Source organism: Rhodamnia argentea, chromosome 7, assembly GCF_020921035.1.
Source record: "Rhodamnia argentea isolate NSW1041297 chromosome 7, ASM2092103v1, whole genome shotgun sequence".
Lineage (NCBI taxonomy): Eukaryota > Viridiplantae > Streptophyta > Magnoliopsida > Myrtales > Myrtaceae > Rhodamnia > Rhodamnia argentea.
The window spans coordinates 3,300,567-3,370,534 of record NC_063156.1 but is presented as its reverse complement, the minus strand read 5'-3'; the positions used below and the strand labels follow the sequence as shown (position 1 = coordinate 3,370,534).

The following is a 69,968-nucleotide window of genomic DNA, read 5'->3' as shown; positions in this document are numbered from 1 at the left end:
GAGCCGAACCGAGCAGAGTCAAGAGCTAAACTCCGCCAAAACAAACTAAGTTTGGAGCCTCACTGGATAAAAAAAATTAGGATCATTGTCGAAAAAGTCCTAAACACCATCATAGAAATGTGGATGCGTCAGCCATGACGGGTCATAATTTTTTTATTAGGAAGGACTTTTGGAGGTTATTAAGTCTATTTTCGTCCTCAAAATCCAACTTTTTTTTATAGCCTCTCTCTAATCTTCGTTCTTGTCCAATTTTTAACGTGGTCTTTGCTATCTGTTTGGCGTACTTACAATGTGTGAAAAACTAAGGGCAAGAAACCCACATTTAAATCAGAAATTTTAGTCAAATTCAATAATTTGCTCTTAAATGGAGTCACCTTGTACTGATTTTTGTTAAGTGCATCCTCTGAGGTCTAATGCAGAGATTCTGGCTAAGCAGAAAGATCTGAACAACAACAACAACACTAATAATAATAATAATAATAATAATAATAATAATAATACTTGGGGTGGTAGAGAAGATTGGGCTTGTTATCTCTATCTGGGGCCCAAGTATCTCCACCGTTGCTATGGTTTTTATGGGCCTTGCGTTTTTAAAAGACACGTGGGAAGTAATCAATGATCCGTATGCTCGTGAAAAAAATATTTATCAAGACTACATATATATCTTATGCATTTACCCATTTCAAATAAGAAAAAAAAGTATACTTTGACATATTGTCCCTCCTTCCCCTTCCCCCTCTCTCCTCTTCCACTTTACCTCTTTCATAGCCTGCTTTTCTTTAATGTTCATTTTAGCTGTCTTTCTTTTCTCTCCCCGATCTGCTCCGAGAGTTTGTGTCTGTGAATAAATTTCTAGAGCTGCTCTTGAGTGGATGTGGAGACCGGTTCGGTCATTCTTCCGATCGACAACCAACGAGAAGGATGATCGCGATGTGGCTCTACAACCTCTCCAAAATTAGGCCGTTCTCCTCTCCTAATTTAAATTTGGGTCAAGTTTTGGGGTTTTACTCTCCTCGAGCTAGACTCAAATATAGATTTGGGAGTTCCTTGCATATATTTCATTTGTGTTCTTTCAATATGTTGATGTTGGTGTCTCTACAAGGCAATGGTGATGAGGGTGTCAATCCTAGATGCATACCGCAAGCCGTTGCAAATGGAGTAGAAGAGTTCGGCGTGTGCTCGTCACTAAATTTGGTGATCAGTCATCAAATGTTTACTATAACAGATCTGTTCTCGAGTGATGATAGTGTGCTTCTAGCCGTAGACCGTGCTTTATTATGTGTTTTTAAGTTTTTATTTTGTTTCCCAATTACTTAGGATTTGCTAGACTCGAAAGTCTTTTATATACTTCTTGATTATTTTGATATATGAATGGCATCTGTCTTTCGACAAAAAAAAAAAAATGCCTAAGGCCACGATTTAAGGCAACCTTTCTCGTTAGACTTACCCCCCTTAATATGGCTCATAACTTGACAGATTCCTGGGATGAGTCAACATCCCGTCTCAAGCATTTTGGTTTTGATCCTAAAAGTCCGTCGACAGATCACGTGATACAACGAATCTTTCTCATCAGGCCAAGAATCTGTCAGTTCTCGATCGGGCGGGACCCATAAGAGAAAAAAATATTGGTAGGCAAAATGCGCCTCCGTTCTCATGACTAGCCGTTACATGCGTCATTCAAGAGCTCAATCAAACCAATTTCCGATCACATAACAAATAATGGGAGAGTAAGGGGAAGATGGATCGTCAATAGGAGAAAATCTAATTAGACCCAGATTAAAAAGAGGATGTCAAAGTGATGCAATGTGCATGATGAAAGTTGACTATCATCTCCCACTACAACTGAAAAAAGAGAGGGAAGGGAATGGATTTGCAATAATTCTAGGGTTTTTGGAGAGGACACAATATCTTGATCGGCATTATTAAGCTTTGACAACAGACTTCTCATTGACTCTGTCAAATCCTTCACCTTGGGATACCACTAAAGTTGCCTAATCCTCTCCTAATTCCTCTCCTCCTTTCCTCCTTTCCTTACTTGAAAGTGATCAAATTGGCGCAACAATTTCTGCCCCTCTTCTTTTAATCTTTGCACATGCTTTACTTTTCTCCAGATCACATTCTTGAATTCTACACCACCAAAAATGAATTAGACTAATGTTTCCATTTCGTTCAATACAACTGATAAAAATCCCTATTGATTCGACATAATCGAATTTCTCCGGTGCCCATATAATTAATGAAACCATGCAGAGAGATGACAAGCATGTGCTCATGTTGCATCTAATGTTTCCAACGGGTCTATTCTTCAAAGATTGTCGCGAGCGCTAGGGCTTCTCGCGCTTCGCCGCCAACGTGGTTTTGCCTCCTATTGATGTAGAGCCTTTTCCTTTTTCTGGAAGAAAAAGAAAACTGTGGGTCATGTCCTCTTAGGGCATTAACATCAAAGGGTTCCTACAACTTCCTGATCAGTACACACGATCGATCCATCGGCAGCTGTTGAGTCCGCACAAGTGCAACTAGATGGGCAATTTGCGATTATTATAACGGAACTAATGAAGGATAGCAATTAAGCACAAGGTTGTCTAATCCCATTATCTCTCTGTCTCTCGATCTCTATGGTTGATCTTTCTTGTCAATGGGTTGTCATCCTCTCTGCTCGAGGAGGGGAGGAAAAGGAGGGTGGGAAGACGTGTCCATGGGGGTGTGTTCTTGTTCAAGGACATCTCGATTGTGCTGGTCGAGGTTTTCGAGAGATCGGAGGAAAAAGGGTGGTTTCTTCCTCTTCTTCTTCCTCCTTTTTTTTTTTTTTTTTTCTTGTTTGGTGTGGATTGAACTTTCAGAATCCTTGTGTCTGAATGATGTGAACCTCGACATTCACTGACGACCCCCATTAAACATCCCATCAATCCCCATTTCGTTGGGGGGTTTTCAAGGACTAATCGTGCTCTTTTCTTGCATGATAATTACTTAGGGTGGTGGTGATGCGTGCATATTATCCATTCTCAGATGATGATATGCAGGGGCAAATGGAATGATGGAGAGTTTCATCCAAAGTTGAGAATCCGACGACACTCGTGGTGGCAAGATAAGTCGGGGAAGATTATCGAAAAAATCGTAAGCATATTATAATTGTGTCAATTTAATTTTAAACATTTTTTGTCAATTCAATTCTAAGTCTTTTTTTTATTTATATCAATTCAATCCATCCGCCTAATTTTGATAGGAAATAGGTGACGAGGCGATGTCGACGCTAATGTGATAATTTTTAATAATATTTCAAAAAATTAATTTTTTTTTTCTTTCCCTATCTTCTTCAACCTCCAGCCGGAGACTCACCAACCTCGGGCGAAGCTCATCCTCACCGGCCATTAGGGAGGGGGAGGTCGAGCCTCGCCATAACTTGGCGAGGCTGCCTTTTCCCGGCGACAGTGGGGCGACATGGTGAGGTGACGAGTTGCTGGCCCTCACCATGTTACTGGACCTCGGCGATCGGCCGGAGTTTGAAGAAAATAGGGAAAAAAAGAAAATTAAAACTAATATAATTCAAGAAATATTAAAATATTATAAAATTTGACATGTCAACGATTTTCTTAGCAAAATTAATCAGATGGATTGAATTAACCAAAATACAAAAGGTTTAGGTTTGAATTGGAAAAAAAAAAGTTTATGATTGAATTAACACAATTTGCAATAGATTTGAGATTTTTTTGGTAATTTTCTCAAATACGTGGGATTTTCTAGGTTGGAAATTATATGATTTAGTTTAAAAATATATTTTTTTATTGTTAAACTAAATTATATAAACATATTATGGGGGTTAATTCCTTAGAAAAATTAAAATTTAGGTCAAATCACAATTATGTCCAAATTTTTGTCTAAAAAGACCTCAAACTTTCACTCTAATCTCAAATCTATCACGGTGTCCAGAGAATAGACACCGATTTTTTTTTATTATTATCAACACCGGGAGGCAGCTGTTGTTCCATACGAAGGGGAGAGTATTGATGAAGACGCAAGTTTTGATAATAGATCCCTAATTAGCCCTAAAGTTGATCACTTTGAAGAAACTACCTTTGATTTATGGACCGTGGGCGGATTTGACACCAGAATGAAACGGGGAATTTTATTTTCCAAGACAAAAAAGTTCAGAGTAAAATTGCGATTGGACCTAAAATCGAGGGTCTTTCTAGAGAATTAGGCTCATCTTATGCCTCGTTCTTGAAATTCCAAACAAAAATGTTTCAAGTGCCCTTGTAATTTCAGAAGTTTTTGTGGTTCGAAAATGTGGCTCAGAGAAATTAAAATTAGGTGGATCTCATGTTCGACAACAGCTCATGTAAACACAACCGTGTGGACGGCGATCCGGCTTCTGTACGTTCTTCATGGACATCTCCATCTTCCAAACTCTGTTTTTCTCTTTGTTTTGGCTCTCTCTTTTTTTTTTTTTTTTTGGCCCCCTTTTTCCTTTTTTGGGAGGCTTCCATGCTAACCGAAAAAGGGCTTTCTTTTTCGAGCAAGAAAATACTATTTTTCGGCATTCCCGGAAAGACCCACTTCCACATGTGGATCGAAAGCCGACATTTGCTCGTGCGTGCGAATTTCTAAATTTTGCATCGTGATTTATCTGCTCAAATCTCTTGAAAAGACGTGAATGACGTAAACCGGATGAAGTAAATAACGCCGGGAATGGAATGGATTTGACGACTCTCGTGATTTCATGTGACGAGCAGATCGTGCGTGCACACGGAGGCCGTGAAATTGTTTCGAAAGAAAGAAATGAAACAATTGGAATGAAATGGACGTTCAACTTTACCTTTTCCTTGGCAATACGAGGAAAAAAAAAACACGTAAACAGACATGAATCTGGCGAAGTAAAGAGTGACCCGTAAAAGAAATAAGTGGGACGCGCAGCCTGAAATTAAAGTTGCCTACTTCAATGCATTGTTCGAGACAAGATCCATTTAAAGTGCCCTTTTAAGAAAACGGTCCCAGCTTAGGGCCGCAATGGAAATTTCCCAACTTTCGAGGTGTATGTTGCAAGACATAAATTATATTTTGCTGTTTATCTCTATTATTAAGCTTAGTGACCCCAAAGTTCAGGCCGGCAATTTCAATTTTGAAACGGGGTAAGCACTCATGGTTCCGTCCTCTTTAGTAATTTCCCCTATGGGAACCAGAACAGCCACCCAATCAAGAGGGGCCAGCGATCTGGTACATCCGAATTCACTTTAGTGAAAGATGTGACGTTGGATTTACAGTTGGATGAAGTAGTTGACGGGTCCCACCGAAATCCTCAATCGTTCGCAAAGTGGGCCTCACCTCTTGAAAGCAGCAGCATCTTCCATTACAATGATTAACCAGTCATGATATGACATATGTATATCCCAAAATAGAATTGACACAAAGTTAATGTAAGAAGGAAAAAAAAAATTTATTCCCCCACCCCTTTAATTAATTGCACTTTTGTGTTCGAAATCATTGTGACATGCCCACTTGATTTGATTTTGACGTGGCTATTTTCTGGGATTCCGCGCCATTATTCTGGTGATTAGTCTAGCCTAGTAAAAGTAAAAAAAGGGTTTTTGTTTTACCACTAATTTTTTCCTCTTTTGGAGAAATTTTACGCACTATTTTACCCATTGAGTAGCTTGGGACACGCGTCACAACACTTCTGAAAAAAAAAAATCTGTTTAATAACGCGACTTCTAGAGTAGAGATTCATTTGGTTACGTAATTTCATTTTTCTATTTCTAAAGTATTTTTTTGCTCCAGAAATATCTTTGGAGCCAATTGAAGAAGTATAAAAAAACTTACTTCTGTCCAGAGGTAAAAAAGATCGTATTTTGGTCAGAGGTTGACTTCTAAAGCATAAATGTTGCTATATGTGCCCTTGCATGTCAATTGAGTTCTTTTTACTTATCTTCCCTTTGTTAGCGACTTCTTAGTGTTGTTTATCAATTATTTATGAGAATAATGACTCACTAGATGAGTTGAGAAAATTTGTGGTTAGAATTCGCATTGCTCTGAGTTGTTTGTTGTAATGATGCCGACCGTGGCATGTTGATAGAGATGGTTTATACACGTCAGTTAAACTTATAATGAGTTATAAGTTTCAGAGTTAATTTTTGACTTTATGAAATGAAGTTTCAAGTGATTTTGATGTAAATTTTTAGGAAGTCCTCTGCCCAAACCTACAATGTCATTCGCACATTTTTGGGGCAAGACTCACGATAGCACTGATTGATTAGAGATCACATGATTAAGCACAATTCTAAGCATTACACATAGCTTCCATAAAATAAGGAAAAAAAATTCAATTAAGGGCCCGAACTATCATTATTTTCTTAAATAAGGGATTGAAGTGATCCTTACTTCAAATAAGGGCCTAAAGTGTCCTCTTTGTTTCAAAAAAAGACTTAAAGTGATTATGCATATTTCAAATAAGGGATTGACCTCGCTGGCCAACCGGTTAAATATTCCGATCACTCAAAGATATTTTCGTCAAAATACAAATTTAATTCAATTTTTAGTTAAATTAAATAAAATTAAAATACAAATAAAAATAGAAAAAAAAGAGGAAACACAGACGGGACGGTTGCCCTCCCACATGTGGTTGCCTTCGGGGTCGCCGGCGCCTCGGCGGAGGTTGACGACCCGCCGACCAATGGCGAGGGCCAGCAAACCTTGTCCAGATTTGGGAGAGGGTCGTGGCCCTCGCCACTAGTCGGCAGGGTCGTTGGCAACCCCGAAGGCAATCATTGCCGCCCTATTGCCGGTGGAGCGGCGTTTGCTTGTGTTTTTTTCTTAATTTTTTTTAATTTTTAGAAAACTAAAAGAGAAATTAACAAGGAAAAAAAATTCAAAATAAAGAGAGCAAATGATGGAAATGCCCATAATCAATTCGTGAGAGGTTCTTATTTGAAACAATGAGGGCATCTCATGCTTTTATTTGAAATAATATCCACTTCAGACCATTATTTGAAAGAACGAGAGCACTTCAGCCCCTTAATTGAAAATTTTCCTAGAATATAGGTCGAAGTTGGATTGAATGTACCCATGGGGACTCATCGTCCGCAAATCTCTCACTATTAATTATCGTGATAGCACCTTAGAACTTTTGATTGCAAGTGACGATCACGAGATTCCTTCTTTTGGCAAATCGCAAGCCTACTAATCACATAAGATTTAACTCCATGAAAATTTTGCCGACCTTTCATTCCACATAAAATCCCCTTTTAATTCATTGAAAGTGACAGCAAATTGTGTTTTCTTTATGTCACCAGGCACCTTTTCGCTAGTGGCAGGCGTACAATCGAAGGCTAAGAAAAAGAGAGACAATGGGGATCTGTATATCCGAATTGAGGACTGTCCCCGTCAGCTCCCACTCGGTTATGACTTCGATCCACTGCAAAAAATATAAAAGATCATAAGCAATGAGTAACAACAGTTAAAGAAAAGTTAATCAAGTGTCCGAAGTCAAACTAGAAAAAGCTTGATTCTCTTTTTATCATGGCCACCCTTTACTTTATCTTATTTTATTTCAGAAGTCAGATTCAATATGTGGATGTTCACCACTTGAGAGGCAGGAGAGGGAGTTAACCTGGTGATTCTCTTTATTTTTTTCTTTATTTTTTCCCCTTTTATGTTGGTGTGAAAAGTTAAACCGAGTAATGGCAGACAAAGCAGTGCAAAGTGCAAACTAATCAAGAGATTATATTTCTTAATCGAGATTAAATAGTGGAGAAAACTATTGAGATTACCCCTTTCTTTAAAACAAGGTTTTGCCGACAATTACTGTGCTAATTACGTCATATTCTTGTCTCCACAATACCCCCCGTCTCTCCCCCCGACGAATCTTGGTCTTTATAAAGTTGTCATGGCAACTCTCAGCCAGGAAAAGAAATATAAATGAGTATATGATTAATACAACAAAAAATCTCAAATTAGTATACTTGTAATAAATTTATTCCTAATTTTTTTACCACAAAAAACTCAAATTGTAAGTCTATGATAAATTTATCCCAAACTAAATGAGGGTAAATTTGTCACATGTGTACTAATTTGGAGTAAATTTGTCACAGTTGTAACAGTTTGGGATTTTTTATCGTCGAAAAATTAGTTTGGGATAAATTTGCCATATACGTACCAGTTTGAGATTTTTAGTAGCCAGAAAAATAATTTTTGGTAAATTTATCACACGTGTACTAATTTGGGGTTTATTATGGTAAAAAAAATAATTTGGGGTAAATTTATCGCAAATATACCAATTTGTGATTTTTCTTGATATTAACCTAAAAGGATATTTTTTTATGTGAAAAAGTTATATCCTAATAGGATTAGAAAAAGTTAAAAAAAAAAAAAGGAGTGAAATAGGCAGGGAAAAAGAAAGCCTAAAGGGTTCTCGGGGACTCAAGACTTTTGCGATATTCAAGATTAGATATGATTCATGGAGACCATATAATTAAATGAAGATTTTCAGATCTAACTATATAGAGATGAATAATGAGTTAAACAAAAATTATATTTTGCTTTTTGTGGAGAATGTTATGATACAATTTTAATAGGATAAAAGAGAGGTGAGGAATATAAAAGAATCACAAGCCGAATATGAAAATCACTATTTACGCTCTCGATTGTCACAATTTACTTGCTCTTTTTAAGACCAAATCTACAATGATGCGGACCATATAATCCTACTCAAAAGTACAAATTCCAATTCTAGCAGCAAATTATAAGGGATAAGTGCATCGTTAAGTCTTAAAGCTTTCAAAAAGCACAGTGAAGCCATAAAACTCGTCATCAAAGTGCAATTGAGTCCTAAAACTTGTTAAGTTGGTGCAATCAAATCCTAATTTTTTTAGCATTCTTCGTCTATCAAGTTGGATGGTATTAATGTAATGACTTGATTGCACCTTTTGAAAATTTTAGGATTCAAAAGTTTTGAGACTCAATTGCACTTCGTAAGTCCACTTATCTCTAATTATAAATTGCAGATAATGAGGAGCTCAAACATTAAACACGAGGACTTAGCGGAATACGAACGATCGATTACCCAACAAACGAAATCTATTAGGTCGAGATTAAAAGCAAGCAAAAGGGCTATAGGATGCCTCTAAGGGTCGCAATAATCGAGGACTTAATTGAAGTTTTTTAACGAGTAAGTGCAATGCATAGGGACGATAAAAATCAGGTCGTACGGCCCAGCTTGGGGCGATGGATCACTACTCATTAGGTGGGGCACATGCATGATGAAGGGCGATTCGAAGGCCCACACCAAAAATTCGTGCTTTTGGTGAATTTGCGCGTTTAATGTCGTGGGGCCTCGACCACATCCTTCCTCACACTTCTAGTAAGATGAATGTTCGAGGACTTTGAGATTTACATTTCCGAATCCAATAATGATTTTCAAGTACTCTTCGAAACACAAGTATCTCCGTCCATCCAAATTGACCTGATAGACTCTACGAACCATCAATCTGTAATAAGAAGCATCGAAATCTCGTTAAAATCAATGAATAACGACGACTCGAAATCTGGTAACACCAGTGTACTCGGAGGGTATGGGGAAGATTTCGAAATGGTGCGTCGCTTCGGCGGTCACGCTCTAGACCCCACCTATCTTCTCTTTTTTTTTTTTGTTCCCTTTGGTGATGTTATGTCATTCGTGTGTAGTTGACATGAGGAATGCGACACATCCTTGGAAGAGTAGAGGGTGTGTGTTGTTTTGTCAAACGAGAATTTCTTGCCCCTTTCTTGGGGGGCCTTAGTCGGATCTATTGGATGTGAAAAGGGATGAGCCAAGCTATCCAATCTGAAAAATACACACACTTCAAGATTTACATACAAAATATATATATTGCTTACACGCACAATAATGGAAGCAAGAGAAGCTAGTTTGGTGTGTTCCCATGGAAATTAATGAGGACAGCTCTTGGTTCAGCTTTGGTCTCGTATCGGATGTGAATGTTCGGAGAGATTTTGACAGGTGCTATTCAATTCTCCTTCCCTTCTTCTTCCTTTGTCTTCTTTTTCTTTTTCTTTTGGGTTGGGGATGGGATTGCCGGGCGGAGAAAAAAGACGAATTCTTCTTGTACGTAGTTGTACTAAACAAGAGATTTACCCTGAATCACTAGCATATTCAACAGAAAGAAACAAGTTCTCGGGTATTAGAACATGTTCGTTATCGATAAGAACGCATCGCACAACATAACATTTGAAAAGACACGACTTAACTTCACCCGCAACTTTTGATGTATTCATAACTTTCGAAATACATACACATGCAAGTTAAAAATGACGTTACAAAATTCCACGTCTTATCACGCATGGTAGAGTGCAAACTGCGTATGCACATGATCAAGTACAGAGGTACAGAGGGTGGTATATCACCCTACACGCACCGAAATCTACTATAGACATGTTTCGAACTTTTAAAATTCAGAACCTACTTCGTAACTTCTGATTCCCATTTGTGATCCAATCGCGGCGGCTCCGGATTCTTTACCGCGTGTTCGTAAATTTGGTCACTGTATCACACCTGCTTTTCTTTTTATTTGATTTGGTGAGTTATTCTTCATAAAACGGCAGCGCATTATTTCGCCTTTATAAATCTTCTTCGATGGTTTCCCTTGGCATTTCACCTCTCGTTTCTCATTAACGAGAGAGAGAGAGAGAGAGAGAGAGAAAGAGAGAGAGAGAATGCGTTAGGTTAAAAGTCAAAAGAAATTACACTTGCATGAAGATAGACACACCAACAAGCTGGCCAAGATTGTGCTTCCACTGCTTTAAACCAATTGAGGAATGCGATGACTCCACAAACTTCACATTGTCGCATGATGCGACAATGCCAGAGCTAAGATTAAGAGCTGGAAGAATTCCTTTCGGGCCACTTCAGACCGAAAGTCGTTATTTGAGATGATTTGATCACTTCAGATTCTTTTTTTTAAAAATGATGTCACTTCAAGTTTCTATTTGAAGTTTTTCCATTCGTTTTTTTTTAGAAAAAATTTGTGTATGGCATCCATTTTAGTGCTAAAGTTTTTAATACGATAAAAGATATTGATGTATCAATTATTAGTTTTTTTTAATTAAAAACATCTCATAGGATTTCCAGCCTAACATATTGAAATTGGCACTTAAGTGATTACTTTTCAAAAAAATTGACATTTAAATGAGTCGGCGAAAAAATTTAAAATTAAAGAAAGTGCTATACATAAATTTTGGCTGTTTTTCCGAGAAATATGTGTGTCCTTTGCTTGGTCTAATACATAGTCCTTGGTTTCATTGGGCGACCCTAGTTTTGGGTGGGACTGATGTATGACTTTTTTCTATGTAACTCATGAGAATGGGACATCCCTTTTTGGCATTACTTTTGAACCTTAATAGGGGCAAAATGATTGAGGACATGTCCCTAGGGCAGTGGGGTCAAATTAGACTAGGGACACATATTTCACAAACCTCATCCCCACAACCTCAACAACACGAAACCTTATCCATGCAAATTCTCACATCATTTTTATCCTCGGGAAGTTTATCACCCGACGAACGCTTATATCGCGTGGCGTCCAATAATCAAATAATTAAGTTTAATTACGCCGTTTTACTTGTTGATTGATGATAGTTATGTATCTTGGAAAAGAAAGCCTGAAGAATTTGTAGGGCGATCCATGATAACACGTTACGTGACAAATGATTATAGCTCTTTTCATGTTTTGCGAGGTTGGGCTTGTTTGGTTCAGCTTTGGGGAAATGACTTTGAGGAAATGTAAATATCTTTGGGCCAATTTGTATTTTAAAAATACATTGGAAAGCAACTTTGACGTAAATGTCGTTTGGTGAAAAATACATTTTGTAAAGTATTTTTACTTTTTGAAAGAAAAAAAAGAATGTTTACTATTTAAAAAAAATTTAAACTACTTGCACCGGCCAATTGTCGACGGTTGATGGGAGGCAGAAGCAAGCGGCGGTGGGCGGTGGTAGTGAGTGGCGTTTGGCGGTTGACATGCGACAATGGATGGCGATGGGCGACGGCAGTGAGTGGCAGGTGGTGGTCAAGGGGCGACGGCGGTGGGCGGCGGTGGTGAGCGGCGGGCGGCGGCGGTGGTGAGCGGCGGGCAGCGGTGGTGGGGGGCGGTTGACCGGTAGTCGACGGGTGGGGGTAAAACGGCAGCGTGCGGTGGGCAGCGACGATGAGCGGCGGGTGGCGATTGATGGGCGGTGGTGAATGGTGGCGGGTGGAGGTTGACCGGCGGTAGTGGGTAGTGGCGGTCGACGGGCGGTGGTGAGCAAGTGGCGGCGGCGGCGGTGAGCAGCGGGTGGCAAGCGGCGGTCGATGGTTCGACGGGCCACGGTGAGCGAGGGCAAGCGGTGGTGAGCGGGCGGTGGCGGTCGACAAGCAACGGTCGACCGTCGACGGTGGTGAGTAGTGGGCGGCGAGGGGTGGCAAGCGGCAATCGACGGATGACAGGGATGAGCGGCAGTGACGATGGAGGGTAGGTGGCGGTCGACGGGCGGCGACAAGTGGAGGGGATAAAGTTGAAAGAAAAAAAAATTAGTTGCATTCCAGAAATGTAACTTTCAAAAGTACCTCCAAAGCTACTTTGGGCTAAAAGCTTTTAGGGGCCTTTGGAAACACAATTGTATTTTCTCAAAGTTGAGCAAAAAACAAACCAAACGCTATTTGCATTTGGCCAAAAGATTGTAGAGCCCCAAAGTCCTTTGAAAATGCTGAACCAAACAGGCCCGTCATACACGAGGCAGACATACATACAATGGCCCCACAAAAACCTAATAATTCATACATCGATTCCTAATTTGATGTGGTCCATTAATACACACTCGTGTGAACAATAGACGTAGACCAGCACCGCCGCCACCGCCATATCCCTCTGTTACAGCCAAAGACCGACGGTCCTACCTCGATACCATTCTCGATCTTCTCTATAGACCCCATAAATAATTATAATCTCTCAAAGCAAAATAATGGTTTTTTGTCCAGGGCCCGACTTCCGCTACAGTTAGGCCCTGTTTCTAATATAATGAATCTTAATCCATCGTGCTAATCCTATGCGGTCTCTATTTCGCGAGGAGTTAAGGGGCGAGAGGAAGCGGACACGGAACTGAAATGTCCATCAGATGTCGTATAAAGAAGGGTTTAGAGACGCCACCAGTACACTTCAAACACAACGCTTTTTTTTTTTTTTTGGGTTGCATTCCCTTAATTCGATGAATTCATCAGTCGGTGTAATGAACTCTCCGTATGAGGCTAGACACTAGAATTCAGACAAACAGAGCAAAAAAATATAATAAAAATACAGCTTGGAACATACCATTTGAGATCAGGGAGGACAGCTATGCAAAAGCATTGATTAATGTTAGATCACCACATATTGAACAGAACTAGGGTCATGTATCTGTTGGAAGCAAGTATCAGAAATCCGATACCTTCACACAGGGAGATTGCTAAGAGGGAGTCTAAATCCGAACCCGTCAATATGTCCAGTTGAATCCATATTCACTCAAAAGCTTAAGCCAATATCTATTCGATGTCGTATCGGTTCTCCAATGCGGGACTTATCTAACACAATTCACATGTGTATTTCAACAACATCATGCGTCGCATAGATGAATATTGGTTTAAAATCTCAATGTCCTATAACATTACTTGAGGATTAACTCCGAAGATTAGGTCATCTTGCTTCTTGGCACGAGACCTCTCGGGTCCTCCATTAAAGATTGCCAACTTGATGCTCGAATAAAGCAACGAACGAAAAGGTTCTATATGGGCATTTTCATTTGGCTACATGTAGTAACGATTTAAAATTGCTGCCGCCCACTATGGAAGCTTTAGGGTTATTTTTCTTTTTGGACCAAATAAGAAATGTTTAGATAATGAGGGGAATGTGGTTGACTAGAGGGAACAGCTCATGTGCATGCATATGATAAGCTCACGAGTGTCTAATGAAGGGCATGGAGATTACAAGCATCATCTCATTATTTTGCAATATTGATAGTTTGGACCTTATTGGGTGTGTGAATTGGGACATTGCAAAGGTCAAGGGTGGCCTCGTAATGGAGTTACTAGGAGACAAACCCTAATATGAAAAATGAAAAAAAAAAGTGCATTTATTTTTCATTTTTCTCACAAGTCCATGGATTGGATGGGATATTCCTTTTTCAATTCAGAGTAGCTTTGTGTAAAAATATGTAAAAGAATTATGAACAAAAGAAGAAAAAACCGAAGAGGTAGAGCTAGAGTGTTCAAAAGTTTTTTTTGTATCATCGGAGTTTTCGAATATCTATCTTGTTATTGATAATTTGAAGCACTCGTCGAGAAGATCCGTTTACTATAAACCTAGATATATTGCACTTGGGTAGGGCAAATTGAAATGAAGCTCGCCGCAGTTTCTCTTCTTTTCAATTTTACCCCTACCTTTCAAAATCATAAAATCTATCCCGAAATAGACTCCCTCCAAAAAATTTGTCTTTTGATAGCCTTTTTGCAGGCGTTAAGTACTTATAACATTGCTATATTTTGTAGAAGAACTTAATTTTTCCTTTTTTCCTTCACACCAAAAAATTCGAAAACATTACTAATGAACAAAAAATTGACCGACCCATGAATCCAAATATTCCTCCCTTGAATTATACATTCTTGAGTCATACATTAGTTGAATTATTTTTTCTTGATTATCCTTCTTTGAAGAATAAAACTAGATAAATCTTCTTTCTTTCAAGGGCAAAGTTGAAAATCAAGAAAGCAAAATGAGGTCTATAATTTGAATAATTGGGTATTTTTTCATAGGTTTAAAAAGTCGGAATGAAATCGAAAAAAGTTAGAAATGTTGAGATTTATTTTGTTATTTAGAGAGAGAGAGAGAGAGAGAGAGAGAGATTTGAAGAAGGTGTTTGGATATCACTTAAGAGTTTTGACACTTCATAGGAATATTTGACTCTTTTTTTTCCATGAACTCTACGACTCTCTGACACCAAAATCTTCTTTTCCTCTGAAAAATCTTGTCTTTCCCTTTCTTATTCTTCTTCTTCCGTTCTTAAGTTTGTATTTTGCTTCTCGTCAACAAGCACAAGAAACGAATCTTTCCCGCCGGCGGACCTTTTATCACTCATTTATTAATTAAATCAATTATTGCAAAACAACTTATTTGGAAGTGATAAAAATCAATCACGTTTCGCGGGGGAAAGAATAATTAAAATGCTTGCATTATTTGTGCAACCCTAATCATTTATACACGTCCCAAACTATGTCGTTTCTCTTATATCCCACGTTAAAGTTTGCCGCCAAATGATATCTAACTAAGTATTGTTTTCCTCTTCATAACTTGAAACTATGCGGTTATTTTTACCCGTACAAACAAAGAGAGTTTCTTGTAGCAGCACCCCCAAATTATCTTCTTTTTCTCCATATTTATCTGGCAATTGAACAGTATTTATCTCTTGCTCTCCGTGATTTCACTTAAACATTTATTAACTCATCGTTCGCAAATTTTATCAGCACACCCTACTTTGGTTTAATGCAATTTATCTCGATTGGTTACGTAGTATAGTGTCAGAAGCAAATCATAACTCTTGTCCGGAAGAAGTCACACATAATATGATTTTTTTTTAGTTGACAGTACTTGTAATGTAGAATTACTAAGTTTTTCAAAATAAATAAATAAATAAATAAATATTTATATGTAGGTGTGTGTTTTATAACTTTGTTTTTTCTTGGATTCCAAAGAAAAAGAACCAAGACCACCAATGAAACAGCAAGGATTTTGGGCTGATTGGTACGTACAATTGGAGCATCTTCTACATTTCTTTTTTCTGAATAGTACATCCATTTATGGGTTATTTTTTCAAAACAAGATTCACAGTAAAATATCGAAATATGGAGAATTGTATGAAGCATGATGCTGGTGTAGGCCTCTAATCATTGATAAAAATAAATCTTATCACCAAAAGAGAATCCTCTCTTGCAATTCTTTATTCATTTTTGCCATGTGCAAACACCCAATGATTTCCTAGCTACCAGAGATTGACTTATCGCTTCTTTTGGGGTTGCAAGAAAGAATGTATTCCATTCCCTCTTCAATCTTAATTGCTCTTGAATTGGGAGATTTAGTCTAATATTTCTTGGTTACAAATTGAAGGACGATTTTGAGATTTCTTACAATATTTATGTCAGGTTTTCTCAAAATCCTCGTCGGCAACGTAATGTAGAGGCCATTACCAATGTGATTAAGCTTAAATTTTTGAAAAAAATTACTTTCACAATTAATGAATTTAAAGGTTTGAATGGAGTCCATTGACTTGCAAAAGTAATTTCTTTTTCAAGAAGAAGAAGAAGAAGAAGAAGAAGAAGAAAAAGAAAAACTTGGATAATCTGTTAATAGAAACAAGTTCTCTATCTTAGAGCTTGGAAAAAAATTATAGCAAATTAGGAAAAATCAGAATAATTGATATTCTTGGTAACTATGTTTCCATGTCTAATCCAAGCACATTCTTATATAGAAAGAAGAAGGTAATTACGCATTTCGCGAAAAATGAATGATTTGAAAAATATTTTTCTAAAAACGATAACTTGTATTGCTTATAAAATGAATGAACGATGTATTTTGGATCGTTTACGTAAATATTTAGACATAAATCGATGTCGTTAATATAAATATTTTTCATTGTCTAATTATCTCAAGCGATGCAAACGATTATTTTTATGAAAAAAATTTCGAATTATTCATTTTTTGCAAAATAAATGGAGCCTTAGTGTTTGTTTCCTATTTAGATGCAAGAAAGCCAGAGACAGTCCCTTTCAATGTGTTCAACTAGTTACTTACAATATCACATCACTTATCAATTATGGGTGAATACGTGCATATGAGGCATCTCTTCATCTAAATTTTCAAGAAACCCAAAAAAGTAAACAAGAAAAGCTTTTGAAAAATAAAAAGGTCACGGGGTAATTGTTAAGTACGCAACGGCCGGTGGACTCCAATTAAAAAAAGGAGGAGACTCCTTGTTTTAGAAGACAACCACTATATATAATACTTTCCACGTGATGATGGAACTTTTCAACGTCACATGATTTAGAAGAATTGCCCAAAAGGCCATTAAAATAAAGTAGAGAGTGAAGAATCGTTTGATGTTACATTGTTGTCAATGAAGGCCGGAAATTGTGGTACCAATTCACTTAAAAAGTTCCAAACTTATGGCTAGATTTTTGGCCTAAATTAGCTGGATGGACTGAATTAATACAAATATGAAAAGGCGTATGACTAAATTGGCCTAATTAAAAAGTTTATGACTGAATTGGAATCAATATAATATGTTTAGATTTTTCTTTTCAGTATTTTTACCTATTAATAAAGTGATAAGCATACAATCAATTACAATAAAAATAAAAATAAAGGGGTTCTTATCCTAAGTTGAACAAATTTAGATGTGAGGTGAAGCTAGCCAGTATTAAACATGCATGACAAGAAAAGATTTAACCTTCGGAATCATTGTATATACAAATCAAGAAAAAAAGAGAGGATTCGATATATTGACAAAACCCAACTTAAATGTCGCTTAATAGTAGAGGTGAGAGCATGGGTCGGATGAGCCGGGTCCAAACCTAGATCCCGAAATCGACCTTGTTATAACCGGTTCATAGTTTTTAGAACCGAGAACCGACCTTGTTTGTCTTGGAACCTGTTTTGGAACCGACCTTGTTTTTCGATCCGGTTCCAGGGTTTACTCGAACACCTGTTTTTTTAATTTATTTATCAAAATAATATGAGTATCGATGAAATAAGCAATAAAAATTATAATCCATCAAAAGCAACAATCCAAAATATAATAGATAATACGACAAGATAGGAAGAAACAGAGGACTGAGAGGAGGCGAGGGACGTGAGGCAACCAAAGGGCAAGCGACGATGGACTAGACACTAGGATTTAAAAAAAAAAAAAACTAAAAACTGGTTCTAAAATCGGTCCGGGTGGGTCTTCACCTAGAATCGGAAACCAGATCGGTTTCAATTGGTTCCCAAAAATTAGAACCGATTCCCGGACCGGTTTAAGCGAGAACCGAGTCCCGATCTTGTTTTTTGGATGGGCCAATCCGGGTTTAAGGTAACTCCGATCCAATTGCACACCCCTGCTTAATAGTTAACAAACTGCCCATGCGTCTTTTAGGCTACGTACACTCGGGGCAATAAAACCTCATATGCACCATCTTTTAATTGTAATTTTACAACAAGCAAATAAGGCGCCCACGTCATATAACATTTCAAGAGAGGCGCATATAAATGTCAAGAATTCAGAGAGAACTCGGGTCAATTCGATCGAAGGAAAATAGGGGAAAAAAAGGGTACCCAATTTCATCCCATTTTTGGGGAGATTATTTGCAATACTCCATGGAATTCCCTTGGCTTGTTTTGTGGGCATCAACAATTCAGGAAGTAGCATTGACGTCAATGAACGAAAATGGGGTAAGCTCTGAACCCACAAGAAAGTTCCCTGCTTGGCCTCGAATCGTCGATGTAGAAATCTGTCCTTGATCTCCACCAGCTATAAACACAGAGATATCAGAACTCAGCAGTTACCTATCAACTTCTATTTTCCCCCCCCTAAAATATAAATCCCCATTTAATATCCTTAGCCAAAAAAATAAAAAAAAAATGGGGGGGTCCCACTAATTTCTTCAAACGACGTTAATCCTTAGACGCCCTGACCAGACAATTTCACGGATGCTCATAAAAGCATCGTAAGCCCACGTCCTCACGATGCAAACATGACAATGCTTCTAATTTCGCTTCAATGTCAGAACTAATAAGTCAAGAAGCCTTGTTGAAATTGACAAGAACAAAGAAATTCCCATGCATTGGAGCACGCCAACCATCATCCGTCAGCTTTTTTTTTTTTCCTTTGGACTCGTCAAATCGAACCGATGGTGTGCAAGACATCGACATGGGTCCGATCCCCATTTCAGATCCGCGTGATACAGACTTTTGATCACTTGAAAGTGAGCTTTTATCTGATCGAGGTACCAACTCGATGATTCAGCGTATTCTCTCAATTAAGAAAAAAAACAAAAAGAGAAGCGGAAAAGGGAAAACACACTAAGCGATATGACATCATGCGGTTTCGAAAGAAAACAGAAAAGGAATTTAGAAAAACTCATGTTGGTTCATCAAGCGCAGTAGCTAAATAACAAATGAGTCGCTCATCTCAGGTAGAAAATTCAAAGTACGCCATGAGCGGATCTCTGGTAAATTGCACCTTTCGCACATTATGTCACGTCTTGTGAAGAGACTTATCGTTACGACTGGCATTTAAGGTGGGACTGCAGTGACGGGCTCGTGGACGCCGAACCTCGGAGGAGGCATTGATAAATTTTAGAAAATTTTAACTCGGATTTAACAGTCGGCTCTCTTTTCTGCGAATTAAAAAGTGGGTAGAAAAAAGGAAAATAAAAATAAAAAGTTGAACTCGCATTGAGAGTGACTTTTCTCTACTCGAGGGGTCTTCTTTATATGAACAACTCGAAACTCACTTTTCTCAGCTATTGCTACTTCGTTTTCTCAGCTTCCGCCCCCATCTCTCTCTTTCTCTCTCTCTCGCTGCGCGATTTTCACATCTTTTCGAAACACACCCCCTAAAGATCCGCTCTCAGAGCCGCCGCTGTCGGTGGCTGCTGACATTCCACCTAGAAATTCCCGACCAAGTTCCCCCTTTCTTGGCTAAGTTTGGAAAGGTTCATACTTGTTCAACCGCAGTTGGGCGCTTCTTTAAATGGGGAGGCACTCTTGCTGCTACAAGCAGAAGCTGAGGAAAGGCCTCTGGTCGCCCGAGGAAGACGAGAAGCTGCTCCGGTACATCACGCAGTATGGCCATGGTTGCTGGAGCTCTGTTCCTAAGCTTGCAGGTCCTCTCTCTCTCTCTCTCTCTCTCCCCCCTTCATTAGCGTGTTTCAGCCTCTGTGTGCGGGTGCTTGTGCGTGTTGAGAAATGATAGGAACTCTGTGGGCAATGAGAAATTTAATGGCTTTTTTGGTGAATGTGATGGGATTTTTTTTTTCTTTCTTTCTTTCTCCTGGCAGGTCTGCAGAGGTGTGGGAAGAGCTGTAGATTGAGGTGGATTAACTACTTGAGGCCTGATTTGAAGAGAGGCACATTCTCTCAAGAAGAGGAGGACCTCATCATTGAACTTCATGCAGTTCTGGGGAACAGGTAAACATTCAAGTAAAGGAAAGACCGAGAACTTCCATATATATGTGACATACTTCATACTGATGATGTGTTGACCAAAATTCAAAACAGGTGGTCTCAGATTGCAGCACAGTTGCCTGGAAGAACAGACAATGAGATCAAGAATCTGTGGAACTCTTGCCTGAAGAAGAAGCTGAGGCAAAAGGGCATTGACCCTGTCACTCACAAGCCTCTCTCTGAGGTTGAACATGGTGGTGATGACATGAATACCACACCCAAAAGCCAAGAAAGAGCAGCATTCTCTGGGTCCTCGAACGGCCTGTCCCAGACCCAACAAGCTACCAATTCAGAGAACAATGTGTTTGAGCATTGTTCCAGTTCAAACGCCAACACTAGCAGCAAGATCAGCAACCTGATGAGTTCTGGTCTTGACAAAGACTGCTTCCAAAATGGACTCTTGTGCTCTACCTCCAGTTCTCATCCTTCTGATGATTTGGTGGGTCATTTCCCACTTCAGCCACTGAGTGATTACGCATCCAGTTCAAGACTCGCAGCAGCAATCTCCAACCATAGTCCTTGGTTTGGACAAAGCGGCAAAAGTTTCGGCATGAACACAGAATTCGGCTGCAGCACAATCCCTGCCATCATTCCACATTCAACCATTTCATTTCATCATGACCCAGTAGGCTATAGACCTCCCATGACCGTTCCGAACGATAATTACTGTTTCAAGTCGCTCCCGGTCGATGATTCCAGATATTGGGAAGTGAATGCTCCTAGCAATAGCGGCGCGGGGAATGCGGAATTGTTAAGCAGCAGCTCTTACTTTGAGAATAGCGTGTTCTCTTGGGGCCTAGAGAATTGCAACGCAATGGGGAAAGAAGCCGAGATGAACAATTCTCCAGGCGGCCATGTCGGGGAAATGAAGTTGCCCGATTATTTTCACAACCCGCTATTGATAGGAGCCGCTTCGCAACACCAGGTGCCGCAATCTCTGTACAACGAGATCAAGTCGGACCCTCACTTCGATCCCAATTACAGCTCCAGTGCCGCGTGGCTTCAAAATCAGCAAGACCAAGGACTTTTGCCATCATCTGATATATCATCAGGTGCTAAGAACATCCAAAGACTCACTGCTCTACTTGGACACATTTAAGCATGCTTCTTTCTTGCTTAATGAAGGATCAAATTGCGGATCTTTCGTCCCAAAATTGGAGAAAAACTCGAAGAAAATACCGAGACAGGCATTACAGGTGTGTGCTGCAATTTTTCTTCTTCTTCCTATTTGTGTATAGCTATGATAGTTTTCAATCATCTTTTTGAATAACAATGAGTACATGTGATCTCTCAAACTACCCACTTTTCTTTTCCTTCCCCTCTCTTGGTCGTGTAGTACAAATTACAGAAACAAGATTGTTCTAGTGTCTGCTTATGGCCTCATTGCATCTGCAATAAGGCACTGCAATTCATCTGTAAATCATCATTCTTTGGGAGAAAGCAAGTTTCTTTCTTCTTTTGGTTCTGCTTTCACCATTGAAATCAAGGGGCGTGGTTCTTTCCCTCTTCCACTTTCAAGAACCCATGAGAAGCAACCTGTATTTCACAGATGGAACAGGACCCTTTTCGTTCCCTGGCATCTTTTGTCAAAATTGTGCATTAAAATACAGGTTAGCTTGGAGAAACTGATCGAACTTAGTCCATCTTGACGACTAAGATGGGACTAATTTTTTTATTTTCTTTTTTGTCCACAACTGCTCACGCCAACACATACTAATGAGGACGTCAACAGTCCAACAAGATTCTTCAATACAGAGAGAAAGAGAGAGAGAGAGAGAGAGAGAGAGAGAGAGAGAGAGAGATAGAAAAAATCAAAATAATTCAGACACACACGAGAGAAACTGAGACATCAAACCCCCATGAATTTGAGGGCTACTTTCGGGTCCGTACAGGGAGATGGTGACATTCAACTTGATAAAAAGGCCACATACGTGTCATTTCTAAGTCAGCCCATTTAAGTCACTAGACATTATCCTAAAAGGAAAAAACAGAACATTTATCTTTCAAAATTTTGTTGTCCCTAAATAAAAAGGAAGAAACTTCCAATTCCAGGGAAAAGACTGCAGTGAACGAAGAGCTAATGGGAGCCGTCCACTTGGCAGGATCCCTCCGGGGGTGTCAATTCTGACACCCTCCAGAACAAACCAAGATGTGTTTAACTTTAGATGGTTAATCCTTACTAGCTTGATGGAACCAAACTTCAAGAGCATAAATCTTTGGACTGTAGGCGGAAGTAGATAGCATGCGTGACTCGTGCCGTTTCTTTTGATATCGAATGTCAGCGGAAGCATTGAGGTTTTATCAGACTCTGAACGATCGGCTGATTAGTCAATCGATACGCTAATTAAAACATGTTTGGTAATTAAATCATTCGGACCCTGATTTCCTCTGTTTTTATAGCACGAGCAGGACTTTGTGGAGATTGACTCCTGGGACATAACTTACGAGAGGAGGCAACAATAATTTGAATTGAATTTTTCTTTTTTTGGGCCAAGATAGTCTTCGATTTGTTTCAACTTGCTTGGAGAGGACCCACTTCACATAATTCTTCTACATCCACATCTGATTTGACAGCACATTGCCCCACAACCTTCTTCATTTTCTGTGGCTTTCCCCCCCTTCTGACATCTCAGAAGGGAATTATTGATTCACAATTGTTAGGCACGCCAACACCAGTTCATGCCAAGTTCGTTCACAAAATCCTTCCTTTTCTTAGCATTACATACATCCCAAAGTCCTGGAAATGGTTCTTCCCTTTTGTTATAATTTGAGTGAAAAGGATCACTCAACCGTGTCGATTACGACGGCGCGAGCTTAAGCAAGTAGATGTCGTGTGCGTTGCTGTCGAAAAATCAGAATTCCGCCTCGTGTTCGAGGCTTCCGATTCGCCGCGTCGGCCGCGAAACGGGACACCAGCATATTAGACAAAATGCTGATTAGCAGAATCGGAAAATGATATACTAGAGCAGCTGATGTGACCGGGGACGGTCGAGGGAGTCAATTTTCTAAAGCACTGACGTTGCCAGAGCAAGGCTCAATGCCAAACTCCCAAGTTCCACAAATGGTGGACTATATGCAGTTCATTTTTCCTTGAACAGCAGCACTGATTTAGCTAATTACGGCCCGGATAATCGTTCCCGAAAATGCAGATCAACTTCTGATACAGTCAGTACAGGAGTAACATGCCTTTGTATCAAGAGAGAAGAGACTTTTCCTTGGTGGTTTTTATTTGATGAGCATGGGCGTGCACTGATCGATGGTTGGTCCGAGACTCCGATGTGACTGCAAATGTCAATATTGTGCAGGGAAAAAAAAAAAAAAACAGCAGCAATCTTGGTTGGGGGCTCTTGATCATGTAGTTGTGTGTGTGGAAATTGGACTCTGTTCTTGCTTTATGGGCAGAGGCAAGAATGAAACAGAGCAAATCAATCAGAACTATTTGTCTGTCTAGTGTCTACAAATGCATACACTAGTAAATAGTACTGTATTTTAGGATTTCATCATATGTGTTAATGCTTTGTCTTCACAGTTTGAACAAAAAAGCCTCTGTTTTTTTGTTTTCGCGAGCCGTTCGAGTAGTTTTTTTTCCAACAAGGTAGAGCTTCTCAAGAAATTGACATCGCCAATAATCATGACCATGAGATTCTAAATGCCCATGCAAACTTTGATTTCAAGTGACCCCCGGGCTTGGCCATGCACGCCGACTCCGCTTGTCAAAATAAGCAGACTATGGCTGACAAACCAATAGGCAATACCTGCAATCCGAACATTCACACTTATTAACCGCCGAAGCTTCATAAAAATGAATGCGACATGACCTCAGTGAATTGGTATAATTACCTGACGTCATCTTAGCGGACAAATTGCGCATCCAAGAAACATATATGACGTGTCATTGGCATCAACAAGGCGACTAACAGGACCTGCAGGGCTATTCTCAAGCTTGTGGAACATGAAAAATGTCGCGATGGTTATCTCATCTTCAGAAGATACAGATTCAAGTATCAGTCTTCCAAAGTTAAGAGTTGCGAAGAAGACGGGCAGTGGCGGCAAATCTTGTGAAATTCCAACTTTTCACTCACCAGGAATCTAGATTGTGGCACGTGTGAATTGTCACAGGGTTATGGGCATTCAAGGGCTTTAACAGCTACTCTATCAAAGCACCAGTCTCCAACAGCTTCTGCTATCCTCTGAAGAGTAAACTATGAGAAAATTAGGAGGGAAAATTTTATAAAGCATGAACTATGAACTATGATTTTATGTAGGAAGTTCATAGCTCATAGTGCACATGAGAATCGTCTGCAAACCATGTAGCTTCCATCTCGAATTGGCATTGAGCTCTAAAGCAAAGAATGGTTGAATAAACCATTTTGATTGGATGCTGGGAAATTCCCATTGCATCTGGCATTTTGTTCCTCAATCGAATTGGTTTCTAAGATCCTTCCGGCTCTACGCTTTTATACATAGTACTTGAATGAAATGGATTAATTAGCGGATTAGGTTGTGCTGACACATATCATCATCATCATCTAGTACCTAAACCGCTTCCATTCAATACACAATTCAATACTTGCACAAAAAGTAAAAATTCTGGTAAATGTAATGCTCCAAACAGAAACTGCATAATTTGAGTTCACCGTGAAGGAATTGTATCTGCGATGAACGGCAACGTGCATGGTTTGATCTGCAATCACTCCTTCATGGAATCAGCAGATGGTCGAGCTAAACTAGCCTGAATCTGTTGAACAAGGGTGCAAAACACCAATTTGAAACGAACTGTATATTTGTAATAAACTTGGATGAAACCTACTTTATAGTTGCAACAAGTTCGTCACATTCAACAAGATGGTTAAAGGCAGATGATCAGATTGTTCACAATCTGCAGGCATGTTAGAAGCAAAAGATCCTTACAAAACCAGCGATTGCGAGGGACATACTTCATCCGGGTTCTGTAACATGGGATTTGAGGGTTGATCATAAGTTCTACTGCACCATGCTACTGGCTACAGACCTCTCGCCCCTCAAAGTAGTCAATTTCAAAATCCTGAAGTTTGGAAAGAAGAAAAAGTTTTCAAAACGTAAAAACATTAAACTTTAAAATTTGTTAGCTGCCATACATCATAGGCTGCATTGAGAAGAAACAGGGGTCTTAGCATTTGCCACCAAGTATTGTGGGAATAAAACTAAGAGAAGGACGGGAGAAAAAGATTTGGTCACAAAATGCACGAAAATCAGATGCCTAATGATGTGGCGTTCGAGCTGCCGGTACAGGTAGCCAGCATATTCTTTATAACATTGTGAAAAATAATACTAGCCAACCATATTGACGGTTTGGAGCAGATAAAACAACAATGGCGAGACAAAACATCGGGGAAGAATCGCAGAAATCAAACCAAAACACTAAATAATGATTGGTTTTTCTCATTCCCAAGGACCTTGTGCGGCAATGGAGTTTCAACCGACTTTCACCAACTATAAACAAAGGTGCCCTGTGAAGATTTAGGAAAATTGGACAACAGTTTTGCAAGTCGCTCAGCACTTCTACTTCTCTTCATGTTGGCTCAACCTCAATGTAGAATGTCCTACAGAATGCTTGCTGAGCTAGAGGCGGAACGTTACTCACCGCATCGGATGGGGAAACCAGTAGCGATTCCTGCTGTCAACATGGATCTGCTTTGGTCACCAATAAATCTTTTATGGGAAACCTGGTTTTTCCAGATTCACAGTGGAACTTGATGGTTGCTTCTCATTTTTTTTGGAAATGAAGCACCTTTTCACAGCTAGGTGCGGGAACCTTTATAACAAGTGTAGTCACAGGCATTTGCCTTCTGTAGCTACACCAATACCAAGCAGACCGTCAATGCAAAACAACACTAAAGAGAGCTGGAATAAGCAGGCTTCCTTGAAAAGGTAACAAAATGAAAACCTTGACAATCTGAAGATGAGAACTTGAACAGGAATTTCAATCGAGGACAATTCGGTAGATCATAAATTTGCCTAGTGTCGAAGTAAAAAATGAAGCCCTAACGCATGCAGATACGTGTAAACCCACCACACGCTACCACTCCAACACAGACAGCAGACTAAGATGAGAGAAGAGGGTACAAGCATCGATCCATACACATTAAGAAACAATTCCTGCACCACTTGAAGCACTTCACTTCGGTTGCCCCTGGGAACAGATCCCGGAACTCATCTCGGTGCGGCACAGATGCCGGTGATCCTGCGGAGCATCCAGAAAGAAGAGCCTGAGGCTGAGATGTTTGTGTGACCACCCAATGAATCCAATTGCTCAAGTTGAAAAACCATCCAAAGCATATGCCGCGGAAGAGGAACCGTATCAGCATCTTTTCATTCCCTTGCTCGTCATAGATTACTAGTCATTTCTTCTGAGATTAGGAAACGATGTTGTATACATATGTTCTGACCTTTGCTCCTCGAATTCATTAGGATTCGGCTAACAAACCACAACTATGCAAAGAGTAAAAGCGAGCATAAGAAATAGTCGACTCAAGGTTTATCCTGGTTTACCCTTAAATTAGGGCTACATACGTCAGAGGATTACACTATATTAGCATCTCTCATCTCTCCGTTACAACTCTCGATTACAAGAGAAAAAAATTATACATAAATAATAGTTATCTATGTGTACAAATCCAAACTATCAATAAAATATGAGCTTAAATTATAAAAGTTATATGGCATCCAAGGAGTATTGCTCCCTACAACCTCGCTAAGATGGCTCTTCCAGACCTACGTCCGCTCATCGAAGAACGGAAATCCCGTGCTGTCCTATTGACGGTGAGTATGAATACACCCTAGGTTCACATATGATGCTAGGGATATTCTTGTACTTTGTGCGGAATGGTGTGCATAAGCTTAAAATTGCCATGTGCACATGTTTCATGCAAAAGGCAAGAACCACAAGCTCATGCTTGAATAGGACATCTACTATAGTCGCCAAAAAAAAAAAAAACACAGAAGAAGGAATGGAAAATAGTTATTATTACTTGATTTAATTCCAAATTAGAAGGTCACCAGTAAGAAATCTTGGGCAAGTCCAAACGGTCGATCGTGAGTAGGGTCTGAAGGTCCAATTTATGTCATGTTCAATTGATTCGTAGACGGCAAGAAGTAATGAGCAATTTAGCTTACTAGTTTAAGACATAACAAAGAATACCACACGTAATGAACCGCCACGTGGCATTCAGTCACCTCCCCCATTTGGAGCAATGTGATCTGTCACACGCCACGTGGGAAACCACATGAACTCTTCCCAAACTTCACAATATTATATTTAGATGGGATTTGAGCAAGTATGTGTGTGCTTTCCGACCAAAAAAAAAAAAAAAAAAAATTGTCCGTGTTAGACTCCTGCTTTTTTCCTCGTAACAAACAATAAATAAATCTTAACTATTAAGATTCCAAAACTTATGTAAAGTGGTGCTAGAGTATTCGTTAAAACTAATTTATTTGAAATAACTCAATTTTCAAGATAACGAGTTAACGTAACACGAGAGCTTGAAGGGTGGGTCAAGTAGGGTCAAAACCGGTCCGACTCAAATTGACCCGTTTAATCGTTTTGACTCATATTTTCAGATAATACAAATCTAGTGACCCATACTTAATGCATACTCGACCCAACTCACATTGTTAAAAATGGTTTTATATAAACCCAACTTAGGAAAAATCTCTCCTATATTGAGATGAGAGCATGGAGTAAACAAGCACAAGATCGAATGATGGTCAGAGATAGTGAAGAGAGAGTCGCAGTGGTGAGTTAAATATAAGTAAGTTGCGAGTCTACTTTGCACTTATATTATTTTGGGTTTTACCATTTTAAACACATCTACGACGATTAAGAACATAACAAATCCATATTACAGCCTAGCCTATCAAATATGCATTAAAAAATGATTCAATGACCAAATTTGATAGGTCTAGCGAGAGGGATCGATTTTTCGAAAACCGTAAATAAATCGTTGAAATTAATCGATTTGACAAGTGATGTGACATGAATTGCGCGATAAGTACTCTTGAGAGTCATCAGCTTGTTATTCCCGACGTATCTTTGATTCGTTGAGCGAAAGCCCTTCCACATGGGACTCCTGGATCACTGTGGACAACTTTCGCATCCGTCCGCTCTACCAAGCACTGCCGCACTTTGGCAAACACCCGATGAAAATGGTGTCAAATCGCGGACGAATCCGAATCATTCGGGGCATCGTCGTCCCGAACGGACGTGGCGCGTCACGGGGACAAGGAGGGAGAGAAAAAGAGATCCAGCATCGATGCTCCTGCGCCATCGACGTCGGGAGCAGCCTCCGCATTATCGCTCGTGGACGGAATCGAATCGCGCAGAAACCTCAGCTTTTTCCGCATATGCCTCGTGGTCCGTTCCAGATCGTCTTCAGCTTTTGGCCCATCCACTCGTGCGTCGCCAAGAACGAGGTTGGTGCCGCTTTTGCTGATCGTGTATCGATGCAGAGAATAATCCTGATCTCCCCGCCGCCACTTCCGCAGCCCACATTTCTGGATTCCATGATTCCTTAGCCAATTTGATCTCACCTCACAGTGGACTGCCAATATTCCAAGATTTTTTTTTGTTTGTTTGTTGGGTGAGTGCTTCGACACTACAGATTCATGTTTAGGGTATAAACCGTTTACACGAAGAAAAACTGTTTTCGACAAATTATTTTTTGACTTTCCAGTGTTTGGATGATCAAAAACTAATGCATCTTCGGAAACGTGCAAAACAACAAGCTTATATTGAGGAAAATGACTTCCTTTTTTTTTGTAAGAAAGAAACCATTTTCTCTATGCCACCAAATAAATGAAAACTGAATATTTTCCTTTATTATAAAGTTTTCAGTGAAATACACGCTCGCCCCCTTAAGCTTGTTTGACAAGTTGAAATATACAACTGTAGTCTAAAGCAATAACCTCGTGGATGATAGTGAGTGATATTCAAAATCTATTAGTGTAGTGATAGTTGGTATTTGGCAAGTTGGCTGAGTAATTACGGAATAAAGACGTGTATGGATTAGGTGCATGTCATTGCCTTTGATTTCTCACAATGCAAAGGGTCTAATACCCTAAATGACCTCACTTTAGTTCTTGTGCCAATACTACCTTTTGTCTCGTAAACAACCTTAAACTTTAGATTTAATTCCAATTCTACCCTAATTTTTTTCTGTCTCATAAAAAATCATTAACTTTAAGTAATGTCTCAATTCTAACCTAATATTTTGTTTGTCTTATGAAAAATCCTCAACTTTAGGTCTTGTCCCCATTTTCCTATCCAATCTCAATTTTACCCTAAAATTTTTACAGTCTCATAAAAAATCACAAACTTTTGTTGAGAAAATCTCTAATAGATTTTGAAACCAAAAAAACAATCCTTAATATCTTTGAATCTACTCAATGCATCTGAACATTCATATGCAGGTGATACTGGACAAAAGAAGTATATACTAATGTTGTTCATGCTTTTAGACTCAATGAGTTGAATTATACAACTGTTATCGAAAGCAATAACGTCGTGAATGTTATCGCATGTATATTCTCATAAGTCAAGTCCTGGAACTGGAACATGATTGTTCTCAAAGCATTTCATATCCTCATATTCAATTGTGAGTACTAGACTCAGACTTAGACTACTAAGTATCATATTCAAATTGGGGCGCAAATTATTTCTATTATAACGACTAGTAATCTGCCTTGAATTTCGATTTTAGCAAGTAGTCTTTAAGATTGTCTCATGATGCAAATATTACAGCAACATATCCTCATCGTTTGACAAAGACAAGATTCATTATCAAAAGAAGAACTCTATTTATGAAAACCTAGATTTGGTTGTATAAGCGATTGAATCAACGGATGATTCTAATCTATCTCTCAATGAAAACTTAATATTTTTTTTGGCAATTCTTTCGAAAGGGTTGATTGGAGATTGATCCTCTAAAAACTGTCAAACGGGTAGATTGGAAGTAAAGAAGTATAAAAGGAGACCGAGATGCTGAAGAGAAGACATAACTCTAAATCTAAAATTTCAAAGTCCGAAGAGATCTTCGACACTATACACTTGTCTCCTTGAGGTATAAACTGCAATCATTGAGAAGCTTTGTTAGAGTGATTGAGTGTGAGATAGTGTGGTCTATCAACTCGAGTACATCACTCATTGTAATCGTTGATCGATTGACTAGTGAAATTTAGCTAGTAGGTCATCGGCATGGAGAATGGACATAGGCTTGCAATAAGCCGAACCACTATAAATTTTGTATGCAATTTTCTCTATCCTTGAACTCTCATATATTATTCTTGATGGTACATCGTGCACAAATTGAATCTGATTACTATTTCTATTTAGACTCAAACTTGGTTATGAACTTGGTTGTTTAAATTCCACATTAATTTATCAAGTTCTTTAAAATCATCTATTCACTCCCCTCTAGGTGATATTGCTAGCCATAATAACTTTTATTTGAGTCGCAAATGCGCCCCCATTAGCCCTCTATCCAAAATGTCTCGTTGATAATCGAGAAATGGAAAGCTCCCAAGCACAAGCTATTCGAGCGCCACGAGCACGGGCTCTCCGATCGCGAGATTCCAAGTACGAGAGATCGAAAACCGAGCGTAAAATCACTAAGACCAATTTGAGGGAGGGTTAATGGAGGCAGATTTAGGATTCAAGTGAAAATTGGTGATCTAGTGTAATTGAAAGTGTACCTAAAGTTGGGATTTTTTTATGAGATAAAAAAAAAATATAGGGTAGTATTGGAAATGGACGTAAAGTAGGAGGTTTTTTATGGGACAAAAAAAAGTTTGGTAGAATTGGGAGTGTACCTAAAATTGGAGGTTTTTATGAGACAAAATGTAGAATTGTGATAAGGGCTATAATTGAAGTTTTTTTTTGGGGTATTAGGTCCATTGCAAAGTGCAATGCTCCCATCTTTGTGCCTCTCACTCTGCTTTACGCCTGCCTCTAGCCCGGTCATTTGACTAGTGATGTATATCGTGGTCGGGGGTCGTTGTAGTAAGTAAAAAAAAGTTTGTACTTTTAGGACGCTTGAATGAAAAAAAAAAGATTACCTACGGCCTGTGTTCATGTTTTTGAGTTAATGTGATTAGCCTTTCTTCTTTTAGTTGAAATTTAAGGGGTCCGTTTGATCAATGAAAAATCGTTTCTGCCAAGTTGTTTTCGATCTTTTCAGCGTTTAGATGACGAAAAATTAGTGGATGGACAAAAACAATTGCCATGGATTGAAAATATAATAAGCTTATTTGGAAAAATGTCTTTTCCTTCTTGCAATAAGGAAACAATTTTCTTTGATTCTTGCTACGCGTCCAACCGTGAAGAATATGTCCAACTATGTCTATTTCCTATCTCTCATCAATATCGTTTTTCAGTAAGTCCCTTTTGTTTTGTCATAAGTTTGATCTACCACTTCCCGAATACACTTCATTAATGCTCATGTTCTTTGAAATTTCCGAAAGAACACCATCAGATATAGTATTTTACAAAATGTAAGGCCATTACTTCTTTCCTACTTTGTCCTTCTTATATTTTGATGGACTACAAGATGAACGAAGAAGATGTTAGATTCCAGTTTGTTGATTATTACATATCATCTTTAACTATGCAAGCTGCCCTCGATGGATTCACTTATTGTCAAATAGCATCCAACTTGCTTTCGGCGCAAACAAATATCTGAAAATGGTTTACTTTCTCTGAAACTGAATTTCCCAGAAACGTTTTTTGACGACACGTTTCTAGTGGAACAAAGAGATTTTCTAAAGTGACTATTTCTACTGATCACATTGGCGCTACAACGAGTTTGTCTAGAAAGTCCTTTGTTTCTCACCATTCAATAGGGAGGTGGCCTACATGCCTTGGACCATTAGGCCGGTAGTGTTGTGTTATAGGGATTGGCCCTTTGGGTGAGCAACGTAGATGACAAAGAGCATTTTTTTCTCTCCCCAACTTCCACTTCACTGCATGAAAATGACAGGCAACTAAAGCACGAAGGATTTGAACAACTTGGAATTTGTACCCTGGGAATGAAAAAATATGCTCACCACATAGGATATTGGAAATGTCACCTTGCACATTCCTCACATTGGTGGACCCCCTTCAGCTGTAGTATAAATAGCCCTTGTGACCCAATACCTCATCCATGCCTTCATCTGCTGTAGTCATTTTCACTCTTTTGAAGGTTTTTTGCTCTTGCCTGCACTTGCGTTTGCAGCATTTTTTCTAAGTATGCTTTCTTGTCTTTTTGGGTGGCCGGACAAAGCACTCTCGATTCTTTATTTGGGGATAAGTAGGTGACTTTGAGGGGTTCCTGCATTGCTTTCATCGGGGATAAACTAAAAAATATGCTGAATTGATGCCCATAAGAATCCCAGAACACACAAGGCTGTCTTGTCTACAAAATGGAAGCTGCTTGAACGGCTTGTCATGTTAAGGCCTGTGTGTGATCTTCAAACTAAAACGCTGTTGATGGGTTCACTAGGTCTCTCTTTCTTTCATCTGATGCTCACATTTCATCTACCAACATCCCTTCTTTTCACATGCATGTCCTGCAATTATATTTCGAGGTTTTTCTCAAAAAGTCTAGTAATTTGAGCCGGAGTATTCTTGAACTGACTCATCTTTTTCTGCTTAGTTAGGAGTTGAGAATACTATGGGGAACATGGAATATGCTCTCATGTACGTTGTTTTGTGCGATCTCATGGATCGTTGCAGGTACTTTCTTGAAGATGGATGCTGTTGAGCGGTCTGGTGAAACCAAGTATGAGTGCTTGCTCTTTGGTAAGTTTGGAACTCTTCACACCATAATTCTCAGAAATTTATTTGGAACAAAGTTGATATTGCTAGAAGATGGCTATTTTTCCAAGCACTTCGTTTGATAGGAACTGTCAATAATGACCAGATATGGATGATACTCTGTACCCTTTGAGCTCGGGCCTAAATCTGGCTTGCCGGAAGAATATAGAAGGTATGGTAGCTTAATGGTAATGTTATTGAAGTCAACGTTGGACGACGAATAATACCAAATTTCCTTCAACTGCAGAGTTCATGCTCCATAAGTTACATATCGAGGAAAGTGAAGTTCCAAGGATGAACTTGAAACTGTACAGGGAACATGGCACAACAATGGCCGGTCTAAAGGTAAAAACAGTTTTGCCCCAACTTCCTTAGATTCTGTCTTAATGCTAGAAGGGAGATGAATTAAATCTTCCGGGCCATCAATATTTCTGCTCTCATGCTATGTGCTTATGACCTCATAAATATACCTTACTGATCTAATTAGTTTGTTCCAGGCTCTGGGTTATGAATTTGACAATGATGAATTCCATGCATATGCTCATGGAAGGCTGCCGTACGAAACGCTGAAACCGGATCCTGTGTTGAGAAATCTCCTGCTTTCCATGCTGCAGCGCAAAATTGTATGTTAAGCTTTTCGTATACGAGTTAACTGATCATGGCGTGATCTTTTTATTTGCAATTTTAAGGCATTGATTTGGAATATACAGATCTTTACTAATGGAGACAAAGCACATGTAGCCCAAGTTCTAAGCAGGCTGGGGTTAGAAGATTGCTTTGAAGGCATCATATGCTTCGAGACTCTCAACCCTGCTCTGGAACCTGTTATGGATCCGCTAGATGGTGATTCAGTGCCGGCAGAAGGTGACACAGAGGTGGATGGCCAAGCCGACAGCAATGCTGTGAGCTCCAAGATGCGAATCCTCTGTAAACCCTCAGTGGAAGCCATCGAAGCAGCAATCAAGATAGCAGATGTTGATCCCAGCAAAACAGTAAATACTAATGCTCTTGTGCTTTTAGGTGAATTCAAGGCCGGATATAGACAACTAACCCTGATTTCCCATTTCCCAGATTTTCTTCGATGACAGTGCTCGAAACATTGCAAGTGGGAAAGCAGCAGGACTACATACGGTCATTGTAAGCTCTTAAGCTCTAGTTTTACTCTTTACGTCATGGAGGAGAAACTTGGTGGACAACCCCATGATTATGGTGGTATCAGACTAACAATCACAGAGTTTGACCGACCTACACTAACCACTCTTGTCCAAGTTATCAACTTGCTAGAAAAATATGCAGTTATGTCCAATCAGTTTATATAAACATACTGCAATGTCACTTAGAAAAAATGCTAAATTTGAATCCATGGAAGCTTGAGAAAACTGTATTGTCACCAAGAGAAAAAGCTAAATCTATGATTAGGGTCTTTGGAGCTAGAGACAAAAGAGTCAATGTTCACAGAAAACACTATAATCGAGGGGTTCTCGTCCTAAAATTCTACTGGATTTTGTTCTATAAATGATGAAAGATGAAGTCTTCAATCCATTGCTGTGCAGAAACTAATAAAGGGGTGCTGGAACTTCTATGGCAGGTGGGGAGCTCAGTGTTGGTGCCTGGTGCAGATCATGCCCTGAGAAGCATTCACAACATCCGAGAAGCCTTACCCGAGATATGGGAGGATCAAGAAGGAGAGCAGTTGGAGCAAGTCATCCAGTCCACCGCTGTTGAGGCCGTGGTCCTTGCATAGATACATCTTTTCCAGTATCAACCATTCGGGCAAAAGCACCCGACATGTCATGAATGCCTTTTAGCTAATACTCTGAATCTGATGTTATACTCAAACCGTCACTTAGAGGGATACATCCTGATCAGCTCACAGAATGGTTAGGTCATTTAGGGCTTTTCCTTTTCCTTACGAGTCTGTAACTAGCTGATACATTGTGGCCCAGATGGCAGTGGATAATGGTTTTACTTATGAGCCGATAACATGAAAAGTTGTCTTTCATCTAGAATGTTGATTGCAGATAGCGTCCCTTTAAAAAGTCCAACCTTGCTATAGTGAATTAAGTACATCAATGAAGAAAACCAGTATTTTATCAAAAGATACAGCTAATGTTTACAATATATACAGAAGAATCGATATCGAATCCTCTCGTGACGTTTAAAATCGAAATCCAAAATAATTGGTATGCAGTGCACCAGATTAGAATAGCACTACGAGAAAAAGACATTCCATTCGCGAACAAGTTGGGTTTGTTGATGAAGATGAACTCAATTTTAGTGGATTCGCCATGAACTGAAGAAAGAAGAAAAAGCTTGGTGGAAGAATATTATCAAGAGAATGTTCCATTTAACCTCATGGGCAACGATATAGACAAATAATAACCCTAAGGGAAAAAAAAGAGTTCCTTGGAATGAATGAGTTGCAGGGAAATCAAAGACATTTCAATGCCAAAATATGATGTCCAATCATTGGTGAGAAAGATCATCTCTACAACAGGGATAAGTAAGGCATTTTAAGAAGAATTTCTTCATCGTAACAAACACGTGCAAGTGACGAAAGATTGATCGAACAGCTTCTTGTTCGAATCATGATTTGCTAGATCATACTTATTACATAGAAGAAGCTCATGAGAAAATACGATACAAAAACTCGACGAAAAGGTTCGGTTAGAAATATATATATATATATATATATATATATAAATTTTTCTCTAATGAAAAGCTATAATTAGACACATATATGCTCCGAAGAAAGTTTCGAGTGTTCATCTTTTCTAGTATACTTTCCCATGTTAAAGCTTTTCCATGAAAATGTTATTGGAACAGGCGTACCAGAATCCCAACTGCAATTGCGTCTTGTACAAATTCAAGATTCTTAAAATGAGAAAGGGCTTGTGTTGTGACACGATGCACTCATCCGTTGAGGATAGTCAAACTGGAAGAGCGTCCACTTCACGGCACAACCGGACACTTCAGATAAGACGACACTTGTTTGGCCGGCAAGTTCTTGTTCGTTGGACCTCTCCCAAGTTCTGATCTTTCTCCAACTTCCGACACTTTCATTCCTGACACCCGAATCGACATCTCTCTCGTCACTGCCCCGGAAACAAATTTCGCTCGATTGGCAAGCTTCGATTCAACCTGTAGGAGAATCTAAATGGGTTGTCTTTGAATTTACAAATATTGTCCAAGAAACATGCTTTCTCCAGCTTCGCTCGATCCGAACCATTCTCTACACCAAATCCATTCCTCTGCAATCCCTTGGCTTTCCTTGTCACCCACTTCGAGTTCAAGATTGGCCATCCCCATCTCAAGTAACAATTCCCAAAACTGCTTGTTCACTGCGACCAAAAGCATCGACCCTCGATTCAACCACTTACCCTTTTGCGCCAAGATTGATTGCAGTCCGGTGGAAGACGATGAAGCTGAGAAGGATGAGTGGTTGGATGGGGACGAATCTGTGAGCGGAGATGGGGTTTTCATAGAGATTAAGAATACTGGTACGAATTCGAGGAGGATTGTGTCCCGGATTGGCATTGACGCAACCCTAGACACAATTTGGAGCATCTTGACTGATTATGAGAGATTGTCGGATTTTATTCCTGGTCTTGCCGTTAGCGAATTGATGGAGAAGAGAGAGAATTTCGCGAGGCTATATCAGGTACCTGGCCCAGAGGTTCCAGTTGAAATGCACTTTGTTGTTAGAATTTGCACTGTATATGTTGCATTGATATAGTAGTGATGTAGTAGCACTACATTGTGAGGACGGGAATGAAGTTCATGTCCTACTATGTTGTTCTGAGGGAGTGTGAAGCCAGTTAATTTGAAAACTTAAGCAGATAGAGATAGCGTGAGTTGTGTATTGTCGTTCTGTGATTTTTTATTATGATAGGACCTGCAGCTCTCGGCTTGAATTAGTTGCTGAAACATGAGAATATATCTGTCATCGATCTTTTTGATCGGTACAGCAGATTTTGTGTGAGTTGCTTTCGAGCAATTAATAGTAGGAATGTGATTTTATATGTATATGCTATAGCTACCTAAGATTTAACTACCGTACTGTGGTGCCTTAGGTTTGTGATTTCTGAGGGTGAATACATCACAGAGCATCTACTTAATGAGTAAGAGGCTCCCTTTTTGGTTTTATGTAGTTTAGGTTGCATTCATATTTGCCTTGTTCCCGTGCAAGTTTGTATAAATGAAGAGTCATGACACATTGCTCTATATTTTCTCCATCTTTGAGGACATGAATACAGTGTCTGGTACTGAATCTGTGTCATAACCGAGAAATTTTCATAATCACCGAATCAAACTATGTTAATACGTTAAAGCTGCTGTTCATTACTGTGAAAATTGATCCCTGTGATTCGGAGTTTACATTTTCTTGCAACTTCTTTATTCCAGAATGTGATATTTGCTAAAAGAGGCCACATTTGTCATTGAGCCTTCCCTTCCTCTGTATGCTCAACAGATTGGCCAGCAGAACTTGGCATTTGGGCTAAAATTTAGTGCTAAAGGAGTGGTAGATTGTTATGAGAAAGACCTTGAGTGTCTTCCTTCTGGACGAAAGCGTGATATTGAATTCAAGATGATTGAAGGTGATTTCCAAATGTTTGAAGGAAAATGGTCCATTGAACAGGTAACATTATTTATCCTACTAATGAGGCATATTCATGAAATTATGCATCTTTTCTGTTCTAGGTCTTGATGAAACTTAGAATATTGGGCTAACAAAAGTAGAGGCTCCTGTATAGGACAGATCAATTGAAATCTGACTGCAGGATGGTGTCCTAGCGTACAAAGCAAAGAGAGACTGACTAACAATTAGCTATGAATACTTCAACTAGCTTTTAGTTGTTCAAATTGAAACTTATAAATCTTGGATTATATAAGAACGTTGTTCTTCAACTAGCTTTGAGTCATCTTCCTCAAAGTCTATCGTTACTAATGTCTTTCCTTGCTTCTCTATTCTATGGCCTTGGCATTCGATTACACTTGCAGTCTAGCACATATCATCATGGAACAAATTTTGAAGGTTAACCCACTATAGAGGGACATTCTGGTTGAAATCATAATTGATTTCTGTCAGTGAGAGACCGTAAGGTGCATCATTACGTTTCTATACAAATAGACCAGTAGTCACTAACAGTTGGATCTATGACCTGCTGCTGAATGCCTCTGTTGGGGGCTAATGCTATATAAAACAATTCTCAGAGAGAATATGTTCTGACAATTTTGAGATGACTGGTTTTCCAGTTAAATGTAGGGGCATATGAGGATTCCAGTCTTACTAATGGCTGGGAATTCCAGACGACACTTTCATACATAGTAGATGTTAAGCCAAAGCTATGGTTGCCTGTAGGCCTTGTTGAAGGAAGACTTTGCAATGAGATAACGATGAATCTCTCGTGCGTTCGAGAAGAAGCACGTAAAGTAAATTCCAAGTCTCTGACTGCTCCAATGGGTCAAGAGGATTTTTAGTAAGTATGACTCTAAGCAGAGTAAAAAGATGATGTTTCTTAAAGCGATATCGTATCAGGCAATTCAATTGTCTTGTGCTTTGAAGAGTCCTCCCAAATATGAAAGCACATGGATCCAATTGTTAATCTGTAAAGCTTACTATGATCAGGTTCCTATGTGATATAGACTCTTACTAATCCAGTGAATCTACTTAATACCCTCCTCCCTCTCCTGAAAACTTGTCATCATTTTATTATGAAAAATACTGCAGCTACACTCTGGTAATAGATCAGCTGCGCTCATATTTTTTAGCTTAAAGTGGTGAGACATTGCCGGACATGCTGAGCGTGCAATGTATGTTTTACAAAGCTTAAAGTATGTCCTCGAATTTTCGTCAAATTTTCTTAAATAGCTTCCACTAATCTACTTCACGACTCACATGTTCCGGATTATGCAATAAATTTCTCCATGTTAAGGACCATTCAGAAGAAGTTGAAAGAAGGTTACATAGACAGTTCTTGCTTTCTTGAATTTTTCCTTCTACTGATTGAGAAGGAAGAAAAAATTTAAGGGTTTTGTATGAGAATGCTACCAGTACTGCCACCCCAGCTTGGACTAGTGTATTTGCGCTCCAGTTTAATGTGTGGAAACTGATCCGTCAGTGGTGAGCGAGTGGTGAGAATGAAAAGAACGAAAAATTTGTGACTAGGACCTCTAGAATCTTGCTGCTTGCTACAGTAGTGTCAAGTGGAAAGAACTCGCCGTATAATGAGATTGAGCATGACTTTTGAAGCACTCGAAATTCTGTTAGCTGGCCGAAGTATGGGTTTCTGTGGGTTTGCAAAACAGAGCGGAGATCATCTTGAATAGGAAGCAGTTTCTTTTCGTTTTCTTGTGCAACTTGGGTTCCTTCTCAAATGGTGGGATCATCTTGAATGGTGAGCACGACATCTCTGCATTACTTGTCATGACTTCAATAAAGTTCTTTCCCTGCCTAAACAGAAAGGTGTTGGAGATGTCGCAAGTTCATAGTCTCATGGATGCGTGAATGTTCATCGAACTTGTTCTGTCACTATCTTTGGGGGAGCCAATCGCAGTCTTGCGGCATGATCTCGGCTGCAAGTCTCAGCCTCTTTTTGGCTGGTTGCTAATGTTTGAGTCAACAAGGAAGAAGAAAAATGGGCATGGAATGGGGTGTGCAGTGGTCATTGCCTTTCTGTTGTTTCTTTTCGCTCTCCACTTTTTTGTGAAGAATTTCCGAAGAAGAGAGAAGGCACAAGATCCTTCGTCAGAACGTTGTACGTCGATCCAAATGACAATTTGCGAAAAGTTTGGCATCTTTCGGTTCGGATGGGCAGAAGAGACCCGTTAGAATTCTCTCTGTTAGCGTTCTGTTTTGTGCTAGTGGGAGGGGGTTTCTTGAACCACTGAAACATCGCAGAGGATGGAAACCATGCATTATCATCTTTCATCAGACATGGCGCTAAATTCATGAGCCAAACACGAGCCAACGGTTGGTAGGAGGAACTTGGCGTCGTACGCCTCATCCATATGCCCATGTCCGTTCCGTCGGGCCAAGACCTTTGCCGGACGATCAATCCAATAGGGATGAGCGGTTTCGGGTTCCTCATAGGTTCCACCAAGAACCCGGAACCTACCCAGTCGAACAGGTTCCTCATTTTTTGGAACTTGGAACCTATCCGTTATACCTTGGAACCTGGAACCTACCTTGTCACAGGTTCTAGGTATCCGAGAATCTATCAATTGTTTTATTTTATTTTATTTTTTCATTTTTAGTTAACCAAAATAAGAGTGAACGGTATAACATCTAAAAAAAAAGTAGAGGTGAGTGGTTTTAGATTCCGTACATATTACATTTAAAACCCGAAACCAATCCATTGGAATACGTTTATCATTTTTTGGAACCCGAAACTTAAAAGGTTGTTTGGCTCCAGATTATACACTCGGTATCGGACGCAATAGAACATTACGGGATCGTGCAAAAACGCATACCAAGAAAAAAAATAAAAATTTATTTCGGGATCTAGGGTCCGGGTTCTAGGTTTCGGGTAGTGGAACAGGAATCTACCCATTGAAACATGTTTTTCAATTTTTGAAACCCGGAACCTACCCTACATACCTTGGAACCTGGAACCGGACCGGATCCCATAGGTTCCGGTTTTGGGTTCTCGATTATACCCTGGAACCATGCTCACCCCTACAATCCAAACCATCAATTGTTAAGTTGGGGACCGTCCACAAAAAATGATTCACAAGCCAAGGCCGAAAGGCTACCTTGTGTTCATGCGTTTTCAGCCTCTTGATGACAAGAAATCGAACCAATGGGAATGCAATACTAATGGTCCAGCCTCAGACCGTTTTGAGAGTGGATGGGGAAGGGGAGAGTATGGGCAAAGATAGAACTCATCTCATCCTATGATTGTGAGATCGAAAAATGAAACAAAACCCTAGGCACCAACGTCACGAACGGAAACAAATTTGCTACTAGTACTGCCACACCAGCTTGGACTGGTGTATTTTGCTCCAGTCTAATGTGTGGAAATTGATCCGCCAATGGTAAACGAGTGGTGAGAATGAAAAGAACAAAGAGATTGTGACTAGGACCTTTAGAATCTTGCTGGTTGCTACAGTAGTGTCTAGTTGAAAGAACTCGCAAGTATAATGAGATTGCGCATGGCTTTTCAAGCTCTCGAAATTCTGTTAGCCGGCCGAAGTATGGGTTTCTGAGGAGAGCGGAGATCATCTTGAATTGAAGCAGTTTCTTTTCGCTCGAAATTCTGTTAGGCGCGAATGTTCAACGAACTCGTTCTGCCAGCATCTTTCCCTGAGTCAATCGCAGTCTTGCGGCACGATCTCGGCTCCGAGTTTCATCCTCTTTTCGGCTGTTTGCTAATGTTTGGAGCCAACAAGGAAGAAGAGAATGGGCATGGAATGGGTGTCAAGCGTTTATTGCGTTTCTGTTGTTTCTTTTCGCTCTCTCACTTTTCTGTGAAGCATATCCGGAGAAGAGAGAAGGCCAAAGATCCTTCGTTACAACGTTGTAGCTTCTTCCGGCCCGGCGGGGCAGAAGAGACGGTTAGGATTCTTTTCAGTTATAATGTTTTGTTTTGTGCTAGTGGGAGGGGGTTTCTTGAACCAATGAAACATTGCAAAGGATGGAAACCATGCAAAATTGCACACCGCGCTAAAATTCACGATCAAAACAAGGGCCGAAATTCGATTGGTAGGCCGTTTTCGGCTGATGACTCGAGAACCCGACGTGGAGTCAAACGCCTCTTCCATACGCGCACGTCCGTTCCGTTCCGTCTCCCTATTCACTGGGCCGAGACCTTTGCCGGACGATCAATCCAAACCATCAATTTTGAAGTTTGGGGAATATCCACAAACGATGATTCGCAAGCCAAGGCCAAAAGGCTACCTGGGGTTCGTGCGTTTTCAGCCTCTTGATGACAAGAAATCGAGCCACTGTGAATAGGGACTGCAAATGGTCCAGCCTCAGACAGTTGAAGAGGAAGCGAATTAGTTTCGAAAGTCGATGGGGAAGGGGAGAGTATGGGCAAAGATGGAACTCATCTCATTTCGTGAGATCGACGCATGAAACAAAATCCTAGACACGAACGTCACGAACTGAAACAAATTTGCCGTATCGACCACGTTTAACTAAACCATGCAACAGTTCAAGCGTGGAAAAATTATCGAAAGTCTTAAATTTATTATAATTGTGTCAATTCAGTCTTAATTTTTTTTTTTGCTAATTCAATCCTAAACCTTTTGCATTTATACCAATTCAGTTCATTTGATTGGTCGACGCCGATATGAATACTTTTTTTTAGTAACTTTTTTTCTTGCTTTTTTTTTTTTCCGGGTTAGGACTGGCCTCGCCCATCTGTGTATGAGTGCTCACAAGCCTTGTCCAGTGATTAGTGAGGGCCGCGAGGCCTCACTCGGATCTGGGTGAGGGTCGTGAGCCCTCGCCCAGCAGCCGGTGAGGGCTCGCAAGCCCTCACCGAGTGACCGATGGATGTCACCGGCCTTAACAAACATAGAAAAAAAGAAGATTGCAAAAAAGTAGTTAAAAAATAATTCAAAATATTCATTAAAAATTGTAAATGTTAATATCGGCATGCCAAAGGAACTGGACTAACACAACTACAAAATATTTAGGACTGAATTGACATAATTATAATAATTTTATGATTTTTTTTGGGTAATTTTCCCGTTCAAGCAAACGCGCACAGGTACACACACTTTTTAGAAATTAATTAGAAACTCTTCGTGCAGAAGCTGTTCACAAGTCGACCATATTTACCTAACGAGATCAATATTGATTTTCTGTTCTTGCGTTGCAGATGACATCAACCAGAGTGTGAACCAACAACACATTCCCAGATGAATCAAGTCTTCTTCCTTTGCTTGACTCCTGTCCTTTTCCAATCCATCAACGATCAGAGTCCTAGAATTAGCTGGAAAAACTATGGAGGTTGGCGACCACTGACAGGTGGCAGATGCTCAGCAAAAGGCTGGAAGACCTTTTAGTCACTGCCCCCCTACAACCTGCGCATTAATTATTTTTTACATTCCAAAGTCAAGAAGACACTTTAAGCTAAGTACACTTACTCATTTCAGTAACTTGTCCGATGCATCTTCCAGGAGAAAACAGTGAACGATAAGATTTACCGTTTACAAGATTGATGTATAAACTGATGTTTATCTAGATTCTTGCTCGAATGAAAATGCAATTCCTTTGCTTAAGTACTAATGTCAATTTTGTAAGGCTACCTCCTTTGTTCATATGTTCATGAGCCAAATGAGGATGAAGACGGCGCTAGCTTATTCGGTCTTTCGCCGGTGTGAGAACGTTTCGGATTAGTTCGTATCAATTGTTACGCTTCCTACCCGATTTTTGGTCTTCGGATTTCGTTGTGATGAATAAAAAGTCTGATAGATGTATGCATGGACACAGATTTGCCAAGTTGTCTATACGGATTGAAAAGAACAAATCGCATAAATGATGCCACGTATCGTTTTTAGTAATAATTCAATCCCCTAGGCTAACAAAAGGGGGCAGCACCACCGCTATGTAGTAGATTTTATGACTAATCAAATTTTGCAGTCGGAATCGGAGAGCGACTGTAGAAGGCAAGCCCTTTAATTCACTGATTTGAAAGAAATCTAACCCTTTTAACTTTAGGGGTGATCTGTTCACAATTCGATCCGATCTCATCCAAAATTGGATAGATTATTAATGAGGATAAGTAACACGAACTTTAATTTTAATATATTAGCTAGGTTTATATCAAGAAATATAAAAAATAACTCGTGAATTATTAAGTTTGTATTTATATTAAAAAAAAGGTTTAGTCTTGGGAGTTCGGTTCTCCAGTGGAATCGAGAACCGGATCGAAAATCAATGATTCCAATCTTATAGAATCGGAAATCAGATCGGTACCTCCGGAAATCGAACCAAACTTGCTAATTCAATCCGTTCAGACGATTCCCTATGGGTCGGTCTTGAAATTCGGTATTTGGTAATAGGGTCCAATCATGGGGGACACCGTCAAGAAAAAAAATTTCAATGTCCCCGTCGCTCTCGGGTAATCTACTTAGAAGTGGGAAATGAAAGTGGACTAAACTCGGGCTTTGCGTGAGCGGTGACCGTGACCCTTTTACAAGGTACGGTAATGAAATGAAGCAGTTGATGCAATAAAGAGAACAAGACTCGATTCGTTTGCAATTTTGAACAAGGAGAATTCCTATATAAACCCTCCACAACATCACCAATGCGTCCACACATTCATCATCTAACGAAAACCAAAAACATGCGCCTGCTAAAATTTGTAGTCCTGGCTCTAGCCGCGCTCCTCCTCCCGGCGAACTGTGAGGCGGCGGTGGACGGGGTCGGGGGGAATGGGTTCGCGAGGACGAGCGGGACGCGTTTCGTGGCGGACCGGAAGCCGCTGTACCTGAACGGGTTCAACGCGTACTGGATGATGTACCTGGCGTCGGACAACTCCACCCGGGACAAGGTCGCGACCGCGTTCCAGGAGGCCACCAAGAGCGGCATGAACATCGCCAGGACTTGGGCCTTCAGCGATGGCGGCGGCCGGGCTCTCCAGACCTCCCCCGGCGTCTACAACGAAGACATGTTCAAGGTAAAAACTGCAGATATCTTCCCTCGCGGCGTAAAATCCTGGACACTGCACGGAGATTTGTATGATTGATATTCTCGTTTAGGGGTTGGACTTTGTGATATCGGAAGCTCGGAAAAACAGAGTGTACCTGATACTGAGCTTGGCGAACAACTGGAAGGACTTCGGAGGAAGGAATCAGTATGTGCAGTGGGCTCGGAACAGCGGACAGAACTTGACCAACGATGATGAGTTCTTCACCAACTCTGTCACCAAGGCTTATTACAAGAATCATATCAAGGTTTGTGCGTCTGCTTTTGGTTCTTCTGTATGTCTATGAATTCAGTTCAGACATAATTACCAGCAACACGAAGATTTTGAACGTATTGTGTCTGAAAGGTTCATTTTTTGGCTGATACAGGAGGTTATGAGAATCTGGGTGTCTTTTTTTTTCCATTTGGTATTTTCCGAATATGAAGGTTACAACGTAGAAATTAGTGCAAAAACAAGATCAAGAGTAATCAATCAAGATTGCCGGGAATTAGGAAAACCTTCATGATTAGACCTGAAATTAATGTCCAAGCTTAAGTTTGACAAGTGAGTGGCGGAGGGAGTCCTTTGAAGATAATCCTAGGACTAATCAGGAATCTCTGTCTGTTTACGTACTTTATGGCGGTGTGATGAAATTGCAGGCAGTGCTGACGAGAACGAACACGATAACGGGAGTGGCGTACAGTGACGATCCTAACATCTTTGCATGGGAACTCATGAACGAGCCTCGTTGCCAGTCCGACCCCTCCGGCAAATCTCTCCAGGTCTCTCTCTCTCTCTCTCTCTCTCGATCATCGATCATCGATCTCTGTTTGATTCATTCATATAAATTCATGGACGTGATAGACAGAGTCAATCGAACATTTGGGGCTAGGAAGTGTCAATCAATGATGAGTTTGCGACATTTTTACCTTGCCTGCAACGGATACCACGTGAAGAAAGCAACACATAGCATCATCGTCCATGAATTGTCTAAGACGGGGTCCTCCCTTTCTCGTCGTGAGATACAACTGTAACTTCACATAGCCTGATGATATTACAAGACAAAGAAGTGACGTACAAGGAAGAATTTAATCAAGAAAAGGACTAATGAGAGTAGATGTCACCATATTGAAATGAGATTTCGCTTCTGCTTGGGCACGTTCCTTTCTTGACTGGAATTCATCCACTTGAACAGTAAAGTCACCATTTTCTTTGCCTAAAAGAGGAGAGATTTTGGAATATATCTTATTGACGTAATGCAGAAGAATAAAAGCAGAAAGATCTACTTCAGTCATCATTAACAGTCGGCAATTGCTAGTAACAAAGCTCTTTTTTTTGGCTTTTTTTTTTTTTTGTCCTTGTGATAAGTTTTCAAATCACACGTGACGGCGACGTCGAATCAACCCGGAACAGTTTTCCTGGATAGAACATCACATTCATGGCTTTATTTGCGGCAGGAACACAAGCGAGTGACATCGCTTCGGAATAATTTTGTTAGTCCTGCGGTTAATTGGTTCATTTTATCTTGTTCAGGGCTGGGTGAGGGAGATGGCGGCGTACGTGAAGTCTATCGACAGTAATCATATGCTGGAAGTTGGCCTCGAAGGGTTCTACGGGCAATCGGTTCCAGGAAAGCAGCAGATCAATCCTGGCGGTTTGCTTGCCGGGACTGATTTCATTTCCAACAACCAAGTCCTCCAGGTCGACTTCGCCACGATACACATGTACCCCGAACAATGGTAAGAATCAGAAACCGCCCTCCCGATCCCTCGGATCGTGCTCCATCCCGGCGCTTCGATCAACATTGGATCTGTCATGTTGCTGTTTTTTTTCCTTTTTACTTTTCTAGGCTAACTAATGTGCTTTCTTGACAGGATGCCCAATGCAAGTGAGGGGGAACAAGCCGCATTTGTGGACAGGTGGGTGCAGGTCCACATTCAAGACTCCAACACCATCCTCAAGAAGCCGATCATACTTGGCGAGTTCGGCAAGTCGTCGAAGTCCCCGGGTTACAGCTTAGGGAAGAGGGACAGCTACTTCGGGAGGCTGTACGACGCGATCTACACGAGCGCGAGCAGCGGAGGGTCGTGTGCCGGCGGCCTCTTTTGGCAGCTGTTTGCTCGGGGCATGGATAACTTCAGCGACGGGTACGAAGTCGTATTGGAGCAGAGCCCCTCCACGGCCAGCATCATCGCGCAACAGTCTCGCAAGATGTCGTCTCTCACATGAAGAGAAGAGAAGACGACGAAGATAGTGGAAATAAGGATGAATAAGAATGATGCCGCTATTTTGTGATTTCAAAATAGTGTTCTGGAGAATTTAAGATGAATATAGAGTTATTTAAACGTTTGGTACTTAAAATTCGAATTTAAGTGGAAATTGCGCTCTGGAGAATTAATGGATGTCGACATTTTTTTAATAATAGTTTGTAACTTTTTTTCAAAAAAAAAATTCATTTCTTTGTTTTTTCTATTTTCCTCCTCTTTTCTCTAGTGGCCGGCGAGGCTGACCCTTGCCAGGCGTCCCTTGAGCCAAAGTGATGCTCAACGACCCCGTCTTGGCCTAGGAGACGATGGCCTCACCCTGGTGAGGCCAATGTTCTTTTGTGGCAGTGAGTGCCACCCTCGCTTAGACAAGGTCAGCCATCGCCGACCACAAAAGGAAAAAAGAAAGAAAAATAAACAAAATCGAAAACTATTAAAACATTATTAGAAAATATTCATGTCGGCGCATGCCGTGCTATATAAGCCAGCTGAAGTTCACGTCGGCAATATCCGATCAAAACTAGCCGGAAGAACCGAATTGGCTTTGGGTTAAAAGGTTTAAGATTAAATTGGCACAATTAAAAGGCTTAGGACTAAATTGACATAAATGTAACAGATTTAGGACTTTTTTGACACTTTGCCCTATAGTTTGCATGGCACTTTAAAATATATCTTATCAATATATTATTCGAATTTTTAAACATTATCTCATGCCCCTTTTAATTGAGTATCTATTAATTCTCGTATAGACATTAAAGTATGGCACTGCTAATATTTTTTCAAGGATATCTAACATATTAAATAGGGAAAAATCCAAAAAAGGGCCTGAAGTCCTCTTGTTTTTTCAATTAAGGGCCCAAAGTGAACTATGTTTCAAAAAAGGGCCCAAATTGACATAGTATGTTTCAATTAAGGGCCCGAAGTGTTCATAATGTTTCAAAAAAGGGTCTGGCTCGAAGGGCGTTTGCGTCATTTCACATTTTAATTTTTTTATTCGTTTTTCTTCTTTTTCCTGATTAAAAAAAAAAAAAAAACAAAGCGGGAGGGTCGCCCCTCCCTTTGTGGCCGCCAGCGACCCCGCCGCGTCGGAGGCGAGGGCCTCTGGCCCTCGCCAAAACCGGGAGAGGGTCGGGCCCTCTCCTTGATTTGGGTGAGGACCGGCGGTCCCCGCCCGGATCGGGACCGCCGGCCGTCGCCCGGGGCCCGGGCCGAGGTCGCCCGGTCAAGGCGACCCCCACCGGCGACGGCCGGCGATCCTCGATCCGGGCGGGACCGCCGGTCCTCACCCAGATCAAGGAGAGGGCCCGACCCTCTCCCGGTTTTGGCAAGGGCTAGAGGCCCTCGCCTTTGACCGGCAGGGTCGCCGGGGCCGCCGGCGACCCCGCCGACCTCCGCCTCGCCCGCCGACCCCCCCACTAGCGGTGGGCCGGCGGCCACAGGCGGGAGGGGCGGCCCTCCCGCTCGTGAATGTCCAATTTTCCCTTCTTTTTTTTTTTTGTTGTGGTGAGAAAACAGAAAACAAAAGGAATAATAAAAAAGGAAAAAATTAAATAAGTGAAAAGACTAAAATACCCTTAAATCAGGCCCTTTTTTGAAATTTTATGATCATTTCAAGCCCTTATTTGAAACAAGATTGACTTGAGGCCCTTATTTGAAAAAAAAATGAAGACTTCGGGCCCTTTTTTGAAACAACATTCACTTGGGGCTCTTATTTGAGAAAACATGAGAACTTCGGGCCCTTTTTTGGATTTTTCCCTATTAAATATAATAGCACAAACAGGAAATATCGACCAATTGTCATGATACAATCAAATTTAAATTAATAAATGCATATTAATTATTCATTATACATAATTAACTTGACGCATAAAACTCTTTAACAATCACCCGTTAGCAAAATTCTCATAATAAAAGGAAGGTATATGTGGATATTATTTTAAAATGAAAATAAATCGAGGAATTATAAGCGTTCTTGGGGAAATAGTTATATAATTTGTTAGAGGAATGCTGCGTATTTCAACAAGATATCCAACAAATTCTCTTTGTGATACAATATTGTGGACGATGAAATATTTATCAACTCTTGTCAAATCAAAAGATACGCTAAAAATGTTTAACAAAATGAAAAAAGAAAAATTCCGTGAAAATGAAAACCAAAATATATGGAATGGGACGATGAACATGAAGAAATCACTTCTAGCTCTTTACATACTCGAATTATTACATGTACTTATGTTATGTTATGCAATAAAATAATTAACAAGAGGATAAACCTACATCAGACGTTTTGATCCGCTTTAGATAAAACTCCATGTAGACTTTAATGGATAAATTCTGTTTTGTCTGAATTTTCCATTTCGTTGTAATTATCCATATGTTATTGTCTTGAATATAATCAATATAGTCTTGGTTAGGCGTCTGGCAAGAAAACTTCAGAGTCATGCAGAAAGAAGAGAGATGATTCTCATGAACATGTGTCTGTCGGACACGGAGAAGTCGTCCTCGTGAAAATTTTCTCTACAAGTTTTATTCCACCATCTGCTCGAATCGCAACCAAAAAATTTCTCAAATGTCCAATTACTCGAGTATCCGATTCCAAAATTGATTGGAATGTACTGAATCGCGTTAGGTGGTTGTATATTTCTTTCGCGCCGCGCCAGGAAGTATGCGGTGTGCACGTTCGTGCACTCATATTGCTCCTCATTGGCCTCACTAGTTAAGGAACATTTCTAAATGGTACTCCCATCGGGAATCATCGAATTCTTAAGGATGACAGTGATTCCGGATCGGATGTAGAACCCTTCGGACGGTCGATCGGCCTCCGTTACATTCTGCAGATATACAATTTTTGGACAAAGAAGAGGGTCATTGCTTGATCTGATGATCCACATTTTGGAGCGCTCCATGTTTAAAGAGGACAACTCTGCAAGAGGTAGAGTCACTTACACCCTTGTTCGCTATTACGACGTTCTTTCCGATTCTCGCATTCTTGTCGATTATGCAGTTTCTGCAGGACAAAGTCAAGAAGGATTGAAACCGAAATTCAGAGAAACTCCAGTTGTGCCAAAGCATTTAATCACCTGATCTTTGTGTCTCTGCCGACGCCGATTGGAACTTTTCCCTCGGCCAGGAAGGCCGCTCTCTCGGCCTCGGTTTGGTAATAATCAGCACCCATCATCATTGTGTCCTGCATAACGTGATTTAGAGTCTGTTTCGACTGACGTTTGCTCGAATCAACATTGCAAACGGAGAATAAATGCTTTCCTCGCAAGTTCCCTAGTATTCCTAAAAGAAGTAGGAAGGAAAACTCGCCTTCATCTCAACCCCGTATTCCAATCTCGAACGAATGCCCACGATAGAATGTTGAATGCTGCATTCCCTTAAAAAGCAGCCGTGCGATATTATAGAATCAATGACCTGCATGATCAAGACAGAATATGATTCAAGAACTAAATCTCATTCATCTACTCCTATCTGTCAACTCTAAATCTGTACCTGGCACTTCTCTATTTTTGTTGGTGGTAGAAACCGAGGAGACGTGAAGATTGGTTTTTGCGGATCGTAGAAGTGAAACTTGGGGGGCTTCAGAGTCAGCAAAAGTTGACCGCGAATTATTGCACTGTCTAGCTGAGGAAATCTGTTAGCAGACATATTTGGAATGTAAAGTACCTGATCTGTGAGCGCCAAGTTTGCATCGAAGAAGGACTTGATTGTCCCAATGTCTTCCCAGTATCCGTCAAACAGATAGGCCTACTTCCAAATGAACAAAAATTTTAAAGGACGTCTAATTGCACAAGAGTGGACTTCATTGGTACATGCTAAATAAATTTTTTAATTGACACAAGCAATCTCCATTGAAAATGCAGTATCTCCAATAACAGTAATTAATTAAATGATCATGCTAAAGCTTTACAAGTTCACCATCAGGGTTATTAACTTAGCATAAAGAACGGCAAAACTTTTTCGTGGATAATCAGAAAGAAGTTTGTGGAAGCTATAGGGTCACTGAGTGTACCTGGACATGATAGTCCCTTGCAGCCATCGGAATGACTTCTGATCCAAAATCATTGGCTGTCGGATAGTCCTGTCTGAAGAAGACAAAAGTTGACAACCATACACATTACCTACTTAGCCATGTGATATGTGCATTTGAGTCAATTGCGTTGGGTCTTAGTGACCGATATAGCAGGAAGAGAGAATAAATTGACTCTTCAGGTTGGACACACGCTTAGTGAAGTTTTCTTACATCGCATCTCAAGACAAAGAAGCCATCTGAGAAGTTTGAATGCTTCTCTTTAATGAACTGTGAGGCGGCAAGCAAAAAAACTGCCTTCCAAGGACGAATGATCAACGGACATGAGAAGGCATATTAGATCCATTAGGTAAGATTTAGTCACCTGAGAAGCTTCAGCAAGACATCTGTTTTGAACAAGTATATACCCATTGATGCAATGTAGGGGAATCTTTTCACATCTTGAGCAGATAATCCCGGAATTGCTGTATCTACTCTCTGTGACAAGGAAAAGTCAGAATGAAACGACGACAGAATGAAGTAGATGAATATTAGAGCACCAGTTACCACTTACCATTGATCTCTGGTCCGCACCCCTCGGTTTTTCAAGAAATTGCTTTATCCGTCCTGATTCGTCAATCTTTATCAGCCCAAAGTCAGAAGCTCGACTGCATGAAAGTTGAAGAGTAAAACACCCAGATAAGAGCCAATCTCTCAGTTACATTGGTTTAATAAACATCACAAGTGAGGCCTAAGAAGATGCTTCTTTTAAACTTGCCTGTCATCCACGGGCAGAGACGAAACAGATATGTCAGCACCAGAACTTATATGCTTCTGCATGGAAGAACCATTATTTTGCAATCGTCTCAGTAAAAGCCGATAAATATCAATGGATGTTGAAAAATTTACGGTGGACATGGGATATGGAAGTCATGGCTTGACCTGCACAAAATCCATGTAGTCCATTCGGTAGAGATGATCTCCGCATAATATCAGAATGTTCTCTATGTTTCTATGCTTGGCATCCTTCCAAAATTAACAAAGAAATCACTTGATGTTGAAATGATGGGGAACCAAGTTTAGCCCTAAAGGCAGCAGAGAAGCACAATCATCTACCTCAAACAGCCAGGCGAATCGTCTTACAGCATCTGCTGTGCCTTGAAACCACTTCTTTCCAGATTCACCTGGTGTTTGAGTGGCCGCCAATACCTACCACCATAATCGAAAAACTTAAGACATGTTAATTTACCTCATCGTCCCACTCCAGTAAACTAATCATTCTGACTGATTGCAAGTTGTTGCACACCGATCATACCAAGGATATAAAAAAATCAGCATAAACTAGGAATACATATTTTAGGTGCATCACGACGTACTTCCACAAATCCATCACCAAAGTTCATTCCACTTCCCAGATTATAAGTACGAGCTATATGGCGATTGAGGGACTGGGAATTGAATTGAGTAAGAATATAAATCTTGTTAAGCCCACTGTTGATGCAGTTACTCATTGGGACATCTATTAGCCTGTAACAACCGCCAATCGGTACCTGAAGCAAGGAAAACGAGCTGTGACATCGATAATGGGAATGAGATAGATTACACCTTTAATAGGAAACGCAATCTCAGGCCATCTGAAGTTTGCTTACAGCAGGCTTAGCTCTTGTTTTAGTCAAAGGAAAAAGCCGAGTCCCAGCTCCACCGCCTAATATTATAGAGGCGACAGTCTTTGGGTCCGCTTCTGGCACTGGAAACATCGGGGCGTGAAGTGTCTGCATCAGATTTCGCAGTCAGACAAGAAACTGCTAAGATGGTGTAGGAACATGTAGAGAAGTACCTATAAGATTAGATGAGAATCGCGTCTCATCCTATAATCCTATTAAAATGGGATTAGAAATCCCAAATAGTTATCATCTCACTGGTCAGCGTATCAAGAAAGTGAAATGATCATTTCTTTACAGAATCATGATTATATACTTGTTGAAAATACCCCCAAGAATTAAGATCATGATGATACAGACTAGACTCGCCTGACTATGCAAATTAGCATGACATTTGCAAAGATTGAAGAACCCCCACTGACATGAAAAAGGATGAGGTATGCATTAATTTACCTCGAGTTCTTTAGCAACATCTGCCATGGTAGAGTTCAACAGCGGTCTATCAGATACAGCGCAGAATCTTGTTACATGATTGTATTTTCCTAACCGAACACCGGTTGCTCTCTTTCCCCGAGGTACATCATCCAAAGCCATGCCAAAGAAGGACGAAGATAAAAACGTGTCGTGGCCTAACGGCAACTTCGAGTGTTGACTGCAGCAGGAGCCCAGCATTTCCATATTCTGCCCCCTCCAACGAGAAGATTATTAAGGCAGCTTCGTACTTGTACTCGGCGACCGGGGTGCTCCTCTGCTCCTTAAATGGACTACACAGAACAAATCGAAGTCAAAAGGAAGCCTTTTCTCCAATCAAGTTGAAAAAAATCTTCTGCTATATCCGCACCACCAACTTTTCAACGATCAATCCGTACTGGGAGAAGAGATTACAAAATTTCTTCCATGGCCCATCATTTATCTCCTGTTGCCGTCACTAAACATTGGTGACCCAGAAGAAACAAGAACTGCAGAGAAGAAAGAAACAGAATTTCGCGAAATGCAAGAAACGTTCAGACGATAATTGGCACCAAGGACGTATCAAACTCTTAATGATGTTGATGATGATAGTCCTACCTGTGCTAGGAAGTGAACAAGAACATCAATGGAAGTATGTGATTGTGGAAGCAAAACTATGTAACTTCTCTAATTTAACAAAACGAACAGAGAGAGAGAGAGAGAGAGAGAGAGAGAGGAGAGAAGCAGAGTTGCCTCTGGATGGAGCAAGGAATGGCTCTCGCAACAAAGAAATGCATGAAACCATGTCAAGTTTTCGAGATTCGGAAGCAGCTTTTGGGAAAAGCCGACGTTTTGTTGGTTGGGGATGTGAGCTCGGATAATTCTCCTCAATGGGTTTACGCGATGATATGATGATGGTAAATAAACCGAGTCCTACTCCTACGGCGTTTCCCTCTTCTCGGGGTTTCTGTTTTCATCAACAACTTCATCTGTCTTCGCTCCATTTTGCATGTGCTTTCATTTCAATTTCACAACCCCCCAGAAAGAAGAAGATGAAGAAGAACAAACTAGATCTTCAGACAGTTAGTTCAATTGTTTCTTTCGATCACGTGCTGAATATCTCCTCCTTTGTACTCGGAGTACGTCATTCACCAAATATGAGGGAACCCGATAGGGTCGAACATATGCTCATAACACTCTCCAGCAGACATGATGTCTACGCATTTGGCTCATATTTCTCCCAGTAGAACTAGATCGTCAAGTGCCAAGATCTTTATTCATAAGCAAGACCAAGGGTCTTATCCCAGCTCTCCTCTTGCACCCTTCTTTTACTCCATCCTCCCGAGTTTCGTCCATCGAGACAATGCACCTCAAGACTTATCTCCTACGCAATGAATGTGCGACTGATCCAGGAGGAAACATTAGCTTCGGTCGAAGCCCGACAAGAATCACTCATTAGGAGTCTGACTCCGACTTTCCAATGAAAAGAAATAAGATTCAGCTTGTAGCACGGGTAACACATGATTGAGGGTAACAAGCAGAAGAAAGAGATCTTTCGGGTTACCTCCTAAACTAATCGCACAAAAGTCTTTAAGGAACGTACAACCGACAGTGAAATGCTTTGAGTAATGGTGTCAACATTCAATTTTTACTAGTATTCCATAATAACAGGTCAATGTTCGACGACATATATATGATTAAACATTTGCACCAACATTTTATGTACAATCTCCCAGGGAAAAAGATATACGGAGCAAGATCATTCTTGCAGCTGCATTTTCCTAAACCTTTTCTTATCTCTACAAGTCCGCAAGAGAACAGAGAATGATACAGATCTATATGGCAACTAATGGACTATACAGCATATCCTCTAGCAAGGCACTTGGCCTTCAAATTCTATCTATCTATTCTCAGGTTGCTACAGAGATGCCCGAGTTCGGGTCTTGCATCCATCCAGTATGTAAATGTTGTTGCAGCCGCCGAAGTGCAATACAGGTACGATTGGAATGTGATGAGATAAAAGTATCTCCTGCAAAATCGAAACATTGCCGTGGCGTCAATTCTTTGTGCACCCGACTAGCCACAAGAGAATCCTAATAATACTCCCAAACAGAGGACAGCAGCAAGGGGACAGTAATATGGATCACAAATACAGCAAAAACTTGATTTTTCCATATATTAAAAAGGTTTCTCCCTCCTCTTCTTGATTTTACAGGCCCGTGGAGCAACAATCCAAGAGGCCATCGTGATAGGAGACAATTCACGAGTGAAATTCTCTAGGCGGGTTCACAAAAGCAATGCTAGACAAGTCTGACATGATTCAAGAACAGGAACACCAAATAAAGCAGTAATGAACATGGGCATGGCTTGCAAACTTTAAACAAACAAAATCTAACATGCCTAATGCCCTCTGAATGGATACCTTAAAGCCTTCATACCCATGTCCATAAGATATGATCGCTTCTCATCGTCACAGTCGGACAACTTTTCCAATTCCTTCCTATAGTACAGTATATCGCCTAGTAAATGACCAGCACCTGCACATCTGTATAAAACAAAAACACTTAGCATCACGAGGAACTAAAAAATGAAGCAAGAAAAAGATGATAAAGATCAGTTAAAATGAACTCAAATGCTATGGAAGAGTGATTCCAGAGACACAGCCAATTATTTTCAGTACTTCCTGAGAAAATGGACAGAACACATTCCTTTAGAGAAATGTGCTAACATGCAAACAACCTAGAAGCATTCACCCAGGCTCGTGCTTAAATAGAGAATCAGTATCAGTAGATACAAGAATCTGTGTCCTAGAAGAGAATTTACCTATTGATTATACTGTCAACATTGGCTTTGCTCTTCGGACCATATTCGAGAACTCTTGTAAGGTTCAGTATGTCTCCATAATCATCCATCTTGAATGCCTCATCATCAGAAGTCCTAGATAAGTTCTCTCCAGCTGCAGAACATAACCTCATATCAGATCCTGGTTGTGGCGCCTTTGGATCACAGTTGGTCTCTGCCTCAAGTTTAATACAAGTAATTGCCATTGCATATGCAACTCCTCCAAAGCCCGTGTGAGAAACATAAAGATAACAGCCTGCGGAGCTGCAGGAAAAAAATTGTCTCAGTTTCATGAGTTCTTTTCTGACAGAAAAAGGAAAAATTTCAGGAACAATATTAAGGGATCCATAAAGTAGAATGGGGTAAAAAGAGAAAAACTTAGAACCATGTCGTTGCAATCACTAGCTAATCATGACAAAGTTCGTAATGTAAGGCAATTTGCCACAGCCACTGTTTCCCACATTGTGAAACCTTAAAGTCAACATTTAATCAAAGAGAAGAAAACTGAAGTGTGCTCTAATTTTTAGTACTTGAACTGATTTTCCAAAAAGTTCAACTTCCGATGCATTTATCCCAAGATAAAGCACACAAAGGTACCTTATTTTTTATTGTTGCCATTTGTGGGGAACATTTATTGCAGCTTACCTAGTGCCTTTAGGCATCCTTTAACACTTTGCTATTTTAAGCAAATCCATCAACAGAATGCGCATCACTATCAGGCAGTAAACTCGTGACCCGGAAACAGATATAGAAAGGATGTAAGCCAAGAATTGGCACTTACTCATCTTTACAGTATTGGACAGCATCGACGTCAGAAGCTAAAGCTTCTCTCTCTCTGGTCAATGGTATCCTCCTGTATGTGATATTATAACCTTCATCCTTCAGAGAAGCATACACTTCAGCTGGTGTCTTAATATCATCAGTTAGGATGTTCTCCCAGTATCCTATGACACTCGACTGATGTGATGTGGGGTTATATTCTTCACGATGTAAAAGCATTTGCCCACTGGACTCCCTAACCTCAAACAATATATCTTCTTTGAGCCGTGCTTCCATGTGTTCCACCTGCACAGAAATCAGTTAAAGTTGAGTCACCTTTGCTTATGTCTAATTTATAGAACAATGGACCTATGACCGTGATAACACACCACAGGGCCAGTAATCCCGGCATGCTTAAGTGTCTCGACGGGTTTATTCAATTCCCTGAGGACAAATGGGACGCCATTGATGTAAACAACTGCCTCTTCCCTAAGATCAGTTATTATCACTTTCTGAGATGTCACTCCTGCAGCGGACTTGGCACCAAGATATGCTAACATCTCCTTTGCACCAGCAATTGTTGGAGTTGCCATGCTAAACACAGGGTACCCATCCACCTAAAGCAAATACAGATGTTAGCTTGAAAATGATGACCAAGTTATATTTCAAGAAATGTTTCTCACATTATGAGCTAATCATGATAGCATTTTGAAGTTTTGCGTAAGTATACCCATAGAGAAAGGACTAGGCTTTTCGACTTGGAAAAGAAACTGAAGCTTAGCCAGCCTTTAGCCCATCTTTCATGAATCAGTCCAGAGACCCACGGTTGACCATGTTGGTCGCACCGTGAATAAATCACTGAGACAAGAGAAATGCCGAGTTCAACAACTGGAGGGGAAACACAGTGAGTGCCAGTGATATTATAGTCGTTTCCCTCGTGTTGCATTAAACCGTATATGTCTAGGTCAAAGAGAAGGCAATGACCACAACCAAGCCTCCATAACAAGTACAGACTGCTATTCAAGTTTGAACTTGTTGATGATCTCAACGTTTGAAAAACTAGTGAAGCTACTTTGAATGCAGACTAGTACCAAGACAGAGATGTTCAGTGGCAGACAATTGACTAGACTACTTCAGGTCAAAATCAAACTCTAGCATACTGCATCCCTATGTACGATTTTTCCATCTTCAAACAACCATTCGGTAATAGCAAGTCTCACATCAAGCTCAAACTATTCCAGTTATGCTTTAAACAAAGTTTCAGAATAATACCTTGAATTGATTAACAGAGCCTTTAGAGTTCAAGCACATTCGACAAATACAAAGAGAGTTAAATTATCCAGGATAGGACTCAATGCTTTAGGGGTTCATGCTTTAATATGTGAGATACCACTAAAGAAAAGTCTAATGCTGATCTCATCCATGCTAATGGATAGGTTCACTTTTAAGTATCTGGTTCTAAAACATACCTTGTAAACATGGGGTGCACCATGAATTTGTATGTGGCTAGAAGTTCTCTGACCAGGAAAAAAGTACATTTTGAGGATGGAGCCTTTGCCCAAGACAGAACCATTACGGGATTTGACAATGGCCTCCATTACTGCATCTCCACGTTGGGACTCTTGTGGTGCTCTCAACTCCTGAATATTAAAATCAAAAGAACTAGATAACTATTAAGAGACAAAAATGCAATAGGCTTATCAAAATTTTAATCTGTAATTCATTCATGTAATAAAAGAAGGTTACAACATACAGGAACAGAAAAAAAGCGTCCAGGCCTTAATCTGATACTCCATTTCATAGCTTGAGCTTCTGGTCTCTGATGTAGCCAAGTCTTAAATGTCATTTTCATTCCTCCTTGTCCACAAAAACCATCAAATGCTTCACTCCCAAGATATGCTGCAAATGCAATCAGGCGGAAGTATCTCTCCAAATACTCAGCACCGCGATTCAGTGCCACTCGCCTTACTCTAGGCTCAACATGTTGTTGGTTGAATACCTTTCTGTAACATAAAACAGCTTGACGTATGTTTTGCAGAACAGAACATCTATCAATGATAGCATCTAAGGCTTCACGGCACTCCAAACCATTGTCAAACAGTCTTGTTATCTTCCATAATAATACAATATCGTTTATGCCAAAAGCACGACCTTCTTCCTCGCTAAGTTTCTCTTTAGACACTGGAGAAGTAGAGGCGGCACCATTACCACCATTTTCCTCACCGCTTGAGGTGCCATCATCCACCTCTTCCTGCTTCACGTCGTCAAACAGGATTTTAATTGGTCTACCATAATCGATTCTGAGTTTTAGAAGGCAAGCAATCACAGTTCCTGTTGTCGTCCTTCCTCTGCCCATCTATGAAGGCCACATAGACAATAACATAATATGAGGAAAATTCAGTAAAATAGCTTGTTACATTCGATTTCCTAGTCACAAAAACTCAAAGAAGCAGTTTGAAGTCTACCTGGCAATTGAAAACAAATGCTGTGTCCTTGGAGGCAGAAGAAATGTTCATCGCCAATGTGTCAAAGTCGGAACTCTTCGGAGCTTTACCATCAGTTATGGGCACCCGTGCGTACTTAACCGGGAAGCCATCAGATTCCAAGTTTTCGAACACTTCAAGAGGCGTCTGCACAGAAGAAGAATCTACATGTTCCCAAGCATCAAAAATCTGCCCATCTTCTGTTTCATGAATAACCATGATAGCACGCCCATATGTTTCAGCTTCTCTAAGAATGTCTTCTTTTAACCGAGCTTCCATTTTCTCCACTCTCTCTCGATCGATTCCCTGAATGCATGTCAGTTTATTACAATCAAGAAAGTGAAGGAACACTCACCACCAAAGAAAATATGGGCTTGACTAGCACCTTGTGAAGTAACATGTTTTTGACAATACATACACACCCATAATGATGAATATTATACAACTAACAAGTGTCTTGTATACATTCAATGTAGGTGAAACAGTCCAAGTCACCTGTTGCAACTCAATAGAAAACTCCCAACTCATAGCTACCAAGTTTTCTTGTAAGAAAACAATACATATTTTGTTCTAGACGCTTTTTTTCCAGTGATGCCGCATGCTTGTTGTGCTTGCATGTGTGCATATGCGTATGTGTGGTTGAACTGTGCATTGCACTAATCCTAGAAGGGTCTTTGTTGATATGCAATTCATTACAAGTGGCATGTGATTGCTATGCAACCCATAACAATGATCACATCAATCATAGAAAGATGTCGATTGAAAGATTGTCATTATTCACTGGTCGTCATGCAGCAAATGCAAGAAAGTTAGTTATACCGAGTATTCCAGCATATTCTTGTATGGTCTCTCCACTTCACGAAGAACAAATGGCTTTCCATTGATGTAAATCACAGGTTCTTCCCTCATATTATGCCAAAAGACAGGGCGACCACATATGCCACTACCTATCCTCCGTATGACTGATCTTATGCCATCAATAGTTGGATTTGCAACTCCATAAACGGGAAATCCAGGAACTTCTCTGAAATTAGGGGCACCCTCCACTCGCTCAGGTAAACTGGGATTTTGACAACCAGGACAGTGATCACTTTTCAAAACTGTTTGACTGCCAAGAACCTCCCCATTTCTCCTGGCAGCAACCACACTCATCTCATAAGGCCGGCCATCAGCTGATTCAGCCATCTTCATAAGAGATGGCTCCAAATTTGCATATTTAAGGGCACCCATTGGGTCCCTTCTGAGCAATCTACAAAAACCGTTGTTATAGAAAGAGGAGGCTGTCAGAGTTGTTGATATTAGAAACACTGCCCGTAGAAAAACCCAAAATGCTTGTATAATCACGATTGGAATTAGAGCTATTAGTAATTTCAGGAAGATGACATGATGATATTAGTCCTGGATAATAGATACTCGATTTGTACAGTTAATGCCTCATTTGCTTGGCACAGTTTCACCTTTTTTTTTCACCATCAACAACCTAGTAATTCATGAAATACCTTAAACCATTCCAAAGAACATTGAGCATGATGAGAAAAACTGTCGTGATATCACTTTTGCAATCAAAAAGCCTACTCATAAGCTGGGACGAACAAGTGAACCAAACATATTCCACCTGAGGTCAAACTCAAAGCTGACCCAGTAAAATGACTAATAGAGCTAAGCTTCTGCTCAACGCAAGAAGGCAGAAACTTGGAAACTGAAAGGTACATAATAAACTTTCCTATCTGAGTTCACACTATCCTGACCTTAAGAAAAGGTTAATAAATGCACATTCAAACTTAACTTTTCTCTTAACAATTCAACTTATTGGCATGCATGCATCTGACCAAAAGGTTCAAGACTTCATTCAATTTCATCTCGTTATGTTTGTGTCCAGCAAAACCTTCAATCTGAATGTCCATATGTGATATAAGATCAATATTTTACCTGCGAATTATGCTATAAAGTTCTGGTCTCGCTTTCATCCAATCAGCAAAAGCACAACGACCCAAAGAACTAGAGCGCAACACCTTTCTTTCTGAATGGACATATACAGCAAAACATATGAGATAGTAGTATCTCTCCAAGTATTCTACAAAAGTTGAAAGTGATGCCTCCCTCCTCATCTCATCAGGTTCACGCAAAATTTTACTGCGATTGGTGGCGATGGCCTCACGTAAGTTCTGCAAACAAATTTCATGCAAAATTTTAGAAAATGATAGACGAACCGAACTCAGAGAGATCCTATGCAAAGTATTCATCGACCCAATCAGGAATCTAATGGAGATAAGCATGCTCCGAAAAATGCATTAGGTGACTTTGTGATGCCATACCTGCATGGATGCACACTTGTCGATGACTTTGTCGACCTGTCTTTTCCCTTCAACACCACCCTAAACATATAATATTAGTTGACATAGTAAACCAATCTAAGAATCGACCTCAGGATCAGAAAAGAGGTAACATCAATTACTTCTAAAACCCGAATCAAGCTTCTTATGACTGCATATTCTCCTCTTCGAGTTGCTTCCTCTGAATTTGGTAAATTCACTGTGACATTAGAACCAGAATCTAAAACCCTTCCAATTGAGTTGCTCCTTGGAATACCTTCATGCCAAAAAAAAGGAAAAATCACTTAAAAGAAGGTCTATGTAAGAGAGAGAGAGAGAGAGAGAGAGAGAGAAACATTGCAGAGGAGGCATCTAAACAGAGGGATCCTCCTATGTTTGGAGAGGTATAACCCATGACATGACCTTAAAAAGTTAAACTATATCATTTTAGAGCAAAGGATAACGATGGCCTTTAAGTTACTCTTCATCTTATCATGAAGGACCACAGTGTCCTCAGCATCTGTCCAGCAATTGGGACAAAACGAAACCATGGTTTTACAGGGGTAATCGAAGAGACATCAACCTAAGTACAAGTGGCAAGCTTAATTGAAGAACAAAAGATACAGGAACTCATTTCTTGTAACTTTCCTTTTTGGAAGCATGTGACAATATTTTGCCAATAACATTATTCACCTGATAATCAAGAATCTAGACAAATACTAAATATTGCATCAAGATTAGCAACAGTTTGGTTTCCCTTATGCCATGAAGGCAAAGTATTTTACATTAAACTAACCTGAATCTCCAATCCGATTGAGGTAGATCAAGGTCGCAATCACCATCCCTGTGGTTGTCCTTCCACGGCCCATTTGGCAGTTGAATATTATCTCAGTGTTTACATCAACATGAGAAATTTTGTCAACCTAAAATTATGAAGGAGAAATGGGATACTAGTCAATATCCGGAATCCAAGGGCAGAAAAAGCATTTATAGAGATCGTATCTATAGCACCAGTGCCAGGGCACACAGTGAAATACAAGTAATTGAATTATCAGTCAATATTTCACAGCTGTTTGAAACATACTCTGGACGGATAGTTCGCACTGTCTAAACTAGGTTTGGTTCCGCATATTCACTGAAAACATGCGCAGGCACCACATAATAGTGTTTTCGCAATCATATATGCCCGTTTGCTTCACTGAGTGAAGAAACTATGTCCCAAACAATTATCCATCTAGCAGGAAGTTATTATAATCTCTCACTTTCTAGCCTTACATAAATTTGAAAGACCTAGAGAGAAGAACCGGTAAATATTACAAGATCTCAAACATATGCATGCACTGAATTGACAACTCAGAGACAGTATGGAAGCGAACATAATGAGGAGGCTCTGAGAAGATTCGATACTCCATTGACTAAAACATAAGCTGTCTCGCTAATCTTCGCAAAGCTCAGCCATGTAAACCACATGCAATTATTCCGTTATATTTTGAAAGATGTCCTCCCTTCCCATCACTTGAAATAGGAAATAGAGAAAAACTTCCATGAATCCACCGGGTATAATATAGTAACCACTTGTACTCATTAGACAGTAGGGAGTTCATCCAATGAAGCAAACAAAATTTAAAACATCTTTACTTACCAAATCGTCGACATCTTGTTCCTCTGGAGCCTTTTCATCAGTTAAGGGAACTCGTTCGTAGTCCACAAGGTACCTTTCAACTTGCAATTCCTGGTACACCTGTGTCAAAGATATAACAGTGAGAACATAAAGATGAAAATGGAAGCACTTATTGTCCTCTAGCAATAAGTCTGATATGAGCATGATACCTCGAGTGGGGTCTTCACAGAATCATGAGACACAGGTTCCCATTGGTCCACGATCTGATAGTCTGGCAGTTCATCAGTGACAAGGATTTTATTTCCATATCTGCTAAGTCAAAATGCGCAATAACATTATGCTATTACCGAAATTATCAACTGATTGTACTGTCAAGGAAACCGCTGAATACTAAAATTGACGTATGGTGCTATGACGAGAGAGTACATACCTTGCTGCTTCCATCATGATATCTTCTTTCAGTCTTTCCTCCATTTGTTCAACCCTATCCCTGTTGATTCCCTAATAAGATTCAGATGGACAGGTATAAAAGCAAAACATGAATCAGAATATTGCTACAAAAGCCGTGACATCAATACATTCTTAAAAGATAAACAAGGATTTAGAATATTTAAGGATAAAATCTAAGATAAATCAGGTCAGAAGAAAAAATATCCAATCAATTCAACAACTTGATTGCCTAAATATGAGCTCTAGAGTAATTGGGACTCACAGCTTCCTCATCTTTCCACATATGTAAGTAAATCTCTCGCCATATGAAGCAACGACAACAATGACAAAGCCAACAGAATAATGGCAAAACCAACATGCACATCAATCATTTGATCATGCAGTAAAGATAAAGAACCTAATTGAGAATGGTGTGATCTTGGCAGTGTAACATACCGTCAATTCAAGGTTGGAAAGGGGCTTTTCCTCATCACGCAAAACAAAGGGTCGTCCGTTAATGTATATGACCTGTTCAAAAGGCAAAGAAAACAGATAAGCTTCACAAATACGGGGATTCTGCTTCTTGCAAAAAACATGCAACGGACAACTGTCTCCCTTGTGGGGTCCAACTAATAAAGATTTAAGAAAGTATCAACCACTCAATTATCGTCCAACGGATCATGAATGCATTTGAATTTCATTCTTTCCACTAGTTTTTGGACAAAAAAGGACACGGACAAAAGAAGCCATAAGTGGGAAACATCCTGCCATGTGGTAATGCAATTAAGGAGGATATGAACTCCATGGACAAAATTAATGCTTGTTTGTCCCTCCAATATTTTCAGATTCTCTAGCTAAAAGGCAAAATGGAGGGAAACAACGGGTCAAACGCAATGCGTAGCAAGTACATGACATCATCAATCAAAATTTTGCTCAACCCTTTAGATTGCTCTTATTTATTTAAGAGAGAAACCGAGGCTGCTTAGGGGAAAAGACAGTTAAAAGAAACTTCTAGATAGATGCAACTCATAAAGAAGACACAACGGTCCAATACAACGGAGTTGACACAACTCAAAGAAAAAATAAGTAGTAGGCACAAAACAGTACATTAATTTGAATGCTTTGGTCTCATTAGATGCATTTACCGGTTCCTCACGCAGATTAATCCAGAGAACTTTAACTCCCTTCCCATCAATTTGGGCACCGATATGCTTAAGGACATTCCTTATTCCATGAATGGTTGGAATAGCAACACCATGGACATGCAACGAATCAGCCTGTGCAAAGTCCCCAGCAGATGAGAACATGATACAAATTAGGCACTACTAGTCACATTAATTACAGTGCACGGGCAATTGACAAAACCACCAATGGACAAGTTAAACATAGAGCTCTACGTAACAGACAATCCAGTCAACCCCTACCTACGCTACAGAAGTCATTCATATCCAGTAAAAAGCCACTGCACAACCTCAGAAAACTAATGACAAGATAGACATTCCAAATTGGCAACAAAGAGGAGAATCAATCAGTCCATAACTTCATAAAACCTTGCGAAATTAGTGGGGCGCGTCAGGCAATCAACTTATAAAGGCATTACACGAACCACATTCCTCTCCGATGAACATAAAAACATTCCAGCTAGCTACTAGAAACAAATTCTCCCCGACATAAAGTAACAGCAAGTAATACGATCGCCGCCTACTCGAAAACTATCAACCCAGCAGAGAAAAGAGCAATCAGTAATCCACACATGCATGAAGCGCAGCCGCACCGACATTTATCGTATCAACAAAAAGGCAGATGTTTCAAACGCAAGATGAGTAGCGAAGGAAAGGGCCTCGAAACCTGACGATAATTAGGAGCGCCGTCGATCTGCGGGGACAAGCGCTTGTTCTGGCAACCGGGGAAGTGATCGCTCTTGAGAATCGTCTTCTTCCCAAGCACCGAGCCTCCCCGCAGCTTCATAACCAGCTCGGGCTCCTTCGGCATCGACATGGCTCATTTAACACTCCAGAGAGGCAGCTTACGATTTCCGCTCAGACACGCAGCCACGCGCTCAGGAAAAAAGAAAAAAAAAACCCTCGCTCCGTCACGCTTGTCCGTCGCCGTCGATCAGTATTGGCGCAAAGCTCGAAGGAGCGACTCTCGCAGACGGGGGGGCGGCCTCGTAAAACCTCAGTCCAAATGCCGATTGACGAGACGCGAAGAGAGAGAGAGGGAAAGAGAGCGAGAGAAGCGGAAGCAGAGGAAGTGGGCGGGAATGGGAGGAGAGTGGAGTCGGAGGAGGAGCGACAAACAGGAAGAGAAATGGAATGAGCGGAGAGCAGAGACACGAGAATTGCAGAGAGAAGGAGGAGGAGACGAAACGAGGAGGGGAGCGTGATTGTGATTGTGATTGTGCGTACATTGATGAAGCAAGAGCCTCTGGGTTTTTATCTCTCCCGTTTCTCCTTTTTCTTTTTCCTTTTTCCTTTTTTTTTTGGTTTGGGTTTGTTTGTTGTGTTGGGGGGGGAGGGGCGTGGGGTTTACTTTATGATTCGGCGTGGCTGGAGTTCCTATCAAGTGCGCTAACATGAGAACATTTTTTTTTTCTTTTTTTCTTTTCCTTTTTTGGTTAAACATAAGAACGTGAATTGCGTGTGAAATGACTAAGAAACAGATATATCTTTTTTTTTTAAAAAGAAGAAGAAGAAGAAGAAGAAACAGATATATGAAAAAGAAGAATAGTCGCATTTCAAGTGCATAATTATTGCAATGCAATAAATATAAAAAAACATTTTTATCGATAATGTTGGTCAGTATTTTTTAGTAATTTTTTGCATCGAGCAATCCGATCGCTACGTCGAGAAATTTCGTATTTATATGAACGCATTCCGAGAAGGTAGGCCTCTTTGTGTGAGTTTTCTTTCTCATGATTTCTTTAGAGATCGATCGTGTTCCCCTTTTACATTCTTCTTCTTTGGGAGCGAGACTCTAAAACTTAAGCAACAGAAGGAAAATCAAGTCTTTTTTTTCTCTATCTTTTTGCTTTGCAAATCCGTAAAAGAGGAAGGGGGGGGGTGATGAAAAAGTCTTGAGCGAGTAAAGAGAGAAAAGACTCTCGGACACCCGAGCTCTTTTCGAGGGGAAAAAAAAAGGGTACATCAAATCTTAACATCTCGAAAGACGAAATTTCGCAAGATGCGAGGGATTATCCCCGATCATCGTCATTATGATTCATCGTTCATTTAGGGATGGGAAACCATCATGTACGGTAACAAATCCTCTTGAAAATGGGTGAGGTTGTCTTGTAATCTTTCTTGGATTTTTTCTTTTTTTGTTTGAAAGATTTTTTTTTACCTTTTACATAAATATGGAAAAGAGAGCGATATGGGTTGAGCTCTACATTTTGCCTTTCACAGCTGGCATTACTCCCTTTTTTGGCCCTTTCTATTAAAATGAAAGAAAAGAATATTCGTTTTATTCTTCTTTTATTAATTAATTAATTAATTTTTTTTTTTTTGGAGAAGAAACGGGGATGGGGAGCAGCGGATATTCTGCGCGAAAGCCTGGCGGATGCCCAACAGCCAATCACAAGCCGCCACGTAACTCTCTGGGACCTGGGAAACGGATAACTTCGGCCCCACGCTCTCGTTCTTGCTCACGCCTTCCTCGAGATGACGTGGAATTTTAGTTTGTTTTTACCAAATTGCCACGCCAGAAACGTGGTTTCCCAACCCTCTTTACAAAAAAAAAAAAAAAAGAAAAAGAAACAAAGAAAAATCATTAGGAAGCTCCTGACGTGTTGCTCGCACATGAAAGACCCATGTGATAAAAATGCAATTATCAAAGTGGACTTTACAGGCGGGGCCTTCTTACTTCGTGGACGGTGGAAATGATCGGTTCTCAGACAGGTGAATTTCATTTCCTGACATCTGAAATCTTTCCTTTTAAAACTGGTTATCGGTTCTTGGGCCGATGATCTGTTTTTCTCTTGTTTCATTTTTTACGAGCCGGCGAAGGCGAGTCGGAACGGAACGAGGATTGCGAGGCTTAAACGAGCGAGAGAGAAATCGATCGGTTTCTATGGCGATCCGATTCCGATTCCCAGGCGGGATCGATCCGGCTGCACGTCCTCGTAAGGTAACGGAGCTCCGGCTGAGACGCGCGAATCGGGCGTGTTTATAAATGAGTCAAAAGGAGATTGGGTTAACATTAATGGGGGTCAAAAGCAATTAATCCCAGAGATGGATTTTTGCATTTGATGCTGCCAGATGACTCCTTGGCCGTAATTGGTGAATGACATCTGTCTTACTTAGTTTGACTTTGCTTCTTCTCGTTTATGGGTCTCCGAAGTTGACATCACGAGCACCATGTCAAATCGATTTTCACACTCGAAAGGAACATTTTTCAAGAGATGGGGTTCTGATTAGTGCGCCTTTTGCGTCACCGGGTCTTTTAATTAAAACGCTTTGAGAAGAGGATTCTCTGTGTTCATTTGATTGGCACTGATCGTTTTCCGAAAGGGTCACTTACCGGCTGAGAGATTTGTTGGTCCAAAAGATACTTTATAATCCTTCGTTATCGATCGCTAGAATTTTCTGAGATAACTATGTAGTATAATAGTGCCTACGCACATAAGGCGAAAATGGAAAAAAAAAAGAAAATCTTATTTTTCCTCTTAGGACGATTAACGTGACCAACAACATCGGACGGGGGCACGGGAAGAAACGGCGAAATACAGAGCGAAAGCATGGGATATGACATGAAGGGCTGTTACAGATCAACACATTATTCTCCTCCTCCTTTAGTAAGATGATATGATCAAACGCTTGAACCGAGATTTACCTAAATTAAATGGAATTTCTATCACCCTGCTCGAAAAGAAATTGGTATGAGACTATCGTTTTGTTTATTGCTAGAACTTATTGACATAACTGGGTGAGGGCAAGTAGTATCGGCTTGTGACGACTCGATGCGATAAGGGCAGAGAGTGGTCGCCGCGCCCAGAGAGTTTGGATAAAGAGCGGCTCTTAACGGGCTTCTAGGATAGCGAATGTGTTAAATTATGTCTCGAGTTTTTCTTAACCGTTTCGAATCTGTTACGAAATAAATTTGAGAATTCGAATTGGGATTAGATTTTATATGCGCGGAGATTTGTTTCCGTTGGAAGAAGAATCACCTCGTGCACTGGATAAGTTCCACTGCAGATGGGCATCTTGAGCGACTACACGAGAAAAAGAATGTTAGCCACTACAAGACAAAAGGGGTTTCACTTATTTTATTATATTTAAATGCATGGTCAGACTTTGAGAAGAATTGTGACTCTCCTTTTTTTGGTCGTACAAAGAAAGCTTGTGGGCCCCAACAGTGAGGAGGAAAGTAAAAAGCAAGGGTTTTGCTTCCTTGGTTTTCTTACGCCTGCCATATCCGTAAAAGGGAAGAGGAATCCTTTTTCCCAGAGAGATGAGCCGCACGACAAAAAAAATAGTGACGTGCCGCGCACAGACACCTTCGTAGAAAAGGGCGAGCAGATGGAGAGGTTCTTCTGGTCGCGCGAAGAAGTCTGAAGAGAGAAGATTTGTTCGTGAGTTTATTATATCCAATTAAGTCTAGGTGCGGGAAACACGAGCATATTGAGCGATTGTAATTCCGATTCTCCGATTATAGTGGATTGTTCTTGCTGGCTCTCCCGTAGATGTAGGTACCGATATTCGGACCGAACCACGTAATCTCTGGTGTCCTTTATCGTTCCTCGTTAATTTTTCCGTGCTTATCGCATTGATTTATTTGCAAGATCCGGGTCGGTTTCCGCGCGTTATATTTCAACAGAATGGGACATGAATGAACAGAACCATGCATCGAATAGGAGGAGAGCGAATCTGGAATATATATATATATATATATATATATATGTGAAAGTTGGAATTAAGTCACAAATACACCTTTTGACGTAACAGCAACGATTAGCTTTGAAACTCCAACGTTTAGCGTGCTTAAATGAGAGCAATTCCATATAGCCCAAACTAACATGTTGGTATAAGACCAGAAGGATCGGGGACCGGTAGTGGCTTCCTAGGGAGGTGCTCACCTGTGCGTCAAAGGAAAAAATCGTGAGACTCGATATGGGACAGGACAAAGCCGATGATACCGTAGTGCGTTAAATCTAGGGCGTTACGCAGCGCATGAAAAGGCAAAACAAGAAAATAATCCCTTGTATTTCTCTTTAGGGGCGACTAATGCGACAGGCAACAGCGGAACCGGATGCGGAAAGAAATAGAGAAATGCGGAGTGAAAACACGGGATATGATATGATGGGCTGTCATGGATTAACATGTTCTCCGAGGCAAATCAATTCTTTGGCATGGGAAAGGATATTTAAATAAGTTGGTCTATCTCGGGAGCCCGATTCTGCCTCGCTAGCAGGAAAACAT

General features: G+C 40.3%; 6 protein-coding genes across 10 annotated transcripts; 4 read left to right on the top strand and 2 right to left on the bottom strand.

The window, feature by feature from the left end:
* Positions 1-19,563: 19,563 nt before the first annotated feature.
* On the top strand, positions 19,564-21,544 carry LOC115756275 (transcription factor MYB61-like). The gene is made up of 3 exons (XM_030695978.2): positions 19,564-19,909; positions 20,084-20,213; positions 20,304-21,544. Exons 1-3 carry the CDS (start codon positions 19,777-19,779, stop codon positions 21,346-21,348), a joined length of 1,308 nt encoding a protein of 435 aa, XP_030551838.1. The 5' UTR covers positions 19,564-19,776; the 3' UTR covers positions 21,349-21,544.
* A 10,920-nt stretch (positions 21,545-32,464) lies between these two features.
* LOC115756278 (suppressor of disruption of TFIIS) lies at positions 32,465-35,134 on the top strand. Of its 5 annotated transcripts, none has more exons than XM_030695982.2 (8): positions 32,465-32,509; positions 32,998-33,063; positions 33,185-33,250; positions 33,326-33,423; positions 33,576-33,701; positions 33,789-34,070; positions 34,150-34,215; positions 34,667-35,134. In XM_030695982.2, the coding sequence occupies exons 2-8, from the start codon at positions 33,012-33,014 to the stop codon at positions 34,820-34,822; spliced, it is 846 nt and encodes a 281-aa protein (XP_030551842.1). In that variant the 5' UTR covers positions 32,465-32,509; positions 32,998-33,011; the 3' UTR covers positions 34,823-35,134. The 5 variants fall into 5 exon arrangements, with proteins under 5 accessions (XP_030551842.1, XP_030551841.2, XP_048138291.1 ...); XM_030695981.2 differs by lacking the exon at positions 32,465-32,509 and adding an exon at positions 32,616-32,764; XM_048282334.1 differs by lacking the exon at positions 32,465-32,509 and adding an exon at positions 32,616-32,764 and having other exon boundaries at positions 33,150-33,250.
* An 880-nt stretch (positions 35,135-36,014) lies between these two features.
* Positions 36,015-38,776, top strand: LOC115756277. The gene is made up of 3 exons (XM_030695980.2): positions 36,015-36,739; positions 37,550-37,717; positions 38,335-38,776. The coding sequence occupies exons 1-3, from the start codon at positions 36,275-36,277 to the stop codon at positions 38,557-38,559; spliced, it is 858 nt and encodes a 285-aa protein (XP_030551840.1). The 5' UTR covers positions 36,015-36,274; the 3' UTR covers positions 38,560-38,776.
* Positions 38,777-44,364: 5,588 nt separating this feature from the next.
* Positions 44,365-46,971, top strand: LOC115756276 (putative mannan endo-1,4-beta-mannosidase 9). The gene is made up of 5 exons (XM_030695979.2): positions 44,365-44,711; positions 44,794-44,988; positions 45,380-45,502; positions 46,254-46,459; positions 46,595-46,971. Exons 1-5 carry the CDS (start codon positions 44,379-44,381, stop codon positions 46,947-46,949), a joined length of 1,212 nt encoding a protein of 403 aa, XP_030551839.2. The 5' UTR covers positions 44,365-44,378; the 3' UTR covers positions 46,950-46,971.
* Positions 46,972-49,495: 2,524 nt separating this feature from the next.
* LOC115756246 (glucose-1-phosphate adenylyltransferase large subunit 1-like) lies at positions 49,496-53,370 on the bottom strand. The gene is made up of 15 exons (XM_030695947.2): positions 53,111-53,370; positions 52,646-52,768; positions 52,373-52,546; positions 52,113-52,205; positions 51,939-52,022; positions 51,775-51,830; positions 51,571-51,664; positions 51,382-51,494; positions 51,000-51,072; positions 50,654-50,734; positions 50,480-50,566; positions 50,297-50,401; positions 50,065-50,171; positions 49,931-49,991; positions 49,496-49,815 (listed from the first exon to the last, which is right to left on the bottom strand). The coding sequence occupies exons 1-15, from the start codon at positions 53,333-53,335 to the stop codon at positions 49,714-49,716; spliced, it is 1,578 nt and encodes a 525-aa protein (XP_030551807.1). The 5' UTR covers positions 53,336-53,370; the 3' UTR covers positions 49,496-49,713.
* A 1,357-nt stretch (positions 53,371-54,727) lies between these two features.
* LOC115756245 (paladin) lies at positions 54,728-65,902 on the bottom strand. The gene is made up of 19 exons (XM_030695946.2): positions 65,401-65,902; positions 64,698-64,829; positions 64,009-64,080; positions 63,554-63,624; positions 63,333-63,432; positions 63,145-63,243; positions 62,299-62,425; positions 61,646-61,779; positions 61,506-61,565; positions 61,120-61,355; positions 60,010-60,439; positions 59,173-59,496; positions 58,461-59,063; positions 58,177-58,347; positions 57,097-57,324; positions 56,730-57,013; positions 55,931-56,212; positions 55,530-55,652; positions 54,728-55,136 (listed from the first exon to the last, which is right to left on the bottom strand). Exons 1-19 carry the CDS (start codon positions 65,548-65,550, stop codon positions 55,004-55,006), a joined length of 3,759 nt encoding a protein of 1,252 aa, XP_030551806.1. The 5' UTR covers positions 65,551-65,902; the 3' UTR covers positions 54,728-55,003.
* Positions 65,903-69,968: the final 4,066 nt, after the last annotated feature.

What these genes read in the sequence shown, in the direction of transcription:
- LOC115756275 (XM_030695978.2), top strand. Translation starts at nt 19,777, where the DNA reads ATGGGGAGGCACTCTTGCTGCTACAAGCAGAAGCTGAGGAAAGGCCTC. An exon ending in CTCTGTTCCTAAGCTTGCAG is followed by an intron (nt 19,910 to 20,083) that starts GTCCTCTCTCTC and finishes TTCTCCTGGCAG; the next exon opens with GTCTGCAGAGGTGTGGGAAG. An exon ending in CATGCAGTTCTGGGGAACAG is followed by an intron (nt 20,214 to 20,303) that starts GTAAACATTCAA and finishes AATTCAAAACAG; the next exon opens with GTGGTCTCAGATTGCAGCAC.
- LOC115756278 (XM_048282332.1), top strand. Translation starts at nt 32,710, where the DNA reads ATGTTAAGGCCTGTGTGTGATCTTCAAACTAAAACGCTGTTGATGGGT. An exon ending in TTGCCGGAAGAATATAGAAG is followed by an intron (nt 33,251 to 33,325) that starts GTATGGTAGCTT and finishes CTTCAACTGCAG; the next exon opens with AGTTCATGCTCCATAAGTTA. An exon ending in ATGTTGATCCCAGCAAAACA is followed by an intron (nt 34,071 to 34,149) that starts GTAAATACTAAT and finishes CCCATTTCCCAG; the next exon opens with ATTTTCTTCGATGACAGTGC.
- LOC115756277 (XM_030695980.2), top strand. Translation starts at nt 36,275, where the DNA reads ATGCTTTCTCCAGCTTCGCTCGATCCGAACCATTCTCTACACCAAATC. An exon ending in ATTTCGCGAGGCTATATCAG is followed by an intron (nt 36,740 to 37,549) that starts GTACCTGGCCCA and finishes TATGCTCAACAG; the next exon opens with ATTGGCCAGCAGAACTTGGC. An exon ending in GAAAATGGTCCATTGAACAG is followed by an intron (nt 37,718 to 38,334) that starts GTAACATTATTT and finishes CTGGTTTTCCAG; the next exon opens with TTAAATGTAGGGGCATATGA.
- LOC115756276 (XM_030695979.2), top strand. Translation starts at nt 44,379, where the DNA reads ATGCGCCTGCTAAAATTTGTAGTCCTGGCTCTAGCCGCGCTCCTCCTC. An exon ending in ACAACGAAGACATGTTCAAG is followed by an intron (nt 44,712 to 44,793) that starts GTAAAAACTGCA and finishes ATTCTCGTTTAG; the next exon opens with GGGTTGGACTTTGTGATATC. An exon ending in CACATGTACCCCGAACAATG is followed by an intron (nt 46,460 to 46,594) that starts GTAAGAATCAGA and finishes CTTTCTTGACAG; the next exon opens with GATGCCCAATGCAAGTGAGG.
- LOC115756246 (XM_030695947.2), bottom strand. Translation starts at nt 53,335, where the DNA reads ATGGAAATGCTGGGCTCCTGCTGCAGTCAACACTCGAAGTTGCCGTTA. An exon ending in GATTCGCCTGGCTGTTTGAG is followed by an intron (nt 52,023 to 52,112) that starts GTAGATGATTGT and finishes TAATTTTGGAAG; the next exon opens with GATGCCAAGCATAGAAACAT. An exon ending in CAAAAATAGAGAAGTGCCAG is followed by an intron (nt 50,402 to 50,479) that starts GTACAGATTTAG and finishes TTGATCATGCAG; the next exon opens with GTCATTGATTCTATAATATC.
- LOC115756245 (XM_030695946.2), bottom strand. Translation starts at nt 65,550, where the DNA reads ATGTCGATGCCGAAGGAGCCCGAGCTGGTTATGAAGCTGCGGGGAGGC. An exon ending in TTTCCAACCTTGAATTGACG is followed by an intron (nt 63,625 to 64,008) that starts GTATGTTACACT and finishes GAATCTTATTAG; the next exon opens with GGAATCAACAGGGATAGGGT. An exon ending in ACAAGTGTGCATCCATGCAG is followed by an intron (nt 61,356 to 61,505) that starts GTATGGCATCAC and finishes ATTTGTTTGCAG; the next exon opens with AACTTACGTGAGGCCATCGC.